Source organism: Tamandua tetradactyla, chromosome 16, assembly GCF_023851605.1.
Source record: "Tamandua tetradactyla isolate mTamTet1 chromosome 16, mTamTet1.pri, whole genome shotgun sequence".
NCBI lineage: Eukaryota > Metazoa > Chordata > Mammalia > Pilosa > Myrmecophagidae > Tamandua > Tamandua tetradactyla.
In genome coordinates, this window is record NC_135342.1 from 45,994,279 (window position 1) to 46,066,367 (window position 72,089).

General features: G+C 39.3%; 1 long non-coding RNA gene and 1 other non-coding gene across 2 annotated transcripts; one reads left to right on the forward strand and one right to left on the reverse strand.

Annotated features, from left to right (window-relative positions):
• Window positions 1-19,114: 19,114 nt before the first annotated feature.
• On the reverse strand, window positions 19,115-57,019 carry LOC143660299 (uncharacterized). Its single transcript, XR_013163926.1, has 4 exons — window positions 56,912-57,019; window positions 20,235-20,389; window positions 19,727-19,832; window positions 19,115-19,213 (listed from the first exon to the last, which is right to left on the reverse strand). It is a non-coding gene; the product is annotated as an uncharacterized LOC143660299 (long non-coding RNA).
• On the forward strand, window positions 42,068-42,174 carry LOC143660423 (U6 spliceosomal RNA). The gene has a single exon (XR_013164029.1). It is a non-coding gene; the product is annotated as a U6 spliceosomal RNA (small nuclear RNA).
• Window positions 57,020-72,089: the final 15,070 nt, after the last annotated feature.

The following is a 72,089-nucleotide window of genomic DNA, read 5'->3' on the forward strand; positions in this document are numbered from 1 at the left end:
GTTTATGGTAGTCATCTTCCCATCTGCAATAGGTGAGAATGAGGCTGTATTAGTTAGGGTTCTCTAGAGAAACAGAATCAACAGGAACACTTGCAAATATAGAATTTATGAAAGTGTCTCACGTGACCACGGGAATGCAAATTCAAAATCCACAGAGCAGGCTGTGAAGCTGATGACTCCGATGGAGGGTCCGCACGAACTCCACAGGAGAGTCTCGGCAGCCAAAGCAGGAATAGAGCCTGTCTCTTCCAAATCCTCCTTAAAAGGCTTCCTGTAATTAGATTAAGCATCACTCATTGCAGAAGACACTCCCCTTTGGCTGATTACAAATGGAATCAGCTGTGGATACAGCTGACGTGATCATGATCTAATTCTATGAAATGTCATCATTGCAACAGACAGGCCAGCACTTGCCCAAACAAACAGATACCACAACTTGGCCAAGTTGACACATGAACCAAACCATGACAGAGGCCAACACAGAGAGAATTGGAACAAAGAGAGAATTAGCACAACAGGAATTATAGCTAGAGAGAGATTTGATGACTCTGATTAAGCTCATTCATACAGCCATTCCTGAAACCATTCAATTCTCTTTTTTACTACTTTGCCCTGGTTTTCTGTTATAATCAAAAGAATCCTGACCAGTGCAGTGACCCCCTAAACTGGATTATACCCCCTTATCTTCTCTGACAATGACATCTGTCATCTGTATTACAGTTGTTTATTTACTTCTTGCTCATTTCGCTCAACAGACAATGAACTCAGTGAGTTCTTACAGGACTGGAGAAATATCACTTTACACCCCAGCCCTTCAAGCTAAAAATGACCACTGGCCAGTATCAGACAAATAACTTGTACAAAGAAGGAGTACATGAAGCATTTGCAGTCTTTCTCCAGCCCAATGTTCTATGTATCTCCAGTGTCATGGAAAGCACAGGATTCTGGCAGGGACAAAGAAGAATATAGTCAAAAGTCTTCTCTGTGGAGTTTGAGGGTCATTATCATTTTACCTGTCTGAACTTCTACTGGGATAATCATTGATTTCATTCTTAGCTAGTCATTCAAATATAGCTCCTACAGAAATAGGAAATTCTATCTTTGACAAGAAAAAAATTTTGGAATCCTAAGTCCCTATGCAAAGCCCCTCAAATCATGCTCTTTACTTGGACTTAAGTACAGAACTGTGCTTGCCCTGGAGAACAGGATATCACAGATTCTACTTACCGGTGGCAAGACCCATGATCCCATGAGGAGCCAAGGTTGCTAGTTTTTGAAATGTTGGGATGGTCTCACAAGATTGCTCTTGAATATGTGACATAAGCTGAAGCTGATTCATCCATCAATTTCATGACTTGCTGAGAAACACATCATGATATGTGTCAATCAGCTCAACTCCCATTTCCTCCCCTAACTGATTGCCAGTTGTCTGTCAGGTTAAGAAAACCCAGATGGAATTCACCAGTTTCTTGTGGCAAATTGCTTGTGCATGAACATTTACGCTCATGCTAGCTCCTGTAACAGATAAACTCCTACCTCTCAGTAGCTTAACATAATAAAAGTTTATTTCTCTCCCACATAAAGTCTAGTCCTTTTTTCCAGAGAAAAAGGGACTGTACTTTTTATCAATGAAGCCACAGGTCACTTCCATTGTGCAGCTCCCCATCTCTTGGGCCTTGGAGACTTTGCTGGCAGCCCATAGTCAGGGAGAGGTCATGGAGGATAAACCATGGGAGGTTTATATGGACCAAGCTCACACCATTTTCATTCATATTCCATTAGCAAAGAACCCAGTCACATGACCTCACCTAACTGCAAGGGGAGTTGGGAAATGTAGTCTGGCTTTGTTGTCAGGAAGAAGAGGGGCAATGTTTTAGGGAACACATAACAATCTTTGCCCTCGGTCATCCCTCACATGACCTCACTAATCCTGCCAATATCTGTCTGAGGTGGGTACCATTATCATTTCCATTGTATAGTAAGTCTCCAAGTAGTCAGAACCTTCCCAGGTTCACACAGCTTAAGCCAGACTTGAATTTAAATCTCTCTGGCTCCTAAACCTATGGTCTTATTAAGGGATTCTTAAGCAGGGGTGATTTTGTCCCCATCCACCAGAAACTGTTTGGCAACATGCGTGGAGACATTTTGGAGACAATTCACAAATTGTAGGACATAGATATTGACATCTAGTGGGTAGAAGCCAGTGATGCTGCTACATATCCTACAATGTACAGAGAAGCCCCCACAAAACAAACAAACAAAAACTCATCCAGACCAAAATGTCAATAGTGCCCAGATTGAAAAGTGTTGCTCTTAGCATTACAAATTTCTAGCAGCTCTAAAGATAAGGAGCTTGCCCTGGTTACCCCTTTGGAAAAGTTCCCAAGGTGAGACTGATATGCAACTATTCAATTTAAGTGACACAGAGCTTTTATTTTTAATGCAAAAAAGCAAAATGCCAAATTATTTGATTTATGATGGAAAGTACTGCTCCAGTGAAAATGCATCCTTTAAAAATAAGCAGAGATTTGAGACAAGCCAAGAGTCTGCTTCAACCAGAACAGCAAGGGGCAGTGGAGGGTCGGTGCCAAAGGAAAACAGACACATGATTATTTTTAAGTATCACCTGATCTTGACTCATGTGCCAGAACGAACACTTACCCAAAATGGCTTTGACAAAATGAGCACTTATCCAAAATGACTTTGACAAAATAGTTATGCACAACTGTGATCCTACACTTGTTTTGTGACAACGCAGATGAAAACTGTAATGCTTCTTGCAGTAATCAGAAAACTATTCTGTTAACCCCCAAAGCTATCCCTCTGCGAATGAGGGAAAGATGGAAGCTCACTGGGTTAAGCATAACGGACTCACACTGAGAGGCTATTTTGCCTTACTTAGGACTGGGGAACCTGTGTTCAAATCCGGACTCCAACACTTACTGGCTGTGTGACCTCAGGGAAATTACTCTCTGAGTTGTTTTTCTTACCTGTGAAACCAGGCTCCTAACTGTGTGTTTCACAGAGTAGTGAAAATGAATTATCATCATCATCATTACTGGGGACACTGTGGGGGCGGGAAAGGGGTCAGTATTAATATGCTAAGCCCTGGGGGCAGAATGTTGACATGGGCCACAACTCTAAACACCGTGACAGAGCTCCAGTTTTTCACCTTCCCATGATTGTACACCTGACCACACCAACGAAGCATCTCTGAGCCTCGACTTGTGCATCAGTGAGATACAGATAAGGGCTGGCCCTGGCACCTTTTCTCAGGGCAGCCCTGAGAGAGTACAGATGTGGTTGGGTGATTGAGAGCATGGGCTCTGGAGCCAGACTGCCATTTACTGGTCAAATGGCTCCAAATGAGTGACTCAATAATTTTGTGTCTCAAGTTCCTCCCATGACAGATGGGGATGATAACAATTACTATTAGTATGGAAGAAACACAGTGGCAGGGATCTTTGCCTGCTTTGTTTACTGCTACACTCCCCTTCCTAGCCCCCTGAGTACAGCAGCTGGTTCACAAAAGGCATTCAACAAATATTTGTTGGACAGATGAGTAATTACATAGGGTTGTACTATGGTTCCAATGAGATTATACCAGTAAAATGTACAGAATATGCATGAAATGAATACTATTATAACACTGTCAACTCTATAGCTCTGTACAGATGAGTAAACTACACACAGTAATGCTCTTCAGGTCTGGCCCACCACACCACGCATGCCCACGAGAGTAAGTCAAGGTGATTGGGGGCATTCTTCCTCCCTTGGCCCCCAGCACACTCCTGCCATCTCAGCCCTCTCTCTACCCATGGTTTGCCACTGTCCGATGGGCCAGACATTCCATGAACTGGATGTTGCCACCAGGCTTATCCTCCTGGGGTTCTTATCCCAGCTCAGTGTGGATATCAGACCACTTGCTGAGCATTCATGGTAATTCATAGTGGTCCTCCCTTATGCAGCATGTCTGTCACTCACAGGGTCTCTTCAGCTTTTCCCCAAAAGGATGAGCCCATCAGAGCAAAAGCTGAGCATGGAGGCTACCCATGAGAGGCCTTGGGTGGTAATGAAATCTTAACTGCAGTGGGCATTCATAACTGGTTCTTAGTGATGGTTACAGTGATGGCCACTCAACTAGCAGTCCACTCTCTTTCTAGTGACTGCATATGCCGTAAAGCTGAACTATACTTCTCAGGTTCCTCAAGGTTCAGGTTGTCATTTATGTTTGGGCAATCATACACAGTTGTACAAGATTTAGAAGGGACTGCAATAGAGAGCGTGCTTCTGCTGCTTCTACCAGATAGCTAGTTTGGTTTTTCTACTGCAGGCTTACTAGGGGTCCAGGGAAGGGATTCACTACCTTTGTGGGTGTCAAAAGGCAAGGATGGAGGGCACCATTCTGTTGGTGTGGATGCAGCAGATGCAACACTTTGGAGCCAGTGGTTCTGATTTGACACCCAGTTCAGATCAGTGGTTTGGAACCACTGACTTTGGAGCCAGTGGTTCTGATGGCTACTTCCTGATCCCCAGACCACAGGAAAGTGGGGTGACCAGGAACCCAGCACTTGGTAGAGCAGCTTGTAATTTCCAGCTTCCTGAGAAGGGCCCCCTTCCGATGTAGACAATTCTGTGTTACTCTTATGGAAGTCATCCCTAAAGTATGACCCTAGCTCTTCTGACCACTTTTTAAGCTCTTAATATTCCTGCAATAACTTGGCTTTGGCTTAATGACAGAGAAGTCTGCGCTGTCTGTAACTGAGCTCTGACTGAGGCCTCCCCAGGATTCATCCGCTCTTCTTTTGCTAGCAGTTTCAATACAGTCCTCACGAACTAGGTAGGTAGGTACATTTCCAAAGCTCTATGGGTGGACTGCATGACTCAGAGCTAAGCCAACACTGATTGCTTGACACAGTCACTGCCTTGGGTGGTAATGAAATCTTAACTGTAGTGGGCATTCATTTCATTACCACCCAACCCCCCCCCCTTCAGAATGAAACTCACAAGTTTCCTCAGAAAGCTAAAAATAAAAACTCATTCTTTTCTGCCAAATTTGAAGATAGATGTGACTCTAGGAACTGGGAGCAGACATCTTGCATTCATGAGAACAAACCTGTCTCAGGATGTGTTCTTCAAGGAGAAAACTGGGCCAAGATATGGAGAATAAGAAATCACATCTGTAATTGGCTTTGCTTGAACTCATGGTCATCAGCACCTAATTTGAGATTTATCCTTAAAGTGTATAAGCCAAGAGGGGTTCATTTATTTGTTTGTTTATTTTCTATAAGCCATTTTTGCTTACATTATCTGTAATTTGCTAATCCAAAAGTCCTAATCATCATACCATCCGACATAGTAGTTTATTTTGTGGATCTGGCTCTGTTTTTAGAAGTCAGAGATTTATGCAAATGTCTCCCCAGGGGAGAAAAACAATTAGGTGCAACAGAATGTGCATGCTCTGCCACTCTGCTCATCTCTCTGCCCCTGGCTGCACAGGTCCTTCTCCCGTTAACAGCTGGGGTGTGGCTCCATTCTGAGGATGGTTCCCCACAGACAGTCAGCCCAGAAAGCCTTGGTCCATGTAACTCACCCTACCAGCTTGGGGTTCTGAGAGAAAGGAGAGTTTGTCACTTCCCATAATTGACTTGTTGTTCCTTAACTGTGCACTTAATCTCGATTTCCTTGTTTGTAGATAGCAAATCTAAGGCCAAGGGCTCCAGGAAGCCTATTGTTCACTCTCCACCACTCCTCATGTGTGAAACCATGATTTTGGTGACCATGAAGATAACAAAGCATTTGAAAAAGTAAGGGCAAGAACTGGGGTATATTTTCCTGGAGAAGGGAAGTTTGAAGGGGCCTCTAAGGGACCAAGAAAGAATGTATAAGAACATGCAGAACTCAGTGGCCTTGCCACACAGCTGGACCCAGAGTCCCACTAACAAAAGTCCTAGCCACCCAAACTTGTCCACCATGACACCTTTTAGTGATCACTGCTCCCAGGTATAGTCTGGGATCCAAAGGGTCTCAGAGAGATGATTCTTCCTTTATGAGGGACGGGATAAAAACACAATTGTGGGAGAGACAAAAGTAAGCCTTAGCCCTCCTCTTCCCCCTTCTCCGCCAGCGCTCCCGCCGCCATCTAGCCCTCCTCTTCCTCTTTCTCCGCCGGCGCTCCCGCCGCCATCTAGCCCTCCTCTTCCTCTTTCTCCGCCGGCGCTCCCGCCGCCATCTAGCCCTCCTCTTCCTCTTTCTTCGGCAGCGGCGCGCCCGCTGCCATCTTGCCCTTCTCTTTCCCCTTCTGCTCTGGCGGCGCTCCTGCTGCCATCTTATCCTTCCCTTTCTCCTCCTGCTCCAGCAGCTCTCCAACCATCACCGTGCCCTCTTCCGCCTTCACCGGCTCCTCCGCCACCGTCCTCGACAGCCTTGCTATCCTCACCTTTCCTCCTCCAGAACAGCTACTAGGGGAGTAGAAAAGATACAGAACAGCTCCCGGAGCCACGACAGAGATCAAAAAGACAGCGTACCCCATCCTGGAACGGCTGACTGGCTGGGAGAACCCGCTCCGGTGAGATCGCTGAGGGGCGCGGGCTTCCCTGGGTGGGGTGGCAAGTGGCCAGAGTCCCTCCCCTCCTCCTTCCTGGGCCAGCTGGCAGAATTGGGCAGGCGGCCCCTTCAAGCCACGGCGGCTGGCGCCCCCAACACGCGCAGCCCCCCGGACCAACTGAGAGAATTGGATCGGAAATCCCCAGGCCATGGAGAACGGTGACTGGGGGGGTCCCTTCCAAACACGTGACTCCCCAGTCCGGCTGGGAACGGTGCACTCTCCCGGGCCACGGCGGCTGGCGCCCTCCCGCCACGCTTGGAGCCCCAGGCCAACTAGGAAATTCGGATGGGCACTCTCCCGGGCTGCGGCAGCCAGCGACCCTCCCCGCGTTTGGGGTCCCGGGCTGGCTGGCACTCTTCCAAGCCGCTTCGGCTGGTGAACCTCCCCCACGGCGAGAGTTTTCCAAAGTTAAAGGACCCACAGCATCTTTTACTGGTGGGACCCGCAGACAAATGTGTGCCATGAGCACCACCTACTGGGCAGGATAAGAAAAACAGAACCCAGAGATCTCACAGAAAAATCTTTCAACCTGGGTCCAACACCCAGGGAAATCCGACTAAATGCCCAGACGCCAGCAGAAGATAATGGATCACGTTCAGAAAATTGAAAATATGGCCCAGTCAAAGGAACAAACCAATAGTTCAAATGAGATACAGGAGCTGAGACAACTAATGCTGAATATACGAACAGAAATGGAAAACCTCTTCAAAAACGAAATCGATAAATTGAGGGAGGACATGAAGAAGACATGGGCTGAACAAAAAGAAGAAATAGAAAAACTGAAAAAACGAATCACAGAACTTATGGAAGTGAAGGATAAAGTAGAAAAGATGGAAAAAACAATGGATACCTACAATGATAGATTTAAAGAGACAGAAGATAGAATTAGTGATTTGGAGGATGGGACATCTGAATTCCAAAAACAAACAGAAACTATCGGGAAAAGAATGGAAAAATTTGAACAGGGTATCAGGGAACTCAAGGACAATATGAACCGCACAAATATACGTGTTGTGGGTGTCCCAGAAGGAGAAGAGAAGAGAAAAGGAGGAGAAAAACTAATGGAAGAAATTATCACTGAAAATTTCCCAACTCTTATGAAAGACTTAAAATTACAGATCCAAGAAGTGTAGTGCACCCCAAAGAGATTAGACCCAAATAGGTGTTCTCCAAGACACTTACTAGTTAGAATGTCAGAGGTCAAAGAGAAAGAGAGGATCTTGAAAGCGGCAAGAGAAAAACAATCCATCACATACAAGGGAAATCCAATAAGACTATGTGTAGATTTCTCAGCAGAAACCATGGAAGCTAGAAGACAGTGGGATGATATATTTAAATTACTAAAAGAGAAAAACTGCCAACCAAGACTCCTATATCCAGCAAAATTGTCCTTCAAAAATGAGGGAGAAATTAAAACATTCTCAGACAAAAAGTCACTGAGAGAATTTGTGACCAAGAGACCAGCTCTGCAAGAAATACTAAAGGGAGCACTAGAGTCATATACAAAAAGACAGAAGAGAGAGGCATGGAGAAGAGTGTAGAAAGAAGGAAAGTCAGATATGATATATATAATACAAAAGGCAAAATGGTAGAGGAAAATATTATCCAAACAGTAATAACACTAAATGTTAATGGACTGAATTGCCCAATCAAAAGACATAGATTGGCAGAATGGATTAAAAAACAGGATCCTTCTATATGCTGTCTACAGGAAACACATCTTAGACCCAAAGATAAACATAGGTTGAAAGTGAAAGGTTGGGAAAAGATATTTCATGCAAATAACAACCAGAAAAGAGCAGGAGTGGCTATATTAATATCCAACAAATTAGACTTCAAATGTAAAACAGTTAAAAGAGACAAAGAAGGACACTATATACTAATAAAAGGAACAATTAAACAAGAAGACAGAACAATCATAAATATCTACGCACCGAACCAGAATGCCCCAAAATATGTGAGGAATGCACTGCAAACACTGAAAAGGGAAATAGACACATATACCATAATAGTTGGAGACTTCAATTCACCACTCTCATCAATGGACAGAACATCTAGACAGAGGATCAATAAAGAAATAGAGAATCTGAATATTACTATAAATGAGCTAGACTTAACAGACATTTATAGGACATTACATCCCACAACAGCAGGATACACCTTTTTCTCAAGTGCTCATGGATCATTCTCAAAGATAGACCATATGCTGGGTCACAAAGCAAGTCTTAACAAATTTAAAAAGATTGAAATCATACACAACACTTTCTCGGATCATAAAGGAATGAAGTTGGAAATCAATAATAGGCGGAGTGCCAGAAAATTCACAAATACGTGGAGGCTCAACAACACACTCTTAAACAACAAGTGGGTCAAAGAAGAAATTGCAAGAGAAATTAGTAAATACCTCGAGGCGAATGAAAATGAAAACACAACATATCAAAACTTATGGGATGCAGCAAAGGCAGTGCTAAGAGGGAAATTTATTGCCCTAAATGCCTATATCAGAAAAGAAGAAAAGGCAAAAATGCAGGAATTAACTGTCCACTTGGAAGAACTGGAGAAAGAACAGCAAACTAATCCCAAAGCAAGCAAAAGGAAAGAAATAACAAAGATTAGAGCAGAAATAAATGAAATTGAAAATATGAAAACAATAGAGAAAATCAATAAGACCAGAAGTTGGTTCTATGAGAAAATCAATAAGATCGATGGGCCCTTAGCAAGATTGACAAAAAGAAGAAGAGAGAGGATGCAAATAAATGAGATCAGAAATGGAAGAGGTGACATAACTACTGACCTCACAGAAATAAAGGAGGTAATAACAGGATACTATGAACAACTTTACGCCAATAAATACAACAATTTAGATGAAATGGACGGGTTCCTGGAAAGACATGAACAACCAACTTTGACTCAAGAAGACATAGATGACCTCAACAAACCAATCACAAGTAAAGAAATTGAATTAGTCATTCAAAAGCTTCCTAAAAAGAAAAGTCCAGGACCAGATGGCTTCACATGTGAATTCTACCAAACATTCCAGAAAGAATTAGTACCAACTCTCCTCAAACTCTTCAAAAAAATTGAAGTGGAGGGAAAACTACCTAATTCATTCTATGAAGCCAACATCACCCTCATACCAAAACCAGGCAAAGATATTACAAAAAAAGAAAACTACAGGCCAATCTCTCTAATGAATATAGATGCAAAAATCCTCAATAAAATTCTAACAAATCGTATCCAACAACACATTAAAAGAATTATACATCATGACCAAGTAGGATTCATCCCAGGTATGCAAGGATGGTTCAACATAAGAAAATCAATTAATGTAATACACCATATCAACAAATCAAAGCAGAAAATTCACATGATCATCTCAATTGATGCAGAGAAGGCATTTGACAAGATTCAACATCCTTTCCTGTTGAAAACACTTCAAAAGATAGGAATACAAGGGAACTTCCTTAAAATGATAGAGGGAATATATGAAAAACCCACAGCTAATATCATCCTCAATGGGGAAAAATTGAAAACTTTCCCCCTAAGATCAGGAACAAGACAAGGATGTTCACTATCACCACTATTATTCAACATTGTGTTGGAGGTTCTAGCCAGAGCAATTAGACAAGAAAAAGAAATACAAGGCATCAGAATTGGAAAGGAAGAAGTAAAACTATCACTGTTTGCAGATGATATGATACTATATGTCAAAAACCCGGAAAAATCCACAACAAAACTACTAGAGCTAATAAATGAGTACAGCAAAGTAGCAGGTTACAAGATCAACATTCAAAAATCTGTAGCATTTCTATACACTAGTAATGAACAAGCTGAGGGAGAAATCAAGAAACAAATCCCATTTACAATTGCAACTAAAAGAATAAAATACCTAGGAATAAATTTAACTAAAGAGACAAAAAACCTATATAAAGAAAACTACAAAAAACTGCTAAAAGAAATCACAGAAGACCTAAATAGATGGAAGGGCATACCGTGTTCATGGATTGGAAGACTAAATATAGTTAAGATGTCAATCCTACCTAAATTGATTTACAGATTCAATGCAATACCAATCAAAATCCCAACAACTTATTTTTCAGAAATAGAAAAACCAATAAGCAAATTTATCTGGAAGGGCAGGGTGCCCCGAATTGCTAAAAACATCTTGAGGAAAAAAAACGAAGCTGGAGGTCTCGCGCTGCCTGACTTTAAGGCATATTATGAAGCCACAGTGGTCAAAACAGCATGGTATTGGCATAAAGATAGATATATCGACCAATGGAATCGAATAGAGTGCTCAGATATAGACCCTCTCATCTATGGACATTTGATCTTTGATAAGACAGTCAAGCCAACTCACCTGGGACAGAACAGTCTCTTCAATTAAATGGTGCCTAGAGAACTGGATATCCATATGCAAAAGAATGAAAGAAGACCCATATCTCACACCCTATACAAAAGTTAACTCAAAATGGATCAAAGATCTAAACATTAGGTCTAAGACCATAAAACAGTTAGAGGAAAATGTAGGGAGATATCTTATGAAACTTACAATTTGGAGGCGGTTTTATGGATCTTAAACCTAAAGCAAGGGCACTGAAGAAGGAAATAAATAAATGGGAGCTCCTCAAAATTAAACACTTTTGTGCATCAAAGAACTTCATCAAGAAAGTAGAAAGACAGCCTACACAATGGGAGACAATATTTGGAAATGACATATCACATGAAGGTCTAGTATCCAGAATTTATAAAGAGATTGTTCAACTCAACAACAAAAAGACAGCCAACCCAATTACAAAATGGGAAAAAGACTTGAACAGACACCTGCCAGAAGAGGAAATACAAATGGCCAAAAGGCACATGAAGAGATGTTCAATGTCCCTGGCCATTAGAGAAATGCAAATCAAAACCACAATGAGATATCATCTCACACCCACCAGAATGGCCATTATCAACAAAACAGAAAATGACAAGTGCTGGAGAGGATGCGGAGAAAGAGGCACACTTATCCACTGTTGGTGGGAATGTCAAATGGTGCAACCACTGTGGAAGGCAGTTGGGCGGTTCCTCAAAAAGCTGAATATAGAATTGCCATATGACCCAGCAATACCATTGCTGGGTATCTACTCAAAGGACTTAAGGGCAAAGACACAAACGGACATTTGCACACCAATGTTTATAGCAGTGTCATTTACAATTGCAAAGATATGGAAACAGCCAAAATGTCCATCAATAGAAGAGTGGCTAAACAAACTGTGGTATATACATACGATGGAATATTATGCAGCTTTAAGACAGGATAAACTTATGAAGCATGTAATAACATGGATGGACCTAGAGAACATTATGCTGAGTCAGTCTAGTCAAAAACTAAAGGACAAATACTGTATGGTCCCACTGATGTGAACCGACATTCGAGAATAAACTTGGAATATGTCATTGGTAACAGAGTCCAGCAGGAGTTAGAAACAGGGTAAGATAATGGGTAATTGGAGCTGAAGGGATACAGACTGTGCAACAGGACTAGATACAAAAACTCAAAAATGGACAGCACAATAATACCTAATTGTAAAGTAATCATGTTAAAACACTGAATGAAGCTGTATCTGAGCTATAGGTTTTTTTTTTTTTTACTATTATTATTACTTTTATTTTTTTTCTCTTTATTAACATTCTATATCTTTTTCTGTTGTGTTGCTAGTTCTTCTAAACCGATGCAAATGTACTAAGAAACGATGATCATGCATCTATGTGATGATGTTAAGAATTACTGATTGCATATGTAGAATGGTATGATTTCTAAATGTTGGGTTAATTTCTTTTTTTCCATTAATTAATAAAAAAAAAAAAAAGTAAGCCTTAGTGTGTATTACTACCTCCCAGACACCTGGGGAATTCACCTGCATTCTCTTCAATGACAGACTTCTGAATTCCAGGTCTCAGCTATTCCTACATTAGACCAGCCTACCTCTCTTTCCAGTGTCACTCACGGAAGAAACCAATGCACTACAAATAAGAACACCAATATGCTAACTTTTTTCCAACACACTTTATATGTGGCCCCTTCTCCTTCACAGGCCAGACTCTCTTTTAAGAGAGTAAGTTTTTAGGCCATATGGAAGGTCAACACAGGACATATTTGCACTAGGCTCTCAAATTTCATCACACCTCAGACACTGGCTTATACAACAGAGAGGAACCCAATGCCTCCTTTAATATAGCTAAGATGGAAGAAACAGCACTTCCAAAACAATGTCCAATGCAGTCTTATATCTATTTAGCATTTGACAACCCCCCTAAGACTTAGGCTTATAGCTTATCACCTTTGACCTTCCCTGAAGCTCAGAAGGTCTGTAGGGCAAATAGTTTTATTACTGCCATTGTACAGGTGAGGAAAGGGCCAGAGATGTCAAGTGACTTGCTCAAGGTCAAAGAGTTATTAAGAGATGATATCAGGACTCGAATTCAGGTTGCCCAATATTGCATGCAGTAGACCCTTCATTCTTCTCTGCAGAACAAGAAGGTGTTCAGTTCCCTGCAGGATACATTGGCATTTGCCATTCTCCATTGGTGATATCGGTTTATGATTGTTCTTTTTTGAAGTATCTAAAGAAAGCCTTACAACTTCACAAGGCAAAAGCTATCAGAAGATTCAGTAACACCCTCTCCTCTTCTTGTCATCCCATCACCAAGATTTCAGAGGATAAGCCAGGCAGAAAACAGGTATCTCAAGCTTGAGATCACCTACCACAGCTTTCTCTCAAGCAGAAACAACCATCTCTGGAAAACAGCAGTGACCTCCCCTGACTTTAATGACAATGGTTGAAAGTGAAGACACAATGAAATCTGAAGACACTAAAACCTATATAGTTCAGAAATTCTTCCTGCATTTTTGATTAGGGAGACTTGTGAATGGTCATGCTTTCATAAAAGCCACCGTGACCAGCCACAGTGAGAAGACCAAGAGGTAAGAAAGGAAAGGCTATGATTAGCAGATAAGACACCACACGGGAAAACGTCAGCAATACCATGATTTCACCAACTGCAATATCCTTACTCTCCCTGTGGCTTGTTTATACTGTCCAGGAAAAGCTTCAGATGATGTGGCTCTATTTAAAATGCACAAGGACATCAGATGGATGTGCTAAATGAGCAGGTTCAATGCCGCTTTTACTTTTCCCCTCGCTTTCCATATTAAGATTGAGGCGTTGACTGTTAGGGATTCTTCCTGCAGGATGGAATGGGATATTACCAAACGCATTTGCGAGCAGGCTAAATCATGATTGACAAAACAAAATTTGTTAATACAATGGTTTGAGGCACTTGACAGAAATTTATGTCAACAGTGTAGATTAAGGGATTCAAAAAAATGAAATTTGCAGATGAAATGGCTTGGCTTTGATGTTTTCATGAAAAGCATTTGCTTGACAGACTGGCTCAGAGAGAACAAATGTGCATTTCCTCAATGCACGGGTTTTAAGTCTTGACATAACACCTATTAGCCCTGCTGTTTTTGTTCATTTGTCATATATTCCATTAGTCTTGGCTTTAACCATTCAAAGGGCTCTAGAGTGAGTAGTTGCTGAGTGGAAAACCACTAATGAAAGTGTCAGATTGGTCCCATGCAATCATGAGGTACAACCAAGTCTTTTTTCCAAGGGTTTATTGACTAGTTACGTTCCTTTATATTATTCTATTAATTCTACTAAGACCAAGATTCTTCCCCATTTAGAAAATATATTTTGATAAATGTCAGGACAGTTTTTTTTTTTATGAGTAGAGAAACCAAAGAAGGTTCAAGCCAAGCCAATGGTTCTCAATGTGTATATTTTAACAGGCTGTTCAAGTGATTCAATGCACACCAAATTTTGAGAACCACTGACTTGGGCAAAAGCCAAAAGAAATAGATTGACTTACATAACTATAAAGTCCATGAATAGAGAAGAAGGCTTCAGACATGGCAGTATCCAGACGCTCAAACAATATCACTAGGACCCCAACGTCAATTTTTCCACTTTTCTCCAGCACGCCTTCACTCTTCGATAACTGCCCCTCTGTGGTGGCAAGATGCCAGCAGCTTGCTTAAGTCCCATCTTCTAACTACCCCAGGAGAAACAGAATGCTTTTCCCCGATAGCTTCGACAAAGGTCCGATTTGCTCTGATTGGCACAATTCAGATCTTGTGCCCTTCCATGAACAGCTCAACACAGTAGCCTGAGGATGTCAAACTCTGAATGGCCAGTCATGCTTCACATATCAGGGATGGTTTGAACTCTAAAGCCACACAATTAAAGAATGAGAAGGGGTGACTGCCAAAAGAAAATAGAATTCTGATACCAAAAGACAGGGGAAGTATATTAGCTAGGCAAAGACAAAACATCCATGAGAAAATAACCAAGATCTTTGGTCTTTCAATAATTTCCAGATTAAGATAAGGAGGACGGCTTTTCTAAATCTACACATCTTACATCAATGCTACTAGGGATACTGAAGAAGGGACCCTGTATGTTTTATTTCACCCTCTTCCTCATGGTCTTTCTGGCTTCCTAGTTAATACAAATAGTGGAAGATTAGTTCTTAATAAACATAATCCAAAAAGTTGCTGGCGAGGAACTGGAAGAAGTGATTCCTTAGGAAACCTGACATTTCCTGAAACAAAGAGGGTTCCCTAATATTGACAATGGCGAGAATTTAGAAAAAAATTCCTTAAGGAACATCAGTACTAGTCTACAGAGATGGGTAATCATGTGTGTATGGGGGGGGCAAGTGGTCATATGTGATACTGTCGCCATCCAGTGTGACAGTCTCCCTCAGGAGAACCTTTCATTTTTCTCTTATTCACAGAGGAATTTATTTTGCAGAGGAATAAAGAGCTCATGTAGACACTCTGCCTTTCATCTTCAAACCAAGACTGAAACTTTGAGCTGTCATAGCTGTGCCATCTCAGCAGCCTAAATTCGGTGTTTTACAAAAGAGAGAGAAGAAAGAAAACTTTATCCGTTCTGTATACCGTCTTCTCTTCCCAGCACAAGGAAACATTTTCCCTTTTTGGAACAAATGAAAGTCCTCAGTGAGTAATCTCATTCTAACCTCAGAATTACTACCAAAAACAGATATTTTGTCAAATTCCACCCACAACATTAACTTGGTATTTGCTTGTGCCCCGCCCTTTAATTGTGATCTCCCCAAGGGCAAGGGAATGTTTAATACCTCCCTGCATCATCGATGCCGGACACAAAGCCTGGCACAGAGTCGGTTCTGAATATACATAAGCTGCATTAAACTAAGTGGAGTGCCCAGTTTCCCATCGTTTTTCCTTTCTATTACTGGGCAAACTGTTGCAGCATAAGATTGGCTCTTCTCTGGTTTCTAAGCCAGAACATTTGTTCCCTCATCACTAGGCAGGCTGTTGACAAAGACGAACTGTATTAAGGGCTCCCTAATGCCATCTTTCTCTCCCTCTCCTACAATTTAGCTATGTGACGATGACCTTGAGACAGTTTTACACCCAACTCCCTCATATGACCACTAGAGGGAAGCAGAGAACACAATGATGGCACAATGGCCATTTTGTCCAGCCTTTGTCTTCAGCTCACCAACTCCCTCAATTTTCTTAGATTTCATCCTTTAGCTAACTTTGGTTTTATGGGTGCACATTTGAGTACGAGAGAGTCTGGTTTGCTTTAGAGCAAAGAAAACCACTCTTTTTTTTTCTTTCTGTCCTTTAATGTGATTTCTCTGGGCAATAATTTCACTGGTAGGACAAATCAAAGTTTAAAAAATGCAACTGTTTTTTAAAATATGTCCTCTGCTTCAGAAAAGAAAAGAAAAACATCTTATCTATCCACATTAAGCTACAGCTTTCCCTTCTGAGCGTCTTTTCTATAAGATCTTTAACCGAGCTGTTCTATCACTCCATCCAGCTTCCATTCTTCTTTTGATCCAAAATCCAGTCTGGGAAAAAGCTCTCATTGGAAGGATAATTAAAGTAGATGAACAAGTCCTTCAGTCCCAGTTAATCCCGGTAAGTCTAATTCAGCTTCTATAGATGGAAGGATAAGTGTGTTCTCCCATCAGGCTCCCTCATAGCAGGGCTGCAGTCTACCCCAATAAATCACTCCCCAGACAAACACAAGGTCATGGAGACCAAGTTTCTACATAAGTAAGATTTAATTTGGTCTAGGTTTGATCCAATTGCACAGGTCAAGGAAACACTGCCAAAGGGGGAAAAAAACCATAAAAAAAACAAAAAAAAAAGCAGGCTACTTAGGGGCTAAATTTCAGGAAGAACTAGCGCCTTGAGACCTTCTTTTATCTGTACAAAAAGTTCCTCTTCAAGTTCCAGGGAAGTACCCTTAATATAGTGTGCAAATTGGAAGAACCTTTTAAAATAACAATTTAGTAATAACTACAAAGTACTCACTACGGCATAGCTTATAGAGCAGATTACTGCAAACAACCTAAACGTCCATTAAAAGAGATTAGTTAAAAGCATTTTGGTACAAAAAAAAAGGATTTTGGTACATCCCTACTATGAAATACCATACAGCTAATACAATAAATGAGGTCAATCTATATTTAATGAAAGGGGAGGATGGCTAGAAATATTAAGAGCTGTTACTAAAAAATGAAAGAGAGATACTTTTGGTTTCACAAACCATAACAAGTTAATATAAATAATGACAAAGAGGTTTAGAAAGATTCAGATAAAGCTAGTTTGGTGACGAGAGGGGTAAAAAAGTGGAAATTTCTCCACATTCTAGTATCATTTTGTGAAATTATTTCTTTTTAAAACTATAGAAAGTTGCCCAAATTAGCCAAATGTAACCATGCCTGCTCACTTGGGATTCTTTATTCCCTAAAATTTTATGTATTTCAAGCATGAGCAAGCATTTGGTCTTCACAGCCCAAAGAACGAGCAATAGTTTTAACTTTTTACTCTTCAAAATTTTAGAAACTAATATAAGTCTGCCAGTAAGAACTAACAGAGCACACAGAGAAAGTGAATACACAATTGTTTTCAAACTGAAAGTGAACAAACATACCCTTCATATTAGCTTTGCCCAGAGACATACATAAAAGCAGTGTCAAAGCTAAGAAGAGTGCTAAGAATTTCTCTCAGTACCCCTTCATTTAACATATGCAGGGAGGCCCAATGAGGTGATGTGATGTCCCCAGTTCAAACAAAGTGTAACCCAATTCTCTGGGACCCTGGCCACAGCACGGAATAACCAGGTCATTTCTCATATAAACCCAGGACATTTCTGAGAGTGAAAGACACTATTCATAATTATACCAGACAATAGTAGTGAACCAGGACTGTGCTGGGGCAACTGGACGTAATCACTGTACCAATCTCTCTTCAACCACATGAAATTCCAGAGAAGTGAATTTCATGCTGTTTGTTCCCCAGGCTCCTCCATCCCCCAGGGTATAACCTGAATGGGGGTGAGGGCACTCCACTCCTACTCCCCTCTACAGAAGGCATCTCAAGTGTAGTGCTTCCTTTTTATTCTAGTTGCAAATTCATTAGCAACCCTTCTCCTGGCCTCTTGGAAGGAACAAACTACCTAGCAAATGATTTAATCAGCTTGGGGAGAAATAAAACCAAAATAGGACTAGTGCTATTCTCTAACATTCTCTCAGTTGCTCTCAGAATCCCTGAAAGATGGGGCAGGCCTCCAGTTCCAGCGTTCTATCCTCCCCTGATAGGGTTCCCAGATTTAGTAAATGGAAGTACGGAACATCCAGTTAAATTCAAATTGCAGATAAACAATGAATTTTCTTTTTGGTGTAAGTATGCCCCCATACAATATTTGAGAGAAACTTACAATTAAAAAAAATTGCCTGTATACCTGAAATTCAAATTAACTAAGCATCCTGTACTTCATCTGACAACCCTTCTCTTGCACTTATTTCCACCCCACCTGTTTTTGAAGGTCCAAAACATGCCACCGATTGCTTGGGTTTTTAGATCTACACTTAGGGCTAGGAGAGAGAAGTCACAATGGAAAAACATAGGATAACAGCATGTATATTTACATGGCACCTGCCCTGTTCAAAGCCCTGTGTGTGACACCCTGGAGTACGGAAATTAAGCCAAGTTCCTCTTTGTCTTCCAACTGCTCACCAAAAAGAGCCAGTTTGGCAGATTAGCCCATCAGCTAAGGAGGGTATGTGTATGAGTCCTTCACCATCCAGCCTTTTCACCCTAATCTCCCACCATTGTCCCCCTCTCCAGTGTTACCCACCCCAGCCCAGCCATGCTTTCCACAGCTCACAGACCACACCATTCACTGCAGCTTTCTTAAGATTCTTACACCTTCCCATGTTTTTCTCATCTCAGCAAGACAAAACCCAATCTATCTTTTAAGTAGGTTCAAAAAGCACCTCACCCTTACAAAGCCTCTCTCTAAACCCTTCACCTACCCTACACTTCATTTCCACCTCTATCACTACCTGACATTGCATGCTGCTATTTTTTATTTTCTGGCTTATTGTCTGTCTTCTGGCTTTAGGCAGTCCCTTACGTCAAGGACTTTGCTGGCCTTGGGTACCACGTGGTGTCTTCAGTGCTTAGAAGAGTATCCAGTGCTCTGTAAACACCTGGAGAATGAATGGATGAAAGAATGAATGGTAAGTCACCTCCACAGGGAAGCCTCTCCTAACTACCCTCAGGAAAAATTAACAACTCCGTCCTTCATAATCCCTACCCTCTTTTTCATCTAGTCATGTTTCAAAAAAATAATAATAATAATTGCTGGGCACCCATCACATGCGGGGCCCTTAGCACCTCATATAACTTAGTTACATACTTATCTCTCTCTACTCTAATAAATGAAATTCTCGAGGTTAGAGAGTGATTTATTCATCCAGTTCACAGCCCCAACAATTAGCAGAGTGTGAGAAAGTGTTTAATAAGTGGAGTCATTTAAATTACTAGATATTTGGGGACAAGTGGCAAAAATGGAAGTGGGTCTTTCCTTGTATTTATAATTAGTAGGGACAGCATATCTTTACATTGCTTTTACAATGGACACTTTTATGACAATTGTAAGGTGTCATCTGCAGAGGCCTGTAGTAAAGGGGCACTGTCATACTTTGCTGGTAGAAACGCACCCAGTGCAGGGGTGGAACTTTCTTGGAGGCCCGTCTGGATCACTGCAAAGACAGTTGGACAGTATGGTGCCCTCTGACACGGCAATTCCTCCACGAGGAGTTCTTCCTAAGGAATGAAAACATACACGGAGGTGGATTCTTCCACCGTAAAAGTATTCTAATAATTTATGAGGAGAAATCAAAAGACTGAACATCCAATATAGAACTAAGAAGCTGTGAAAATCATTGCCCCAAATATTTAAGAACATCAAAAGACATTTAAAGACTAATATTAATTGAAAAGAGTAATAAAAGTCATATTTCCAGTGTGATCATATTTTGATAAGCAAAAATAATATACATACGCATGTACGCACACCAACACTCACACACCCACACATGAGTAGAGCTAACAATAGTTCAAATTGAGTGTAAGAGTTTAATTGTCTTCAGTTTTAGTGTTTGAACGTTTAAAGATTTTACAGGACAAATGGATTATTTTGATAGTAAGGAAAAATACATAACTTACCAAAAGGAAATGAAAATGTCTTAAGAATTGGAGATCAAGTAAAGCTAGAATGAGTTACATGAGGACCTCAAAGAGAAATCAGCCCAGGTGAGAGAAGGTACTCCAAATCCCAGAGCTCTGAAAGCTGTCTCCAGGAGAGCCGCATGTGCATATTCCTGAGAGAAGGGAAAGACAACGTTCAGTTGCATGCGTGTGGATGCACACACACACGCACACAGGCACATTTTCTCTTCCCCCTTGTGCATACATCTCCTTATCCACATTCACAAAGGAAACGCTATCCCAAAAAACTTTCTCCATTTCCTATTAGGAAATTCAGCTCAGGGAGTCATGTGTCTCCCCGAAGCCCAATCAGGAAAATGCTTTGGGGACTTCCAGGCTCCATTTTTATGAGATCATGACACATCTCCCTACTAAAGTGCTGAAATTATTGAGGGAGGGGTGTTTATAATGGACCTAGAAATTATTTTACCTCGGAGAATTAGCCCCCTTGAAAGTAACCAAGAAAGCCTCAGCTTCTGATTAAAACAAGAGTCAAAGTTTATCAATTCTGGGAGTTCCACAACAAGCTACAAGACTCAGGAACAACCACTAGCTTAAGCTCTTTTTAAAATGTCTTTCCCTCCTCTCATTATGTCTGTTATCTTCTTGCTCCAAATCATTGGCACTGCAACCCTTCAGTTCAATTTCCCAGTGGAAAGTACTAACAGCCTCCTGACTCAGCCACTCACATCCCCACTGGGAAACTCACAGAAATGTCATTAAGGGCTTTGGGGTATAGAAGGAGGTACAGTGAGGCATGGTGATTCTGGGGAGCACTGAAGGCGCATCTCATCAGCATTCTTAGGAGGGAAATAGCAGCTAATAATATAAGGCACCGTAGATAGTTGAGAACAGGTACACAGCTGGTCTGCATTGGTGGGTAGTTACAAGTTGTTATTTATTATTATGTTGTCATCATAAAAGAATGTTGATGAAATCAAGATGAGAATGACTGAGGGTTTCTGTGCTTGTAACTAGCTCGCTGTGTGTTATGTGTATCTCCTCTGCCCTTTGTGGGTCTCGGTTTGCTGTCTATCAAATCAGGTGTTGAGTGACAGATAATTGGTCCCCAAACCCAACTGTTTATCAGATTTTTTAAAAACACAGATGCCAGTCTAACATCAATCCTTCTACATAAGAATTTTTAGGAGTTGGAGTCTTAGGATCTATATGTATTTAATGATCTCCAGGTGTTTTGACTTGGACAGTCAGCAAACACACACACACAGAGTTTGGGCACTGCTGGATTATGTGTATCTCTGGCCTTTTCCACTTCTAACATCTCCTATTTCAAAAAAATCAAAGGGGTGCCCAAAGGACCACTGAGTGTGGAGATGTGATCATCCAAACCTTGATGGATTTCAAGTGAGGAAATACAGAATATGGCCTGAGGTGACAGACAACGTAGATACTGTGAATTCAACATTACAAAGCTCAGATCTAGAGTTCTGAGAAAATAAATCCATAGAAATGTAGGTGGACTGGCCCCTTCTGTGATACTTATGTCACACTTGAGTCTTGCTTGGTGAGAAATACCTACTTGCCTTAGAACTTTGTTTTGTGCATTTAAAAATACAATCACCAGAATTTAAAAATTGTCCAACTGTGTTAATGTCAGATAAAAGAGAGAAAGGGTTTACCTGAAATTTACATAAAAATACCAAACTTCGGTCCCTAATCAACACTTCTGTATAAAGTTATTCAGATCAGTCATTCTCATTCAGAATGATATCACAATAAGTACTCAGGGAGGCTCTTTGAACATTACCTTGAATACATTCTGTTCAAGAAGGGATTTTGCATGAATATAAAAAGTTATCACCAAAATTAACTGCAAACTGAGTATTAACTTAATAGCATCAAATAAATCACAAATCTTCGAGAAAAATTTCAATGGTCCCATGGGTTGCATGCCACATAGCCTCTGGAGGCAGCAGAGGTGATGGTCGTTGCCTGAGATGCCCCCACGGCTGAGGTGTTTGGTCACTGGATAGTCTAGCTCACTGCCCTCCAATCTTGATGGCAGAGATGTTAACAGGCTTCCTGCAGCTTGCCCTCAAAGAGGAAATAGTTAACTTTCTTTCACAGGCTGTTAAACTATAGAAGCGACATGCTGTATTGAAAAAAAAAAAAAACCCAGCATGTTAATGTTTTTACAGCTGAGCACAGTCCAAGTGAGGAGGAAGGCTGAATCTATCTTTGCCATTCAGGATTTGGGACAGTATCTTGGGAACCTGGGGCTGCTATCCTGTCTGGGTTCCTTCACCTGAGTGCAACTCACTGATACCATAACCAAAGCATGTTGGTTGACTCTTTCCAACTGGATGAGTACAAAATGCGTAAGTGTATCTACTCCTGGGTCTAAGGAAAAATCATCCTTGGAGTGAGAACTTGCCAATTGTTTTTTGTTTTTTAGTTTCTTGTTCAGCAGTTGTAGTCACTCATTAATTAATTCATTAAAAATATTTTTTGAGCACCATGTGCCAGGAATTGTGCTAGGTTTCAGTGATACAGAAATGAGTAAGGAACCTGTTCCCGCCAACCTTATGCTTTAATAGAGGTTAAGAGAGAAATATTCAAATAAACAAATAAATTTAACAAGTAATTTTAAGCAGTCATAAGGGCCATAAAGGAAATGAACAAGAAGTTGCTAAACAGCATGAGGGAGATGGTCAAGAAAAGCCTCTCTGAAAATACTGCCAAATCTCAGAGATTCCAGGCTCTCAGCTTTATCATATAATAAGCACCTACTTTTAATGGCAAATTCTGGAAATTAATGTTTTTCTTAAGATCCAGTGTTGAAAAATGCCTGGAATCTACTGATCCCCACTCTTATATATAAATCAGATGCTTTCATCAAACAAACAAACAAAACAGTTTGAATTTAGACTTTGGCAGAAATATGAGAAATATTCAGACCAACTGAAGACTAATCAACAAGTATACTCACTGAGCCATCTAACCAGAAATCGTATGGAAATTAAAATACAAACCAGAAAGATTAAGTATTTTTCATTTTACCTTTAAGGAATTCTGCATATATGAGAAAGTATACAGTCTATTGCTTGGAATATTCCTATATCAAATAGGCTGTTCACACAATTAAAGCAGTGTCATTACTTTTAAGATAGGACTTTGCATTTTACAATTTACGTATTTTACACAACCCTATAAGGGAAGTATATATCCCTATTTCACATAAAAGAAAAACAGGTTTAGAGGGGTTATAACTTGTTCAAGGCCATACTGCTATCTAGAAGCAGAGTCTAGGCATGAACTCAAGTAGTTTCACCTAAGGTACAATGCTTCTTTCACACTTCCACATTGTAGTTAAGAATAGGAAGTAAGGAGGGTTTATCTTGTTCACATTTTCTGTAACGTGTAAAGAATGACAGGAATATAGAACAGACCTATTTTTTGAGGGTGAGCTTTAGTTGCTTTAGGAGAGGGCAATAATCTTAACATCTTATGAAGCCCATTATATAGTATGAGGACTACATATAATTTATTCCATCTTATTCTGATGACCACCAGTGAAGTATTTCTCCAAAGATTCAATTAAGCCTTCAAGGTTGTAATGGCCTCCAGTAACAAACAGTGCCCAATTCTGAACTCAGGTTGTTCTGCTCTGACCTCATTTAGTTGGTGGAGACTCGCACTGTTCTTGATAGTAACTGTCTACAGTGTACCTCCCCAGTTAGCTCACTTACAATATGTAGACAGAGCTGTGTCTTTCCGACTGATGCAGAGCAGGTGATAAACTAGAGTCGGCTGACAAGGAGGAAGACTGGTACTGTCATCTCCACTTCACAGTGGAGAGATCTGAGGCCAGTAGCCAGGACTTCCTCAGTGACTCACCTAATCAGAGGCAGAACCACATCTGAAAGGAAGATCTCCAGAAAGCCAGCCTATGTGAATTTCTCAAAATGTCCCACCCCTACAAATCCTTTCTCCTCCAACCCACCCTACAGGCAGGCTTGGCACTGAAGATTATCGAAAATGCAAGAGACCCCAAACTGGGGTTCAGGAGACCTGGGCTAAAGATCTGGTTCTACAATTTAATAAATAGGAAAACTTTTTTCATACCATTGACATTTTTATTCAAGGCCTACCGCACGCACATATGAACACACACCTACCATATTGTTTTAGGCCTTTTGGGGGGAAAAAACCCTTATTATTAAATACCTTCTGTGAGCCTGCCATTGTGTGTGCATGTATATGTGTGTGCATATTCATCCTCACAAATAAACTTTTTAACCTGATTGAACATAAAAATAGATGACCTGGGCAAGGTCACACGGGTGGTAACTTGCAGGGCCAAGACGACCCCTGTTCTTCACTGAATACTTGCTCCGTGGCAGGCATTGGCCCAGCACTGGGGATGCAGCAGCAAGTGAGTCAGTCTGTAATCTCTGTTAGCTCATTTTTCAAGAAAGGTAACAAATAATAAGCCAGGTAACTAATATATTAACAAGATATTTACCATTGGTGATACCTGTTACATAGTCAAATAAAGTCACGGTCGTCAGGAACACAAGGACACAGAGCCTTGAGGACTAAATCACAAGGATCCAGCCATGCAAAGATTTAGCAGGACTTCCCAGGCAAAGGGAACTGCAAGTTTAAGGGCTGAAGGAAGAAACAAAGTTGACACATTACAGACGCAGAAAGAAGACACATGTGGCTGGAGAGGAGTAGATGAGGGGAAAGGAATAGATGAGGGGAAAGGAGTAGGGGAGACCAGAGAGATGACCTGGCCATGGCCCACCCTCAGACCTCATGAAGAACTTGCTGACATGGTAAGAAATTTAGATTTTATTCCAACTGTGGTATGAAATCACTGCCAGCTTCAGCTTTACCCATATGATTTTTTTTTTAACAACCCCGTCCTATTTGTTCTTTTCTATAAACAAGCAGTCCAAATCTAGAGGCGGTATTTAAAATATATATATAGGAAATAAATTTCTGAGGCCAAAATACTACTTGGAATGAGGAATTTATTAAAAAGAAAATATTTCCTACCCTTTGCATTTTTAACCAACAATAATGATGTGCCTTAATTACTTCTATGAACAGAAGTTTAGTATTACATTTTAAAACATAAAGCACAATTAAGACTTCTCATTTTTTTTTAGTCAATTAATATGTAGAGTTCTTTTTGTAGACAGATCAAGCACCCAATTAGAGAATTTTAAGCAGTGGGGTGAAGTGATCTGAATGCCATTTTAGGGAGTTGTGGGTGCACGCCAGCCCCCTCTGACTCCTGGGCTCTCTCCCTCAGAAACCAGACCCTCCTCTTCACCTCACAGAGTCCCAGCTGGGAAAGGAGAAGGCCTGACATGAATATCTAGAGGGTGGAACGTGACAAGTAGAGGAGGAGAGAGGAGCCCCTTATCAAAGCTTTTCCTATCTCTAAAAGTAAGAAATTGGATTTGGTCTCTTTCAGCTCTCACATGCACGTTTCTTCTTTGTCAACTGTGGGCAGCGGGGCCCTTGCCGAGCAATGAGGTCAGTTCCAGCACTCTGTGTTATATACACTCTGGTATGTCCCATCCCTCTGGCTCTGTGGCTGCCTCCGTCCTTGAGGTACATGGTTCCGATGGTCCACTCTGTTCTCCATCTCTCACAACATGAGATACTTCTCACCTGGGGAAGCACTTAATCCTCCCTCCCTTCTATTCCCCTGCTTTCAGACAGCCAGCCTCCTTTGACAAAGCCCAATTTGGTGGTCTGGAAAGGTAGAACTCAGCCAACTAGGCACCCCCAAATCCTCTTGAAGAGAGAAGCTCATGAGACCCACTGACCATCTGGACTCTGAACAGGACTTCCTGATCTCACAGTGGGAAGAAGTCCTTTGTTGACCCCAATCAGGTGTAATGCAGATGCAAGTCAGTGGGGCAAACCACAAAGCCCACTTCCGTGCTTTATCACACAAAGTTTAGAGGGACTATGGCAAAGGAAAATGAAAAATAAAAACCAAAACACCTTCCTGTATTGACCCAAGAAACATACAGGAGCCCTGGAATTTTCTTATCAAAGAAATTTACTCTCTTCGTACCACTAAGACTGAGTCACAGACACAAGGCTGATGGTAATTGCCCATTATATTTGAAAGGGACTAAATGGATGCCACATAATTCTCTTCAACTTGACCCAGCCAGAGCTATCTGTCTTTACAAATCACCTCACTGCTGCTTTTCCTGGGTTGCCTAACTCTTCCTGTTCCCACGTACAGAAGGATACACTGATGTTAAGTCACTGACTCAAGATGTCACACTCATTCTGAAACTGAGAGCCAGGGGCCTTGGGAAAGACCAGGAATTAGAACCAAATATCACTGAATGCAACTCTCCCCACTCTTATTTATTAATCATGTGACCTGAGGCAAGTCATTTGACCTGAAGAATCTAAGTATTTTCATCTTTAGTAAGAGATACGGTTGGTGAGTGGACAGCTGGGATTGGGAGAAAGGAGGAAGGGGAAGTTCAAAGGGATCATTGTATTTAAAGGTATGACATATGTAAAGACACCAGCACATAATAAGTACTCAATAAATATTAGTCTCCATCTTCCCTCACAGACAGGCCTGACACAGTTGCTTCATCTTCTGTCTCAAGTTCCTCTCTACAAGATTTAATATGGTACGTCTCATAGAACTTGCTCAGATTAAGAAGAAAATCTCTTCTCTCCTTACTTACACCCTTAAAAGAGAAAACACAGAGGAATTCACAAAAGAAGCCCATAGAAATCTTTTGGTACAACCACTTCATTTTACATATTGGGAAACCTAGACTCAGAAAAGAAAGAACTTGCTCAATATCCTACAGAAAGTTAGCTGCACAGTTTGGACAAGAACCCAAGTCAGTCTATCTAACATAGCAAAGAGTGGCCTTCAGACAAATGAAATGATTATAGCAACAATAGCACAATGAAAATATCTGTAATTTACAGATCACTTCCTACATGCTTAAAGTGCATTAACTCATTAAATTTTCACAATAGGCTTATGAGCTATTTTCTAATATTATCCTATGAAATATCTAATATTATCCTATGAAATAGCTCACCCAAGGTCTCATAATGGTGGAGTCAGAATTTGAACCTAGGACTCCTTGGGTCCAAAGCCCTGCTCTCATTCATTACACCCAACAATCTCTTGTGCTTATTTATCAAGAACCAGCTCAGTAAATAAAGTTACAGGACACAACCCTTATTTTGAAAACACCAACATTTCATTGAAGAGAAAAGAAATATACATATAAAATAATGACTCATAATACTCAAAGACAACATGCTCAAAGTGGGGAATGCTATGTTATCTAGATGTGAAAGAGATAATAGGTGTCTATGAAGTGAATGAGGTCTAGAAGGTACAACTGAAGCAGGCCTGGAAAATAGGGCTCCCCTGGGATCCCAAGCTGGTGTGCCCTATTTGGATAGCCTAGAGGTTTTAAAACATGTCCACAAATTCTTTGATAATCCTTCTGTCATCAGGTTCATGTGTCAACATGGCCAGGTGGTGGTGCCCATTCTTCTGGTTGGGCAAGTGCTGGCCTGTCTGTTACTATGAAGACTATTCATAGAATTAAATCACCATCACCTTGGCTGCATCCACCGCTGATTGCATTTGTAATCAGCCAAGGGGACTGTCTTCTGCAATGAGTGATGTTTAATCTAATCATTGGAAGGCTTTTAAGGAGGATTCAGAAGAGATAGTCTCTCTTCCTGCTTCAACTGGTGAGCCTCTCCTGTGGAGTTCATCCAGACCCTTCATCAGAGTTGTCAGCTTCATAGACTGCCCTACAGATTTTGGACTCTACCTTCCTCAAAAATTACATGAGACACTTTTATAAATTTTGTATCTAGATATTTCCTGCTGATTCCATTTCTTTAGAGAACCCTAGCTAATATGCCTCCCTTCAAGAGTTGGAGCTTAATTCTCCCTACTTCAGTTTGAGTAGGACTTTTTGACTAATTTCTAATGAATAGAATATGGCTGAAGTTACAGTGTATAACCTCCCAGACTAGGTCAGAAAAGGCATTGCAGCTTTCTTCTCTCTTGGATCAGTCACTCTGGAAAAAGCCAGATGTCATGTGGCGGGGACACTCAAGCAGCCCTAAGGAGAGACCCACATGGCAGTGAATGAAGGCCTCCTGCCAACCTGCACGAACTGAGATTTCTTGTCAATAGCTATCCTCTTCGAAGAGTATTCCCCATCCCCAGCTGGACATCAAGCCTTCAGCTGGCTGCAGTCTGGTTGACATCCTGACTGCAACCTCATGATATACCCTTAGCCAGACCTGCCATTTAACCCACTCCCAAATTCTGACCCACAGAAGTGGTCAAATAGTAAGTGGTTGTTGCTTTAAGCCGCTAAATTTGGGGGCAATTTGTTACACAGCAATGGATAATCAATCTAGGTGGTAATGCTTGTATATGTATTGAATGGGTGTGAAAAATTAGAAGGTTGAAGATAAATAAGGTAAACAGCAGCTCCCATATCCTCAAACTCTATTTTGAATGCTCTGAGACCTAGAAGATGCAAGTTAAGCTGGAGTTAAGTGTGGAGAAGCTATTTCTCCAAATTAATAGCCATAAACCCATTCCCCAAAAGCTCAGTTAGGAATCTTACCAAGCAACTATCCAGGGTCTATGTACCATCAAGAAAGGTGAATATTAACTAATCTTTTTCCTGAGGGGAGTCAAATGGCCCCAGATGAGAAATATTACTCAAGAATGTACCCAAAGGCAGTGGAAAAAATCCAGCCTTCTCATGTGTGATCTGACTTTGTAATTACAATTTCAGGTACCAATCATTAAGCTTATACCCCACCCCCCAATTTACAGATAAGCATCTACCTTATCTACACACACACACACACACACACACACACACACACACACACACACACACACCAGCCAGCAGAACAAGATTCATTGCCAGTTCTGTGTCCTTCATCTGGGTCACCCATCACAGAAAGATCCACCACACCGGGCTCTTAAAAGAAATTATTACCATTTGTGGTTCTAAATAGGACCACATTATTTTCTACAAGTGTCAATTTTCCCCTGCAATATTACATTTTCCAACATTTAGTTTTCTAGCATTTTGCCATGACTATCTGTGTAGATTAGAAAGGTTCTTAACTGTTATCTGTAATAGATTTTGCCTGTAGCAAAATTCATGCAGGCATAATAGAAGAACAAAGTGTACTCTGATGAAATTGCAACCATAATTTCCAGATGCCTGACATTTATTGCTTATTGCTATTAGAATTCAAGTGCCTATTTGTTTTTGTACTTTGCTTTTATTCTTGCATCACAACATATAATGGAAAAAAGATATTTTAAATGTTGGGTTAAGTATCACAGATCAACACAAGGCACCAACATAATCAATACTACTTACACATACTCTTAAGCAATTAATTTTTAAGGAATCAAATTGTTGTACCGCATCAAAATTTATAATGATACCATAAAGGGTGTTACATTCTTTATTGTTTAATTAAAAGCAACATTTAGCACTCATGCAGCTAACTGTTAAGACATCGCAGCATAAAAGGTCTGGCTTATCATTATGGTGAGGGAGGTGCAACTCACTATTTACAGAGCATTTTTTTGATTATGAAATGTTGATTGTACTTATTAGCTAGCATGCATTTATCAAATTACTGGAAACAATCATATGGAGGGCTGTAAGAAGCACATCCTAATGTAGCCATACAACAGTGACAGGTGCATTCTTAATACTTGATAGTCACATAACTGTCAGCATTTTCAAAGAAGAAAACAAGTGGTTTTAGGGCTACAGTGTTGATATATTTGAAATAGGAAAATGCATAGAGCATAAAATACATAGCTTCAGGGGAAAAGCAAGAAAACATACACAGGACAGAGAGAAGAGAAAACAGAAAATTCTGCTGACAGGTCCAAGCTTTTTTTTTTTTTTTTTTTTAAAGTATTTTACAAAGTTCTGGGTTCAGACACAGAAGTCTGAGGATCTGAGATGGGTGCATGATACTGTTGAACTCTGGGCAAGATCTGTGCCAAACACAGAGGCACTGCCCAAATTGTAAGACTGTACTTGGGCTCTAAGGAGACAAAATGGCAGGTGGAAATATCAAGTTCATGGTCCAGTTGGACTGAATTAAAGAATGGCAGGGGGACTGGAAAGGGCACAGAGACCAACTAGGGTCTATCACAGACCCCATTTATTAATTTTCTTTCTACAAACTCCATATTTGGAAAACTTTTGTCTAATGAACCACATTTATTCTGTAATAGCCAAAGTGGTGCTATTGTAGCCATATATGCAATTCCTATTAGTCTTTTTATAATATTTAAAGTAACTTCTGGATCCCAATAGCTACCTTTTAGATATCAATCTAATTTTTATGGTTTAGAAAATGGTGCATTCTCTAATACTGATTATGATTGCAGTTGACTCCAAAGATGATGGTTCCACTGGAAAAGCAGTGGGGCACTGGACTGGTCTGTAAATGCAGCTCCATTGGTGTTCACTTCTATAGGGAAAGCACTAGGGCCTCATTAGCTACCAATAACTTGGCCCCCCAGCCTGGGATCCTAAACATTTGCACATCTTCTATGGGGCAAGCTGTATACTCATATAATAGGACACCAACCCTATCAGGTTGTGTTCTGAAACTGGATGCCCAAGTAATTCTTCTCACAAACACGTATGTTATTGGGAAAGTCTGAAGAAATAAGGCACAGCTACTCTCTGCAAGGAATATAAAGAGAATACCTGGATAAGAAGACAGCAAAATTTATACGCTGCTCTTCAGATAGGTAAAGAAATTGCAATTTCTTTTTCATTCAGCTAACCTTATCTTCATGATATTTCATCCCTCTGGGTAGTCAAAAAGGTAGGGAAAGGATTTAAGCATGGCATCTATTGGTACTTGTTACTTCTGATTCAAATAGTCTGCGCAACTGAGTTTCTTTACCATACATGAATTTTGGGACTTGAGCTCAACCAAGAAGGATTTTAATAATCAAGTGGAAAGAATGACCTTTTATGTGGATACCAGTTGGGCTCTATCCCCAACCACTCTTGACATTATCCAATGGGCTGATGAACAGACTAACTGTGGTGGTAGGAATGGGGCTTATGCATGGGCTCAGCAACATGGACTTCCACTCACAAGGCCAATCTAACAGCCACTGCTGAAGTGAACAATTTGCTGGCAGCAGAGACCAACATTTGGTCCCCAATGTGGCATCATTGCCCAAGGTGATCACCCTGTTACTGAGTGGCAGGCTTATTACATTACATCACTTCCATCATGGAAGAGGTAGCATTTTGTTATTACTGGAGACACTCCAGATACAGATTTGCCCTTCCTGTTTGCAATATTCTTACCAAAAACTATCTGTGGCGTTAGAATGTTTTATCCTCCATCATGGTATTCCACTCAGCATTGCTTCCAATCTAGGAACCCACCTCTACAGCAAATAACGTGGAAGAACGGGCATGTGGCTCATGGAACTAACTGGCCTTATCATTTTCCTCATTATCCTGAAGCAACTGGGCTGACAGAACTTTGGAATGGCCTTTTGAAGACTCAATTATGGTACCAACTGGGTGGCAGCACATGCAAGCCTGGAGTAAAGTTTTCCAAGAGGCTGTATATGCTCTAAATCAGCATCCAATATACAGTGCAGTTTTTCACATAGTCATGTTCAACAGTTTGGGAATCAAAGGTTAGAAATGGGAATAGCATTATTATTGCCTTAAGTGACCCACTAGAAAAAAAATTCGCTTCCTGTCCCTGCAACCCTAAGTTCCGCTGGTCTACAGGTCTTGGCTCCAAGAGGAGTTCTTCCACCAGAAGACACAAAAATGATTCCATTAAACTGGAAGTTAAGACTGCACCTGAGAACTTTGGGCTCCTCATGTCTCTAAATCAACGGGCAGAAAAGGGGGATTGATCTTGATTATCAAGGGAAAATAGGACTGCAGCTACACAATGGAGGTAAAGAAGAGTTTGCCTAGAACATAGGAGAGCCCTTAGAGTGACTCTACTATAGTACCATGTCCTGTGATTAAAGTCAATGGAAAACTGCAACAAATCAATCCAGACAGGGCTCTTTATGCCCCAGAACCTTCAGGAATGAGGGTTTGGGTCACCCTACTATGACCACATAAGGTGCTTGCTGAGCATAAAGGGAATATGGAATGGGAAGCATGAGAACGTAGTTATAAATAAAAGCTATGACCATGTGACCAGTTACAGAACAAAGGATTGTAATGATTCTGAATATTTCTTCCTTGTTTTGCTGTGAATGTTTGTATACATACACAAATCAAATATCTTTGCTTTTCTTCCTTATTTCCTTAAATATCATAAGTTGCATTTTTTATGTCATAATACTTAAGCTACTGGATATTAAATCTGAGTGAATATTACAAAACAACTTGTATCCTCTTCTGGGGAAAGGATTAGTGTATTTCCAGTAGTATGCAGCACAGCTGAATTATCTTAAGTGAAAGTATCAGTATGTTCTTGTTTTTATTTAGATATTAAGCATGGTTAAGGAGATATGCATGGGTGCTAGGTTGACAAGTAGTGGACTGTGATGATTAATTTCATGTGTCATCTTGGCTAGGTTGTGGTGTCCAGTTATTTGATTAAGAAAGCACTGGCCTGAGTTTGTTACTATGAGGGTATTTCATGGATTTAAATCATTAATCATTTCACTGCATCTATGTCTGATTACATTTACAATCAACAAAGGAAAATGCCTTGGAAAACAAAAGAAGTCTCCTCATCCAATCAATTGAAAGTCTTAAAAGGGAGGACTGATGTTTTCAGTAATCAGAAAGAAGAATGTCTACCTGAAATCCAGACAACCAGCTTCTCCTGGGGAATTCATTGTCACTTCCACTGGAGTTTCCAACTTGGGGCTTCTTGTAGGGAATTCAACATTACCTTCATCAAGTTTCCAACTTGCAGCCTGCTCTATGGAATTCAGACTTGCCAATCCCTACAGATGTGTCAACCAATGCCCATAATAAACACCTTAACGTTTACATACATATATACATATATCCCGTCAGTTCTGTTTTTCTGGAGAGACCTGACTAAACACAAAGTGTCAATTTTTTTAAGGAAATGTTTTACATACAAAAAAAAGATATAGAGAATAATATGATCGATTCTTGTGCACTCATTACAGAGTCACTTTTGGAACGTATACTGTGAAAGAACAATTAGTTCAGGAGGTTCAACTATGCCAGACCATTCAACATCAAATGCTGTGTTCTTCTTCACCAGTCCTTCAAAAAATCTGCAAAACATTTGTCATAACTGTTTTCTCCTTTTTTTTTTTTGAAATGCAAAGTGGATCAGCAGACCTCAGAAATCTGCTTATTTAAATTTTTTAATAAGAAACAATACATGAAGCATGTGAAAAATCCAAAAAGTACATAACAGTATAAAATTAAAAGTACAAGTCTCTCTTCCTCCCCAATCCTTTGGTCTTCAAAGAGTAATTATTAATAGTTTCTCCATGTAGCCTTCCAGTAAAGGACATAAAACCATTTGATGCATTTTATTTTTTAACTTTATACAAATGGAATCGTAGAAACCATTCTTTGGTTTGCTTACTTCACACAATTATACATTATGAGAGTATTTACATTTCTGCACCTAACAGTCTGACACATTGTTTCAAACAGCCGAATGAACATGCCATACTTATATGGCTAGTTTTCTACTGTTAAACATGCAAGTCGTTAAGTTTTTGGTATTATATTCTATACTCAAACGAATAGCATCATACATATGTCTTAGTATATACACAAAGTACATTTCTAGAAATGAGATTGCCAGGTTAAATGAAATATTTCTTTTTCAAATTTTAGTACATATTACCAGGTTGTCCTTCAATATAATTTTACTAGTTTTTATTCTCATCAAAAGTTAGGAGAAGAGCTATTTCCTCACACCCTTCACTAATCTCATAGGTAAAAACTATATGTCATTGTCAATTCAATTTGAGTGTCTCTAATTGTCAGATGTGGTAAAATATCTTTTTGCAGGGAAATTAGCTCTTTGCATTTCTTTTTTGGATAAACTTGAGAAAACTTATGAACACGCCATTGCAAGGCATTTTTATCAAATTCCTTCCCTACCGTTATATTGAGAGCCATCACTTAAGAGTTTTGCTGCAGCTCGTAAAATTCCAAGAGGGTCAAGGCTTTAGTTTAGCCAGTCTCATCAAAAACTCACATTTCTAACAAACTCACATTTCTAGCAGTGCTGCAGATGTCTTCTAAAAGCAACAAAGTAGAGCCAATGAAATTTACATCACACTCAACTTATGAAATACAATAGTAGCTGGAAACACCTGAAAAGAGATATTAGAGTCTGAGGGAGAAGTATGATCAGAGATGATTGACAGGTAGCAGTAAGATTAATGTTAGGATGCTGTCTACAGCATAACTGAAAGAGAGAGTGAATATCGAGAATATATTTTACCTGATCTTCCAGAGACTGCCATGTTTAAAAAATAGTTCCTTTTATATTCATAAAGAAAGAGGGAAGCTGAATGGTAGTAATCAGGTGACACCTACAGCAAGTGTAAGGAAATAGAGATGATGTATTCAGGTAATCTCACCTTTAATTAAAGGGATTCAATGCATTAATGTCCTCAAACATTAGAATCAAATGGAGAGTTTTTTAAAAAACTTTAATGCCAGGGCCCTACCCCAGATCCACTGAGTCAGGACTAGGCATTGGCATTTAAAAAAAAAAAAAAAAAAAATCCCCAGGAGTTTCTAACATGCAGTGAAATTAGAGAATCTCTGACATTAAGGACAGCATATAGATCTATTCTCAAGGCCTTTCTAAGAACTTTAGCGAATCTAGAGACCTCTTTCCTGAAATCTCATGACCACGCTTTCTTATAGCAATCTGAGAATCAATATTTTTATATGAAAGCTATTAAAAGATGATGTATACATATGAGCAACTTGAAACAATGAAATACAGCAAATGTAAAGTTCCTGTGAGTCTTTGAAAAAATGATTTAAAAATTATAGCCTGGAAGTCAATTTAGAAATGTAAGTCAAGAGTCTTAAATATGTACATAAATGTTGATTCATAATTCCTATTTCCAGAAACCACGAATTTGTACAAGGATGCAGGCATGGTGTAGGATGTTCACTTCAGTGTTGTTTACATCACAAAACACGAAACAATACATCTGGTGAGCATTTATTAAACAAATTCAAATTCAGCAACATACTGAAGCACTACAGAATCATTCAAAACAATACAATAACATAAATATGGTGAACATAAGATTAATCGGTTACTGACAGGAAAGTGATATATTTTCTCTTTCAAAATATATTTTAAGTGAAAATGCAAGTTGCAAAATTGCAAATGTAGCCTCATCTCCTTTCTTTATAAATAATAAAGCAATACCACTGCTTTTTTGAGGGCTTCCTTCATGCCAGATACGGTTCTAAATGCTTTATAAATAGTAACTCTTTAATTCTTGCAGTCTTCAGGGATGTTACTATCGACACCCACTCTACAGATGAAACATTAGGACACAGGGAGGTTGCGAACATGTCACACAGGCAATAAGCGGCAGAGCTGGACTTTCAAATCTGCATACCATGGTCCATCGTCAAACTACTACACCGTATTGCTTATGTGTGTATAGGTGCATAAAATGTCTAGATACATCACAAAAAGGGAATAGTTGTTTCTGGGTACTGAGATAACAAGAAAATGTTTTCTACTTTCTAATAAATACCTAATGGTTTCTATTAATGAACATATGTGACATGTCATTTTTAATGGCATATTTTTAAAACGAAGGCAAATCCTTTGACAATACAAATACAAATCAAAATGAGAAAAAAAAACTCTTACAGAGGGCAGGGCTGTAACTGATAAAGGGCTGCACAGCATCTGTCCAGGAAGGAAAGGTGAAAAGGAAAGCCAGAATCCCTGATCCTCTGCCCCAGCTCCTGACCCGGTAAGTACCTTCCCTGACTATTCTAGTACGCAACAGAAGATGAGAAAGTTCAAAATGAAAAAGATGGCAGCGGCCAGAAGGTAAAATTGTGAGTGCTGCAGGGCAAGAGTTCTTTCAGTATAGAGGAGAAACTGAGAAAGGCTGAGGAGGGAGACAGAGCCAGGAAGAGGATATTGAAAATACATGAGAATGAAGAGATGGGTAAGTGGAGGGTGAGTTACACTGAGAAGGAAGGAGAGACAAGACACGGCTTATATAAGACCTTAAGGAGGCGGGTCTGTAGGAACTTTCTCTTGATACCTCCCCTTTCCTCTGTGAGGTTTCCTGAGCTGCTGAGAGCAAGTGGAGGGAGGGCTGGGCAAAGGCCAAACCTCAAGAGTTTGGAACAGTCAACCTATGGACGAAGAAAAGGAACTAAGCAGGAACAGATAAGATTTCAGAGCAACAATTGTGAGCTCAGCAGAGCTAGGCATCAGAGGTGTCCAGGGATACTCTACAGCTCAGTTAGTCTCCTTTGGGTGGCACAGTAGAATGAAAACACGGTGCCCCCATTTCGGGATGCAGTTCCTACTGGCTCAGCGGCCAGTCCTTCTGGCTCACTTGTGGTCATTAGCATTTGCCAGCCAGCGACGCCAGGCTAGAATTGTCCCACTTCAGCACAAGCTTTGGTGGGTAGAACTGCCTGGGAAATAGGTCATTCATTTGGGGTTAGTGAAAAATTCTAGAATATATTTAAAGAAATGCAGCTGCCTATGTTACCTTTAGGAAAACACAGTCATAGTTCAAACCGTCGCCTATTAAAAACACTTTGAGAATAAGCAACTGATTTAAAATCAATACATGAATTAGCGTTTCTAAAGTATTTGAAGGTCCTAGAAAACAGAAATTAAAACAGATTCTATTCAGTATTTTAGGTACATCACTTCATTCTGTACCCGCTTCTGGCTTCTATTTTAAGAAGGACTCTTCCTTTCTTCATAGATTCCCCATCCCTATTGCTGACAAGTAAGGTTAAATAAAGTTTCACTCCACATTTTGCTTCTCTTAGCAGATGCACTCAATATTTTCGCACGTTCACACTTAGAATTACAGCACAAGACAGCATTCAAGCCAAGAAATGATTGTCTTTCACAATCGTTCTGCAACCAGAACACTCAAATTAATGAGTTTAATAGCAGATTTTTCCTCCTTTGGACACTAACCTCTTTCTGTCTTAAGATATAACATACGATACCTGGGAAGCATATGGAAATTATGCAGACATGCGCCCAGACTGTAAAAGCCTCACCATAGAAATAGCTATCCCTACAGTGAGTACTCATATAACTTTTTTTTGCCTCCTTATTATTGCAGTACATAATTCACTCCTCTGCAAGTTCAAATTGCACATTACAGCACATTAATGTTGGTCTTCCTTTATAGCAACCTATCATATGGTTAGTATTCTCATTTATAACCTAAATTACTTTCATTTCTCCAGCCATTTCACCTAACTACTTTGAATCAGAGGGGGAAATGATCACCTCTCCTGAGTTGCAGAAATAAGCAGTAGTCAGTGTTGGCTGCAGTACAAGGATACCCCCATGTGTGGGCAGGCCCGTCTCTGAGGTTGGCGGCCTTTCTGAATCTGCAAAGGCCAGCAGGGATGTGGTGTTGGGGCTTCCTGACTCTACTTAGAAGCAACCCCAGCAGTGGGCAGAGAAAAAAAACAGCCATGTCTTTAATAAATACTCAAATCAAACATGCTTAAAAAGTGAAAGAGAAAAGTAAAGACTTTCTCTTTACTTTTGCAATGGCTTCCCATTTACCCTAAGACAAGGATGAAAATCTTAGCCTTGCAGGTCTAGTCCCTGTCTGCCTCTCTGGTCCCATCATGTGCCCTTCTGCTTTTCCCACTCCATAGCACCTCCATCAGCCTTCTTCCAGGTCCTTGAATGGAACATGTCCCCCCTTACCACAGTGCCTTGATGCACGTGGTTCCCTTCCTGGAAGGTCCCTTCCCCCACCCGCAGTCTTGTCTAGTTAATTCCCCCTCTAATTCTACCTCTTCTTCCAAAAATCTAATTTAATAATCAGTTTCTCAGAGCAGCTTTCCCTGGCCTCCCTGGTTGAATCACTCTGCTCTAGTATGTAAACTTGGACAGGATAATTTATTGAAATATTTTATTATATATACACATATGCTTTTGTTCCTTTCCCACATTTCAGGCCTGTCGCATGCCCTTTTTTGTTCTTCCCTGCCTTACTAAATTCTGCAGGGCAGAAAGCAAAAGCATCCTGTCTTGGCTAATAGCTTGTATCAAGAGACAAGACAGAGAGAGGAGTGGCAAACAAGAGAGTAAGGAATCTTCCAAGCTATAGAGACCTTCTCTTCACTCCTAGACAGCCTCTGAATAGGTAGCAACGGCTGCGTGGAGTTTCTAGAGAACTCCTTATATGGCCAGGACTAGCATGACTCTAGCCTTCAAGGACACTAGCAAATTGGAGAAAAAAAAAAAAAGATGTCAATTATGACTGTGAAAACCTGGAACTTACAGGTCTTCACTACACTGTCCCAAAGCACCTGGGTGTGGAGTGGCCAGGAAAGGAGGGAGCAGCCCTGAACTTTGATGGAGAAGGTGCTTCCCATCTACCCAGATTAGAGGGAGGTGGGACTAAGATGATTTAAAAGGAAAGAAAGTCATACTTCTTGGACATATGAGTTTGTGGACTGCTGTTCACACCTGTTAGTCTCTCATCTCCCTGCTCAAAATTTCACTCAAATGTATTTTTCAAATTTTCAAATGCATGATTTTTATCGATGTCTTTCTCCTCCTCTTATCTCTAAGCAACCTAAGGGAAAGGACCATGTCAGTATCTGCTGACAATCTTATCTCTAGGGTCTAGCACAGTGCCTGTGGCATAGGGTGTGTCCATATACTCCTTTCTTAGATTTAAATACATACAGAAAAATGCATAGATCTTAAGTGTCCATTTTGATTAATTTTAGCAAATATATAAACTCATTTAAGCAACACTTCAATCAAGGTACAGAGTATTACCATCACCCTGGAAATTTCCCTTGTATTCCTTTCCAGTCTTATCCATCTTCCATGATTCAGATTTCTACGCTCCTAGATTAGTTCTGCATTCCTTGAACTTTGTATAAATGAAATTATACAGTATGAGCTATTCTGCATCTTAATTTATCCACTTATCATAATGTTTGGAGATTCACCCATGATGTATGAATCAGTAGTTTGCTTAGTTTTTACTATATAGTGTCCTATAGTATTTATTCATCATTATATTTATTTATATTGTTGTTGATGGAAATTTGGGTTGTTTTGGATTTTTTTAACTTATTGAATAAAGCTGCAATAAACATTCTTGTGCAAGTCATTTTCTCTTTTTGTATGCTGTATGGCAGGGTCACATTTCATTATGTGAGTATCCCAACATTACAGCACCATTTGTTGAATTCTTGTTGGTTTGTTTTGCTTGCTTGTTTGTTTTTTGGGAAGAGCACGGATCAGGAATAGAACCTGGGTCTCCTGCACGGCAGGCACGAATTCTACCACTGAACTACCCTTGCACACCATGTGCAAGTCATTTTGTAGGTATATAGTTACATCTCTTTAAGGTAAGTAGGTAGGAGTTGAATTGCTGGATTATAGAGTAGGTGTATATTTAACTTTGTAAGAAACAGCTAGTTTTCCAAAGTGATTATATAATTTTAAACCTCCAGTTGCTCTACGTCTTCTTCAACATTAAGTTTTGTTAAACTTTTAAAATTTTATACATTTTAATGAATATATATTAGTTCCTCATTATGGTTTTACTTGGCATTTCCCAGCTGACTTGTAATGTTGAGCTTATTCTATTTTTATTTTATTTTATTTTTTAATTTAAGGGGCAGTTCTCAAAGTAGCATCAACTGTTTTCTTGAAAAACATGAAGCAGCACCAGGCTATCACATTAACATTACTAGTAAGTCTGATTGGCACAGTGGCATGTGTCCTGTTTATCAGTTTTAATGGGAGAGCTTTCTAGCTTCAATAAGTCAAGTCACTAAAATCAAGAACAACAGAACTTCTTTTCAGGTGCTTAATGGCTGGCTATTCATATGCCCTCTTTTGTGAACAGTCTACATTCTTTGCCTATTTTATACTGGATAGTTTCCCTTTTTGTTACTTATTTGTAGGCGCTCTTTCTATATTCTGAGTTCTTTGTAGATAAATGCGGACTTCTTTGTGGGAAATATTCTGAATGCTTTCACCCATAGTGTGATTTGCCTTTTCATTTCTGAAATCGTGACTATTGATGAGCAGAAATTTTTAATTTTAATGAAGTAAAATTTCTCATTTTTAATGGATTTTGCATTTCACATTATGCTAAAAAATCTTTCCCTATGCCAAGATCACAAAGATGCTCACGTAAGTTTTCTCCTAAAAGTTTTTTACAGTTTAGCTTTTACATTTAGATTTGTAATCTATTTCCACCTAATTTTTGCGTATGGTGTATATATGAGTTGAACTTCATTTTTTTCCAAACAGATATCCAGTTGATTCAGCATAACTGGTACTGGCACCAGAACAGACATATGGTCACATAGAGCAATGGAACTGATTTGAGAGTTCAGAAATAAATCCACACATTTATGACCAATTAGTTTTTGACAAGGGTGCCAAGGGCACTCAAAAGAGAAAGAATAGTCTCTTCAACAAATGGTGCTGGGAAAATGGCTATCAATAAGAAAAAGAATGACGATGGATCCTTACCTCACACATACACAAAAACTAATTCAAATGGATTAAAAAACCTAAATATGTGGACTAAAACTTTAAAACTCCTTGAAGAAAACATAAGGGAGAGTCTTCAGGAGCTTGTGTTAGGCAATGATTTCTTAGATTTCACAACAAAATGGGAAAAGACACAAATAGACATTTCTCCAAAGAAAATACACCAGTGGTCAATAAGCACTTGAAAATATGTTTAATATCATTAGCCATTAGAGAAATATAAATCAAAACCATAATGAGATATCATTTCACACCCACTGTAATAACTGCTATTTAAAAAATGGAAAATGACAAGTGCTGGGGAGGATGTGGAGAAATAAGAACACTCTTTCATTGCTGATGGGAATGTAAAGTGAGGCAGCCACTATGGAAAACACTTTGGAAGTGCCTCATAAAGTCAACTATAGAATTACATTACGACTTGACAATCCCAATTATAAGTATAACCCAAAAGAATTGAGAGCAAGGACTCATACAGATATTTGTACACTGATGTTCACAGTGGCATTATTCACAGCTGACAAAAGATGGAAGTCACCCAAGTGTCCATGACCATATGAATGAATAAACAAAATGTGGTATGTATATATTAATGGAATATTATTCAGTTATAAAAAGGAATTAAGTTATGATACATGGAACAACATGTATTAAACCTGAGGACATCATGTTGAATAAAATAAGCCAGACACAAAAGGACAAATATTGTATGATCTCACTCATTTGAAATAATTAGAATATGTAGTCATAAACTTACATACGCATTACCAAGGGCTGGGGGAGGAGTGTGAAATGGGGAATGAATGCTTAATTGGCACAGTTTCTGTTGGGAGTGATGGAAAACTCTTGGTAATGGATAGTGGTGATGGTAACACAATATCATGAATGCAATTAACACCATGAAATTGTGTATTTGAGAGTGACCAAATTGAGAAAATTTAGGTGGTATATTTTACCAGAGTAGACATTTTAAAAAAACAACATAGGTGCTCACCTCAGCAGCACATATACTAAAACTGGAATGATAGAGAGAATATTAGCATGGTCCTTGTGCAAGGATGACACTCAAATTTGTGAAGCATTCCATACTTTTTAAGAATAAAAAATATATATAACTATAAAACACAAAGAGTGAACTCTAATGCAGATTATGAACTATAAATTAATACTATAATTTTAATATTGCTTCATCAATTGTAACAAAGGTACCACATTAATGTAAAATGTTAACAGTGAAAACTGTGTGTGAGGGAGGCATATTTGGGAACTCTGTTTTCTGCATTATTCTCCTGTAAATCTATAGCTTCTCTAATAAAAAATGGAAAACAGATATGAAAATGTTAAAAAGAAAAAACCAATTGACTATATATCTGTGGATCTATTTCTGGACTTCCTTTTTGTGTAACTGATCTATTTGTCTATCATTACAGTGGTACACTCTCTTGATTACTGCAATCCTAATCTTACAGTAATCCTAATCTTATAGTAATCCTAAAATCAGCTAGGGTAGATCCTCTTTGTTCACCATTTTCAGTATTTTTTTAGCTATTAAATAGCATTTTTACATTTCTATATAAACTTTAATAGTAGTTGGTCAATTTCTGCACACACACAAACACACACAAAACTGTTGGGATTTTGACTGGAATTACATTAAATCTATTGTTCACTTCTGGGGAAATGTGACATCTTTACAGTACTGAGTCTTCCAACCCATGAGCATCGTTAGAACCCTATTCAATTCTCATATAGACTGTGGTGGTGAATGTACAAGTGATTATACCAGGAGCCATTGATTGTACACTTAAGATAGAGTGCGGTACGTGAATAAAACTGTTTAAAAAATAAACAAAAAACTGTAAGTACTGGAAGAAGATGTGGAGAAAGAGGTACACCTACTCGCTGTTGGTGGGGAAGTAGAATTTTGCAGCCTCTCTGGAAGGCAGTCAGGCGGTCTCGCAGGAAGACAAGTATAGAGCTGCCATATGATTCCGAAATCCTCCTACAAGATATATACTTGGAAGAACTGTAAGCAGGGACTCAAATAAACATTTGCACACTGATGCTTATGGCAGCATTATTCATGATTGCCAATGGATGGAGGCAGCCCAAAGGTCCATCAACCGATAAGTAGAAGGATGAACTGTGGTGCATACAAATTGTGCATTTGGAATCTTGTGTGGCTGCAGAAAGGAATGAAGTCTTGAAGCATGCAAAGAGGTGACTGAATCTTGAGGACATTATGTTGCGTGAAATAAGCCAGACACAAAAGGACAAACATAGCATGGTCTCACTAATATGAACTAACTATAATGAGCAGACGCTGAGAATTAAATTCAAGAGTATAAGTTACAGGAGATAGAAAGTGGACAGAGAATGGGCAAACAATGATTAAGGAAAACAGAATGTTTAGCAAGGTTCATTGCAAGGTTCGGAAATGAATAGCACAATACTGTTTTTTTTTTAAAAAAAAACCATTTCGGGTTTTGCACTTGCCTTAGCAATATTTTGTAGATTTCATTCTAGAGGTCTTTGAGATCTCTTGTTAAATTTATTTCTAGGTATTTCATGTTTTTATGCAATTATAAATGGCACTTTAACAATTTCATTTCTCAGTTGTTCGCTACTAGTATATGGAAATACAATTGCTTTTCATAATTGACTCCGTATACAAAGACCTCGCTGAATTCACATACCACATCTAGCAATCCTTTTTAGATTCCTTTCAATATACAATCATGTCATTGTGAACACATTTATTTCTTCATTCCCAATGTTTTATTGCATTGAACTCCAGTAGAATGTTGAATAGAAATGGTTTAGTGTGGACATCCTTGCCTTGTTCTCAATCTTAGGGTGAGTATTTTCAATATTTCACCATTAAAGAATGATGTTAACAAGAGCTTTTCAGAGATGGTCTATATTGGATGGGGAAAACTATTCCTAATTTCCTCAGAGGTTCTTCTTCCTTTTCTGTAATCATAAATGTATAATGGATTTTGTCTATGCTTTTGTGTACCTCTTAAGATCATTATATGATTTTTCTGTAAATATATTTCCTTGGTTTTTTAGAGGTTGAACCAAACTTGTATGTGTGGGATTAGACCCACTTGGTCATGCCATAGTATCCTTTTTATATATTGGTATACTGATTTGCTATTATCCTGCTAAGAATTTTTTTAGTCTATTCAATAGGGAATATTATCTATAGTTTTCTTTTCTTGTAATATACTCATCAGGTTTTGGCTTGCTGACTGTATAAAATGAGTTATGAAGTCCCTCTTCCCCTATTTTTCAGTTTTTTGTATAACATTAGAATTATTTGTTCCATAAACTTTTGAAAGAATCACCAGTGCAGTTGTTGGAGACAGGGATTTTCTTTGTGCAAAGGCTTTTAATTATGAGGTATATATCTTTAATAGATATTTAGAGCTCTTTCTTATTTCACCATTTTTGTTAAGTTGCATTTTTTAAGAAATCTATCCATGTCATCTATGCTATCAAATTTGGTGTCAGAAAGTCTGTGATGATAGCCTCTTTTCTTCTTAATGTTGATATTTGTGTTTTCTTTCTTCTTGATCAGTCTTGATAGAAATTTACCAATTTTATTAACATTTTCAAGTAATCAACTTTTGGACTTGATATTTATCTACTGTTTTTCATTCTTATCTTATTTTCTTCCTTCTACTAACTTTGGACTTCTTTTGCCCTATTTTTCCTAATTCCTTAATATGGAAGACTATATAAGCTTTTTTAGATTGTTCTTTTCTAATATAAGAATTTTGTTCTTAGCATGACTTTAGCTCTACCCTACAAATGTTGACAACTGTGTTTCATTAACTCAGTTCAAGGTATTTTCTACTTTCACTTCTGAATTCTAATTTCCCTTTTGAATTCTTTGTAAATGTTCCTTAATTTCCAAATATTTGGGGGAATTTCTAGATTTCCTAATTAATCTTTTCATATTAATCTTATTTTTATTAATGATGTCTAATTTAATTCTCTCCTTAGGAAAAAATTTGTATGATTTCATTCTCAGAATTTATTTAAACTTGCTTAATGATCAAGAAACTGGTCTATGTTGGTTAATCTTTTATGCATCCTTGATAAGAATGTGTATTCTGTATTTACTGGTTGTGAGTATTTTACAAATGTTTTTTAGGTCATGTTGTTTGATAGAGTTTGTGTTAGTTTGCAAGCTGCCAGAATACAATATACCAGAATTGGAACAGCTTTAAAAAAGGAAAATGTAATAAGTTACAAGTTCACAGTTCTAAGGAAGCAAAAGTATCCAAATTAAGGCACCAACAAAAGGTTACCTTCACTCGAGAAAGGCCAGTGGGTCTAGAACACCTCTGTTAGCTGGGAAATTATGTGGTTGGCATCTATTGGTCCCTTGCTCCTGGGCTCCTTTGTTTTCAGCCTCTGTTCCTGTGGAGATTCCTCAATTTGCTTCTCAGGGACTGGCTTTCATCTCTTGGCTTCCTCTGGCTCTCTCCAGGTTCTGGTTTGCTTAACACCTCATAGCAACATCTGCTGGCCTTCAAGCATCTCCATCTCTGTTCTCCAAGTGCTGGTACCTGTGTCAGCTCTATAAGTTTCCATCAGCTCTCTGTATCTGTAGGCTACGTCATTTCTGTCTTTTCTCCAAAACGTTTCCCATTTTAAAGACTCTAGTAAACTAATCAAGACCCATGTGAATGGGTAGAGTCTCATCTCCATCTAATCAAAAGGTCACAACCACAACTGGGCATGTCACACCTCCATGGAGATAATCCAATCAAAAAGTTTCCACATACAATGTTGAATCAGAATTAAAAGAAACAGCTGTCCCTAAAAGACTGAACCAGGATTAAAACATGGCTTTTCTGGCATACATAATACATTCAAACCAGCACAGTGTTCAAATCATCAAATATTTCTAATTTTGTCTATTTTTCTATTAGTTACTGAGAAAGGAGTGCTGAGGTCTTCAACTCTCAGATTTATCTATTTCTCTCTTGAGTTCTGACAAATTTTGCTCCATATACCTTGTAGTACTTTTATGTTTGTTAACACTTTCTTTTTTGAAGTGTGTTTTGTGTGATAGTAACAAGAATATCACATTTCATATGGTTAGTGTTTGTGTGGTATATAGTTTCTTTTTATTATCAAAATTGCTGTATTTTTATATTTAAGGTGTTTTTACTGTAGCTGTTTATCCATTTATAATCTTGGCCTTTTAACTGGAGTGTTTAGCCCATCTATATGTAATGCAGTTATAGATAAAGGTTGGTTTAAATATACCATATCATTACTTTGTTCTATGCTTTTACATTCTTTGATCTTTGACCCTTCTTTCTTGATTTCTTCTGTATTCACTGAGTATTTTATAGAATGTCATTTTTTCTTCTCTGAGGGTGTGGGGTTAATCTGTACAAGTATGATTGTTTGTATATTTTCTATGATTGCTAAAGGGAATCACCATACATATTTATTAAATGAATAAATGAATGGTACCACCTACCATCAAACCTAGTAGGACACCATGAGCTCTAGCACAATTTCAGTTGTGCTAAAATTGATGCCATGCTGGTGGAAGAAAAGTTCATTAAGTTCAGTTTCATATGATGATATTAAAGAATTCTTGTCTCAACTCTAACACAATTACTTTTTGATCTAGCTCCATCTTTACTCCTTCCATAATACAATTATCTTTCCATCTAAAAACTACACATTTCCTCCTCTGGCTATATGCCAGAATTGTCTTTGAAGATTTAAAAACTCCCTACTCAAGACCTACTGAATCAAGATCTTCAGAGAGCTTCCAATACATAGACAAATGTAAGAACCACAAAATTACTGAATGTCCACTAAGTTTGGACATTGGCTATAAGCAATAACCCTTTAGTACCTCCCACCTACAGGTTCTTTCTCTTGCCTCCTGATTTTCTACAAGGCCAGAAAGAAAAAAAAAATCTGAAACTAATGAAGCTCATTAAGTTTCTAGTAGGTATTACTTTCTTTCATTTTCTTTGGGAGGCTGGCCCCCTTGAGACACAACACAACTCAAAATAACTCCTGTGGAGGAAGGGAGAATAGGCCTGTTAGAACTGCAATGACAGAACCTAACAGCAGCAAAAGAAAAGAAGAGAAAATAATAGAAAAGGAAGGGGGGGGGGGAGGAAGTAATAGAAAGAAACAGAAAAAATCCCTACTAATGACTTACTAGAAAAGTTTTCTTTAAAATAAGAGCATTAGCTCTTCACATTTCTTCTGCGTCCTCTGTGCTCTGAATACAGCAGGCTTGTACATTCTTGGAATGCCTGAATCATTTCCAAGTCATTGGGCCTATCTCTACTCAGTGTGTCCTTTGTTTGGTCTATAATGACCAGCTAGCAGAAGCCATTGGATACTTGCTGCCTCAAGTGGATTCTTGGGGCCCTACAAGGCCATGAAGCAAATCAAAACCAAAATCATACCCTCCATTCCAGCGAATTCCTTCCTCTTTTCCATGGAGCAGAACATGTATTGGGGTTTACCACTCACTCTGAAAGCTCAGTTTATTACCTCTCAAAGGACTAGCAGTGAGAACACAAGCTTGTTACTTGGGAGAGGAGACTCAAAACACATTTCTTGTTGCCCCAGAAGCTTTATAATTCAACAGAAGAAAAACAGAAAACTATAGCAAAGAGTGGTTCAAGGAATAACTAAAGTATATAACTGTATTAGGGAAATATCTTAGTGTCCCATAATGATAGCTTAGATATTTGCTTCCCTCCAATTACTATGTCTCCAGTGCAGAGAGTATTCATAATATGTAATTTTACTCTGCTTTTGTTTTTATTCCATACTTTACATAGACAAGCATCATGGAACTTATTTTTCAGGAATGCCTGGGAAATCAGGTAGTGTTGTTGTTCATTAAAACATGCACTAGGTAAATGGCAGCTACTCATAAGTGCCCAAGAAGCCCGAATTCAGGATGCCAACCCACACCTCCCTCATTCCCTAAACTGGGCCCTAATGTCAACCATAGAAAAACGGGAGCTTCACACATAGGTGAAAGGGCTGATTGCCTTGAAGCAGATGTGTATTGAAAGCTATTGTTCTAGAGAGTGGATTGGCTTTTAATAAAAGGGAATTATTTTGTTAGTTCTTCAGAGGAAAGGCAGCTAACTTTCCACTGAGGTTCTTTCTTATGTGGAAGGCACAAGATGGTCTTTGCTGGTCTTCTCTCCAGGGCCCTGGGTTCCAACAACTTTCCCTGGGGTGACTTCTTTCTGCATCTCCAAAGGCCTGGGCTGAGTTGCGAGTGCTGAGATGAGAAATGCCAAGCTGCTTAGGCTATGCTACGTTGTGTTCTCTCATTTAAGCATCAGCCTATTAAGTCAAACATCACTCATTGCAGCAGACACGCCTTCTAGCTGACTGCAGATGTAATTAGCAACAGATGAGGTTCACGTACCATTGGCTTATGTCCGCAGCAACAAAACTAGGTATGCTCACCTGGCCAAGTTGACAACTGAATCTAACTAACACAGCTGTTCACACTAGTTTACAGAAAGGCCTGCTGGGAGCAGAGCAAACAAGCTGCTCTTCTGAACCAGAGGCCTCAAACTAGAAGCCCATGGACTGAAGATGGCCTAATCAGGACTGAGTACATGTACCCATGTCTCAATCAGAACACGCATCCCTTCCTCTGGCAGACCTACTCTAGGACCTGCAGCCAAAACCCAACCTATTCAACTGTACATGGCAATCAAAGTGTCACAAAAAGAAAACAACCCCCAAACCAGATTTTGTATTTTCCTTTGAAACATTGGAATTCCGGAATACTGATCCCCAAACCCCACAAGGCAGCTGTCAGTGACGATGAAGAGCAGCTGCCCACCTGAGATAGGCCCGATTCTCCAGTTTATGCAGTCCACTCTACCTCCCACTGCACTGTACCCAGCTCATTTCACTCGCTGATATCTATTTGCTAGGCAATAAGGACATTGGTGTTTTGCAACCATTTCCAAGGTCTTCAAAGCCTTGCTAATGGAGTCAGGTTAAGTTTCCTTTCTGCCTCCTTAAAACAGTGAAAAGAGAGTCCATGGGGCCTTAATGCTCTTTTAAAAAAAAGTTAAAATGGTAGGATCTGGATAAGACAGCCCTGCATTTCAGGACATTCTCTGCCACTTTCTGCCTATAGGATCTCAGCCAAGGAACATCGCCTCCTCCTGAAATCTGGTCCCCATTCTCTTCAATCTTTCCTTTTATTTTATATTCAAACAGCAAATCCTACAAGCAGCTTTTTCACACTGCCTCAGCTGCAAGGACCTACCTGAACCTTAATAGCATACATAACCTAAACACTGAGTCCACATTCTCACATGGCAGCTATTGATAAAGATAAAAAACAGCTGCCCCCTTGAGATAGGCAGGTGATCCAGAAAGGTTTCAGGGGATCCAGTAACCCAACTGAAATTGAATGCAAAATACTATGTAAAAGTGACTTTCTGGATTTGGGGTGGGGGGGAGGAGGCAGTAATTGGGTGATGGTTTTTTTTAGCTCTCCAAGTGGATTTGTGAATGCAAATAACTTCATGAATTACTATAGCATTTAGCTATTTTACTAGTTGTCTCCATAGAACATGCTGGAGTTTACTTCTACATATTTTCTGTCCCTAATTATTATGCTTATTTCCTCATCAGACAAGTTCACAGGCATGCTCTAGTGACAAATATTTCCAAAATCTAAGGGGCTTAAAACAAACAATGTTTAATTCTAGGGGGAAATTCACTTTCTAGATAATTTTCCCAGGCTGCTGTTCCCCATGTGAGGAATCAGCTCATACTGTTACATCACTTTATTTTCCTACAATTGCTTTGGCAGGGAAAAGAGAGCCAAAAAAAATCTCACACCAGCAAACAAATCTTCCTGGAAGCAACACATTTCCTTCTCTCACATCTCATTGGGCAGAGCAAGTTACATGTTCTTACCTAATCTTGCAAGGAGAAGGAAATTCAAACCACGCATGCGCCCAGAAGATGAGAACTGAGAATACTGTAGACAAACATTAGCACATGCACCTGCCTCCCAGTTTGGCCTATTCAACCCTTAAAAGAATAGTAGAGTTTGAAACTGAGTAAATAACTATGAAAAATGGTGTTTTGACTGGAAACTAAAGTTAAGGACAAAAATAATTGTATGTAAATGATACACTCTCATTGGTAATTGATTCTTACAGGGCTGTGGGCTAACAATTCTGAAGCTACATGTATACTAGGGTTGAACAAATAAGTAAACAAACAGGACACACTGGGCGTCAGGCTTCTCACTGTAGGAGAAAGAAGATTGAAAATAAACTGGGAGTGTAGGAGCTAGAATGAATCCTATGGGACTGGATTTGAGTCAGACACATCAGTAAAAAACATTTATTTTAATTATACACAAATGGAAACAGAAATAATTGTAGACTGTTTATATATATGGGTTAGTATACATACATATATTTCTTCACTTTGTACACTGAGAGGGCGTAGAAGCAGTGACACCCCAGTAGCAATGAGCACACCCAGTACCCAGATATTGGTTTCTAAATACCATTCTTCAATACAAAGAATCAGACCTCCTGAGAAAAAATGCTGGTTCTAGGAATGGAGCACAGAAAATGTATCTGTATTGATCATCTTCTAGTGCCAGAAGTAAGGAAACACTCAAAAAACAAAAGGACAGGGTCATGTCAGAAGAACACAGTTTCAATCTGAAAGAGTTCCAATGGCCAAAGCAGAATAATTTGAGCAACAAAAAAATGTAGTATTGGATTATATCCCAAAATATAGAATAAATAGCCAAGAGTTCCTACTGATATAAACAAGTGCTCAAACAAAGAAATGGGTGAAAGTAGAATTCCTCCTCACCAAAGATTTCTAAATTAGATATGCAGATACTCCCCACCCAGGAGGGGAAGCTTAAGTCCCTTCACTTTGAGTATAGACTGGATAAGTTTCTTACTGTCAAAGAATATGCAAAGTTAAGAGAAAAACAGTAACTTTATAAAGTGGTGAAACCTGACAAACACTGCTTTAACCAAGTAATCAAGGTTAATAATGCCACTGATAACTCAGATTGATATTATATACCCCATGATATATGGTACATGATATGATAGCTGATGTACTATATGGTATATTCATACAACATAATATATATGATATGATATATACATGACATGGTATGAAAAGGGAACTTACCTTTGTGGTATTCTTCCTAAAAGCCCATAACTCAAATTGATTGTGAGAAGAACATCAGACAATCCTAAGTTGAGGGGCTTTGTGTAAATTCCTGACCTGTAATCCTCAAAACTGACAAGGTTATGAAAAATAAAGAATGAGAAACTTTCAGAGACAGAAGAAGACTAAGGAGACATGACAACAAAATGTAATATATCCTAGATTGGATCTTGGTACAGAAAAAGGACATTAGTGAAAAAACTAGTGAAATTGAAAAAAGTCTAGAAGTGAGCTAATAATAATAAATTAATGATTTTTTTTAATTTAACCAATGTACCATGGTTTTATAATATGTTAATATGGCAACTCTCCATACTACATGTGCCACTTTTCTGTAAATCTAAAATGATTCTAAAATAAAAAATATATATTTAAATAAGTAAATAAACTAGTACGGTGCCTAGTTAAAAGTATGGCTGTGGAATCAGACTTCTTGGGTTTGAATCCCAGCCCCAGTTTCCTCATCTGTAAAATGGGGAAACTCTCCCCATAGGATTACTGCAAATAAATGTGATAACTTAAGTAGAGATCTTAGAACAGGGCCTGGCACAAAGTAAGTGCTCATTACATAATGGATATTTTTACTCTTCCTGATTCTTTACAAGTTTCCTGCACAAAGGAAACCCTGAGTATATTTTTAACCACTCGGAGCTTCATCATCTGCAAATTGGAAGCAATGCCAATAGGTATCTCAGTGTTAAATTCAATAATGCACTCTTAGCACACAGGAAGTGCTCAATAAGTGTTTGTTATTTTAATACAAGATAATAAAAAGAGGAATCGGCTGCTGGTATGAATAGTCTAATTCTCTTTGATGAGAACTCCATTCAAAAATCTTTTTCCATCCCAGCTAGGAGGTTTCCTGGGGTTCCTACAGGACCTAGAAATGAGGGGGGAAACTTCCTTCTTGCTCAACCCTGCTTTCTGAAAATGGGGAGGAGGGAGTAATGCTTGGGTTCTAGCTGCAGCATCTGGGCCCACTGCCTCTCAGAAACAGCTGCTGTCCCATTTCCTGCCACTCATAAACCAAAAGAGTTAGGGGAGGTGGCTGTGAACAGATGACCCCTTGGACCCGGAGGTCAAACACAGCCTGGGAAGGGGTGGGCCTCAAGGAGCAGCAGCTGCTGCTTTCTGGGCTGGGTCTCCTGGGGATTATTTAAGCTTCAGTGAAATGATTTTAATTTAGCGGATCTATATTTTTATGTGTTTGTGTTTTGTTTTTTTTTTAAGAAAAGGCTTTCAATCTTCAGATTATTTCAGGAAAGTCCTAGACCTCCCTAGAGGTTGCTGATAGTAATTTAAGCACTCAATTATTTGGTGTGGTACAAGAACAATTGTTAGGGGGTCACAGGCCTGACCAGCTGATCCCAAACATCAACCATTAAGACACTTCCTTCTGCTATTTGTTATTATATTTCATTCTTTTAAAGAGCTAATATTCAAAATTCTAAATGTCCCAAAGAACTGTCTCCTACTCATCCCTGTCCCCTTCCTTAAAATCAATGACTTTACCAGTTTCTTGGTTTGTTTTCTGGCTCCTTTCAAAGACTGTTTTATGCCCAACCAGGCAAATACGTAAACAAATACCTTGTTAGCTTTCTATATTTCTTTTAAACAGGAAATATTTCTGAGTGACCCATGATAGCTTCTAAATTGTATGCTTTCATTTGCAAAAATAGACACTGAATTTAGTGACTTTTAAATGAAGTAGATTTTATTAATAGCAACATCGACCTTCATTTGAAATATCTTTTTTTTAAACAGGTGATTGCGAACATCTATACTATGTGATATTATACATAAGCTAAAATGAATGAGGTAAATCTATCCCTACCGGTCTCAAAAGATCTACTAAAAAGAAACAAGTTTTAGAGTCCCAGATGCTCTAAATCCACTAGGTTCTACAAAAAAAGCATATAACATTCTTTGGAAAGTTACAGACCAGACTAAGAATAGCGGGGAAGGGAGCAGAATGGATGGAGTCAGGAGCGGGTGGCCAAAGCATTCACTAGCAGAGGATGGACGGTGCTGGGACAGACCATCGGGTGGCAGTCCTTGTTTAAGCTTGCCAGTATCTGATTGCTGGTCAGTACCTGGGCCAGAAATGTGTTAGCTATTTTGAATGTCATCCCTGATCATCAGCCTTATCTCTACTGTTCAAACATGTTAAGGCAAATGAATTCACGTATTTCTTGTGAAATCAAATATTCATACGTAAAAAGAGATTGTATGTGAAAGACATATGTCCACATAAATTGCATACAAAGCTTAGTCGTCTACAGATTGTGAGCCACTGATCCAGTTTTCCACCCTACAAAACCTTAATTTTCCAAAAGTTAAAGGATGCTTCCTCAACAATACCTAACAGGAGCTCCACCTCCAATCTGGGAATGGCCACTCAGTGTGCTGGCATGGACTAATGCCCACGTGCTCAAGTCTCAGTCCAATCTACATTCTCAGCCTGAGCCACTTGGATACTCTGAAATGAGAGAGGAAGGTTCCCTCCCAACAGGCACAGCAGAATTGTTCATCAGAAGTCATCGCTGACAACTTACATGGTCCCGCAAACTTTTTCATGAAGGACCAGATAGTAAATACCTTAGGCTGTGGAGACCAGATGGTCTCTCCAGAATCCACTCCACTCTGCCACTGTAGGGCAATCTGCAATCCAGACAATACGGAAATGAATGGGCGCGGCTGTGTTCCAATAAAATATTCTTTACAAAAATAGACCCGAGGCAGGCCATCTCTCACAGACTTGAGGTTGAAAATTAGTATTGCCAAAACCTCGTCTCCTTCTAACCCTTTGCTGACCTGAGTCATCCAGAACCCAGCACCAGATGCAGAAATTTGGTGTTAGTTGAGACCTTAGTAAAAGGGCCCAAAGTGATTCCACCCCAGCACTGTCCAGTACCCCAGAGATAAAATACTCTCTGAGGGTATGTAACAATCAACATCCCATACTCAAGGAAATTCAGGGCTTCAGTGGCCACAAAATCATCTCAGGCTCCTGACACAGGGGTCCCATAGAGAAGAGAAGTTTTAATGTGGGTTCTCAAATGTATTTCCCTCTGTCTGCACTGAATGCTTGTCTTTAAGTAGAAGAGAAGTATAGAGAACTGCATTGTAGAAGTCAGTCACAAATCCTACCTGGGTTAGGCAGACTTTCCCTGATAAGACCCTATCTATTGTAAAGTTCCCACATCACACAAGAAATCTAGCTTTATCTTAATAAGCATTATGCCAGTCAATCTTTCTGTGGCAGGTTGACACATCATTAAACCAAGGCATGAGGATTACAAAAAAAAAAAAGCCCATCAAACTAGCACAATTCCCATTTCTTTTGTATGTAACAATACAACAAAGGCAACTCAAAATTACAGGACTCTTAAAATTACAGTTTTGTACTGAAGGGGCGTTCCTGACCAGGTGGAGTTATTCCATATTTTTCTTTAAAGTTGCCACACCAATTAGACTGCCACTCTCAAAGATGGTACTGAGTAACTCAAGGAACAGAAGAAACAAACTAAGAACACATAACAGAAACAATCACTTTCAAGTCCTCCTAGAAATTGTTGAAAGTTTTTTTTTTTTAACCCAATTAGGGATGAGGGGAAGTGAGGTAAAAAAAAGTCTAAAAATTGTGATTAATGCGTAATTCTTTTCTCTTTTGCTCCCAATTAGAGGGTTTCTTCTTCCACTAGAGAAGCACAGTTATTAAATCATGATATCTTTCTTTAAAAAAACGATTTATAGAATAGAGCTCCAAACTGCAGCCACTTCAGCAAGGTTGCTTATAATTGCTCCATGCAATGCTTTGACTAATTAAATCACACAAGAGATTGTTTCTTAGTAACACACCTGGTCCACGCTTTGTTGTTGCCTTTCATTAAAGCACTGTGTCTCATGCTGCCTTGTAGCACGAAAGGATATTAATCAGGTAAATGGCCATTAAAAGTCATATCAATGTTTGCTGTGCAGCGATTGTTTTCTTAAATCTTGAACAAAGAAGGTTTCTTTGAAATCTCAGGGCTGGCCTCTAACCACATGAGAGCATAGTCACATTGAAACACTTTGTTTTTCAACCTTACCAAGAAGAAGAAGAAAAAAAAAAAGGAACAAAATGTAAGGTGTGGCAAGAAGTAAGATTGTACTCCTTTTGTTCCATTGGGCAATGTGGGGCAAGGAGGGGCAGGTTGAACAAACTGAAATCAGAGTACAGGAAGTGGCGGACAGTAAGACAAGAAGCGCTCTCTAATGCCACCCCACTGCACCCCTCATCCCTGGAAGATGAAAGCTCCACTTTGCTGCTAATTAGGTTGAGTTTCAAAATTCTAGTTAGAAATAAAGATGCCTAGGGAATCAAATGTTACTTGCATATTAAACTGATAGGCAAAAATGTTGCTAAATGTTTCCTTCTGTGGACAAAGCAGCCTTTATGATCTCACTGATTGGGTTCTACATCTGGGCCTGGAACATGGTCATGCAGGTTTGATTCCTAAGTTGCTCAGCCCCTCATCCCCTGGAGCAGTCCCTCTAAATCAATATGTATTAATATAATCATTCCTGATCCAGCAGAGCAAACATTCCATTCAGACAGGGGGTGGCTGTATACATACACACTGGAAAAAATGGCCAGCTTGCCAAAGTCACGTACATGAATGACTATTTGTTCTGGGCTGAGCAAGTGGCCTTGTAGAGGCTGGAATAATGCATATTGCTTAAGAGCCCAGGATCGGGAATACAAATTCTGGATTTAGATTCCCCACTCTGCAACTTTGTGGCTGTGTGACTGTGAGCAAAGTCCTTTCAACGTGCTTTGGTATTCTCATCCATAAAATAGGCAAAATAACAGCAACCACTTCATAGGGTCATTAGGAGGATTTCATATATCTCACGTCTGGTCCATAATAAATCCCTGATAAATGTGAGTGATGACACTCTCCATAGCCGCCAAGGGCTCACAGGCCTACACTTTTGTCCAAAATGGAGGCCTCGGTAAAAAAGAAAGTTATTTGGACTGTTCTTCTGTACGGACCCCGTTGTGGCACTGCACCAAGACAGGGGGTGGCAGCTGAAACTGGTTCTCACTAAACCTATGGGGAAACTAAATCAAGGCAGCCTGTTTTGAGGGACTTTTACAGCTCTCCTGGCAGGGTGCTCAGCCCAAAGCCAAGTGGGCTGCTCTCAAGGAGGCTGAACCTGTTGTCCCCCTCCCCAGAGCATGGAGGAGTGATGCGGGATGACATCCAGCCCATTCTCCTCTCCCCATTGTCATCCCAGAGAGCCTGTGGTGGAGGAGAGTCCTCAAGACGTCTTCTTCCTTGCCCTGGACCACAGCTGACAGCACAGAGGTCTTACAGACACTTCCCAGAGGAGAGAGAGGGCAAGTTGTTATACTTAGCAGCAAGTGGCAGAAAAGCCAATGCAAACAAATCAGCTTAAATAAGAAAGAAATTTGATGGTTTATGTTACGCAACTAGGAAATTCAGGGGTAGATAGAAGTTTGAACATGGCTCATTCCAAGGGCTTGAATATGTCTACAGGATGCCTTTCCCCTCTCCCTTTACCTTTCTCAGGGTTGTCTCCATTTCAGACAGGTCTTCCACGTGGCGACCAAATACGTGACAGCTGAGCCAGAGCCAAAAGTGGAGAGCCTACCCTCCACCGTCTCCAACTCTCACCTTATTGGTGCAATTTGGTCACGTGCTCACCATGACCCAACCAATCTGAGGCAAAAGGGCTTTGTATTCCGATTGGCTGGATGGGAGTCACATGGGTTGAGTCAGCACCACCTGACCCAAAAGAGGCAAGAGCCTCCTGAGGGATGGGGATTTCCCAAGGAAAGGGTGAAGCCCGTATTACCAAAAGTTACAAACATGGGTGTTGACCACTAAAATGCAGAGGTTCACAGGAGTGGAGGGAGGAAGGGGAGGGAATGGAGGATGGGAGAGAGTAGCAAGAGGGAAGGTCATCTCTCCTCAGGTGTCCCTTTACTGGTGTAGTGTCCTGTCTGCAGAGAGCCGCTGACTGCTGAGCTGTTGTGAACACCTCTGACGGGCCACCTACGATGGTATCCTGGGCTGTAGAAAGGTATCTAGATCTAGAAGGCCGAAGTGCTGCGTCAGACTGCCCATTAAAAGCACCTCAGGAGATTTGTAAACGTACTCGTGCCTGCGCTCACCCCTCCAGAGATTCTGATTTAATTGTATCTTTTAAAATGGTTCTTTTGGAGAGCCATGATTAAGAACCACTGACCTGAGGCATCTGCCTTCTAGTCTTTGATAAACTTGCCCACAGAAGGGTTAAAAAACCACCCAACTCCCAAGAATCTTGTTCTGATTAAACCAATTTTTAACAGTTGGAACAGAGACCAGGTCAGATTCTAAGATTAAGGGAATTGAGCCAGGGGCACTTGGGTGGAGGCTGGGGACTGCTCTGTTGGGTGATGAGAGAATAAGAATATTAAAAAGTACCCCTGTTTTGCTTTCACACTGCTCCCTCCAACATGTTTTTATCCTAGTCTTCACAGCTGTGATGCCAACATATTACCTTACAAAACAAATTGTGGAAAAGGTGGAACCTCTTCAAAATGTGCTGAGAGGAGGAAATTATCCCTCTGCCTTTACTCTCCCTGCCTGCCAGTTTCATTTCTGTCCCTGTTCCCAGAGAATGAAGAAGAGTTCTTTTTATGGGTTGACAAGGAAGCCCCATTAGTTGTTTGCATGAGTTCTACTTTTACTAATTACAAGGAAGAGAGGGACTGTAGAAGAAGCCAAGTTTCTGATGAGGAAGTGAAAATAAACAGGATGCATATTATTAACTGAAAACCATCTCCACTTGCTGAACTAAATGCCAAGGAAAGATACATCCACCGCGGAGTTTCTAATCTGCTTTGATTCACTATACTGCTCCTGCCTGCTAGCTTTCCTCTTTTTTTTTTTAAATCTGTGGTTTTCTTTGAACCATTTAACAGGCTCAAGAAAGGCTTAAACTCATGAAGTGTGGGTCTATAATATGTTTGGAAGCAGAAAATTAAGAATGCCTAGGATATACGTCTTGAGGTCATCACCAGAGTGGGAAGCTCTTTATATTTGCCCTCAGTAGCCATGCCTCAATGCTGAAGATGGAACTAGAGCATTGCCTGAATGCCGCCTCTGGCCTACCCAATACAACAATTTTCATGTTTCTTGGTACAATTTAGAGGACTTCCTCTCTTCCCCTGCTTTCACATGCTCAAATTTATTCTGTCATTGTAAAAGTTCACTGCACCATTGTTTAGTGTTTTACAATATCACTCGCATTTGTAAAACGCATTTATTTTACAGAACACATTCACATTTGTTATCCTATTTTAATCCTCAGAGCCACCTTGGAATAATGAAGCATGTTAAGGACATGAATGCTGCTAATGGCTTCGCTCTTTAAGGTTATGTCTTAATTAATCAATGAGCACAGAATTCCATTGCAGATTTTTTAAATGCTTTGACATATGACCATGTGTTAATGGTCTTCCCTGATGGGTACATGACATTTTGATGTAACCCACGAAGCACAGATTTGTGTTACCCAGTATTGTGTGCCATAGATGCCTTCAGCACGTCCTTGACCCCACCAACCCATTAAATAAGGATCAAGTTCAAATCCACGCAGAAACCAAGAGAGAACAATTGCATAAAGAGGGCTGGATGGAGCCTATAGTAAACCAGAGAGCAGAATCCATTTGTTGCCACGTAAAAACAAGGGCCAGGTGTTGTCAGGTCTTCCACCATGTTCTGGGACATAGAAATTTGCTTGTCTTGAGTGGGGAAAATAGAAATTGGGAGATTGAGAGCTTCCGATTCAGTTTTAAAGTTATACTTTTCTGCACTAATTTTAAGAATAATAGATGTTTTAGACAGCTATGAAATGTAACTATCACTGAACAAATCCAGCATTGGCGTAACTTTGACTTCTGCTCAAGCAAAGGCTTTTGTCTTTTTTATCATACATAATCCTAACAGCTTTTTCTCATTCATTACTTCAGCAAATATTTATTGAGCTCCTACTAAGTGCCAGATACCGCTTAAGATGCAAGGCATACAACAGTGCACAAGAGAGACAAGATCCCTGCTCATACTGAGTTTATATTACACAAGGACAAGTAAACAATTTCAAACAATGATTAGTATCATGAGGAAGTGCAGGTTTCCAGGCCACAGAATACTTGGAAATGAGAGTGGAGCTGCTTAAAAAAGGCAAAGTGCAAAGCCACTCAAACAAGAAGTTTCCATCACAAGTACAATACTGGGTAACACAAATCTGTGCTTCGTGGGTTGCTCTGCTGTTTGCCTATTTTTAACATTTTAATTGAGGTGTAACATACATACAGGAATGCCCACAATCCTAAGTGTATAGGTCAATGAATTTTTCTTAAATGAACACAGCCATGTATCCATCCGGATCGAGAAACCAAACATCACTAGCCTCCTAGAAATGCTCTGTGTGTCCCCTCTCAGTTATTTATGCCCCTCTTTTTATCTTCATGGATTAGTTTTACCTGGTTTTAAAATTTTTATAGATGGGATCCTACAGTTTTACTTGGTAGTTCACTGTTTAATATACTCCAATTTATTTTCTCTATTGTACTGTTAATAAGCATTGTAGTTGTTTACAGTTTTTGCTATTAAAAATACTGTTATTGAGAACAAGTCTTTTGATGCACATATATATATATATATATATATATATATATATATATGTATGTATACATTTCTGTTTAATATATTGGATATTCACATGTTCAGCTTTAGTAAATAATGCTGCAGTGGTTGTACTTATACTTCCAGACAAGTAATTTATGAAAGTTCAGTTGTTCCACATCCTCCCTAACACTTGATGTTTTTGCTTTCTGCATTTAGCCTTTCTGTTAGGATTACAGTAAAATCTATGGCTTTAATTTGCATTACCTTTATGACTAAAGAAATACAGGCTTTCATATGCTTATAGGTCATTCAGATATTCTCTTTTATAAAAAGCTTGAGGGTGGTGCTATGGTGGCTCAGTAGTAGAATTTCTGCCTACCATGCCAGAGACCCAGGTTCGATTCCCGGTGCCTGCCCATGCAAAAGAAAAAACTTGAGACTTGCTCATTTTCCATAGGGTTAATTTTTTCCTCCTATGATTTGTAGCATTTTTAATATATGCTGACTCTTCACCATATATGTGATGAAAATCAGTTATCCCACTCTCCTCGTTTTTTCACTCCTAAAGTTGGGTCTTTTGAACTACAGAAATTCTTTATTTTTTACAATAATATGTATGAGGGTCTTTCCCTCTTAGAGTTAATGCTTTATATGGACTTTGAAGAAGTCTTTGTCTTCCCAAATGTCATGAAGAGGTAGAGCTGAGGTTACACGATGATCGCAGGGAGGATCATGTTTGGTACCCATGTGAGCCACGTCGGTGCCTGATGGTCTCCCTTGACTGATTTTAACTACAAATGAACGAGAGAGGCAGCTATGGCCGGGAAGGGCATAGTGGCCAAGGATCAGATTGTTCAGGGATAAGAATCTGGATCATACTAGCAAGCAACCATGGAGTCCAGAAGTGGTGCTAGTTGATGGAGAAGGGAGTCTAGAATAGGCAGTACTGCCAGAAAGGGTGAGTATCTGTTGCAGTCCTGAAGCCAGCTGCAAGTGGCAGGGGCTGTGGATTATCCTGCTAACCTTCTCTTTCTATGTTTCCCTCAGGAAAAGAGGCCTTACCTCAGGACTGTAGACAGACATCTGGTGGGCTTTCCAGCCTTACATTGTATATCCGCTATATCCCATCCAGTTCTCTGAACCTTGTATTCCCTTCTTCCATTGTCTAGCACAATGATCCTACCATTTCAGCTTCATTTACTATGTTACTATTCCCAGGATTGTAGAAACCACCCTAACAAAATGTTTGCACCATCTTCAAGGGGTAAATCTGACAATATTCCCATATCAATAAACTGAACTTTATATTCTCCACCTAGATCCAGCCACCTCAGAATACAGTCCTGTACGTATCTTCTGACTCCTACCAGCATATGTTCTGTATCTCCTTTGGGGTCTAGCTTCTTTTCTCCCTCATCAGACCCAGTACATCCCTGGACTTGGGATTGACCATTGTTATTTATTGGTCTATTGTCCAGGGGAAAACTGAGAATAGATCACGGTGGGTAGGGGACATGTATCTTACAAGGGTGAGGTGTCTGCAATCATCTTCAAATAAGAAGGAAGCAGTAGCCTATTAAGGGAAGTATAGATCATTTTTATAGACTCAAAGATTCAGGGAAATCTTGAGATTCATATTTTATTCTATTTTTATTCCCACCTCCACCCCCAAGGAGAGTTCAGTCAATGGCATAACAGATGTGCCTAGGTTTAGAGTTTAACTTTTGGAATTCTGCCACACTTCTGAAGAAGTCCTCCTGGGCCTAGTCCTCAGCTTTCTCTGCCCTGCTGTAGAAGATTAAATCCTCTTTAAATGCTTCCAAGGAAGCCCTCTGGATTTCCTCCTTACCTTTTAATTGCCAATTAATCACTCTCAACATTTTATCTTTTTCCAAAGCAATAATGGAACTTAGCAATAGCTATCCAAGCCCACTCTCCTTAATGCTACACTAACCAGCCTTTTTCTCAAATGCCTGATATTGCTCCACCTTGTGAATTCCCTTCTGCCAGTATGCCATCCCATTCCACCACCAGTAAATACTTTAATAATTGCACTGCAACCTCAAACCAGGGGTTATCTGTATTCCACTTATCACCAGTGATGAGTCCTCATTGCCATACAGACAGTAAGTGAGTAGGTAATCCAGTTCCAAAATCCCACTTTAGCATGTGCTTTCTCTGACCACTTCTAGTATCAGGTATTGCAGGTTTGATTCCCCAGAAAGCAAAATCTGAGATGGGAACAGGTAGGAAGGAGGTTTATTAAGCCACTTTTGGGCTCACACCCATGGAAGGGATGTAAGTTAAGCAGGACTGAGCAAAGGGAGAAGTTGGTCTGTGACAGCCCTGACAAAGGTCTCAGCCAACTTTACACAAAATTCTGAAACTAGGACACTCAAACTGGAGTGAAAGAACTCGGACTTTATACACCAACATTCACCAGTTGGATAGGGGAGCCCTGGAATGTGGGTGTAGCCTCAGGCAAGGTAGCTCTCGTCACCTGAATCTAACTGTTCTCCCACTTCAAAAAATCTTGTAATCTACCATGTGAACAGGATAAAAGAGTAAATCAATAGCTTTATTTCTGCTTTTCCAATCCAAATGCTTTTATTTCTCTCCTTTCCATTATTGCATTGGACTTCAGGTAAGGTGATAAATAGAAGTGATGATAGTCAACATCTTCGTCTCATTCCTGATCTCAGGGAAAAAATTTTAAAATTGTGCTTTTACGTATCATATTTACCATAGATGTGCCTGTGCATACCTTTTATTGGGTAGAGGAATTTCCCTTGTCTTCATAGTTTTCAAAGAATTTTTATCATAAACAGATGTTGGATTTTATCACACATTTTCTGCATCTATGGAGATAATACGATTTTTCTGTTTTATTCTATTCACATGGTAAAGCAAGTGAATTGATTTTAAACTTTTTTAAGCATATTGATTTTAAACTTTTTAAGCAAACTGACATTCCTGAAATAAACCCAACCTAGTTTATTATTCTTTTTATACATCTCTTGGTTTGATTTGATAGAATTTTAGATTAAGATTTTTACATCTATGCTTTTAAGAAATTTGTTAATTTCCTTTCTTATAATGCTTTGTTAGATTTTGCTATCAAGGCTATGCTCTCCTCGTAAAATGAATCAGTCAATATTCTGTTTGCTTTAAGACTGTTTTTATTTCTTCCTTAACTATTTGAAACAAACCACTAGTAAACCGAACTGAGGCCAGTATTTTCTCTGTGGGAAGGCTTTTACTGAGTATTTTTTTTCTTTACTAGATTTAGGACTATTCAGATTTTCCCTTTCTTCATGAGCCAGTTTTGATAGTAATATTTTCAGTGAATTCATCCATTTCATCTAAATTGTCAGGGATTTCCACTTATAGTGCCATCTTTTTAAAAGTCCTTTTTCTGGTGTTTTCTCCGCTTGAGTTGAACTACTTTTGAATTGGAAATAGCTTTGAATGGAAATGTGGGTTAGATTATTGGGCTCACTTCTCTGCACTTCTTTTCCCCCCAGGTTCTTGACCCCTTAAGTCCATTTGCTTTTATATCTTTCTTATGCCTTCTAAAAGATATTTATTTCAAACTTTAACTTTTCTAGTTGTTCTTAGCAAGAGGCTTTGTCTGCTCATCCATGATTTATGGGAATGGAGATACTTCTCATATTGTTACAACAAATATTTCCCTGATAAATGCAAATTGCATTCCTAAATCAATCTATCTCATACCCAAATACTGTTAGGACTACTTATGCTATAGTAAAAACACTTATGCATTCTTCTGTTGCACTCTATTTCTTCTCACCTATATAGTGGCCTTCTTAAAAGCAGAGGCCATGCATCTCTAAATGGATAAGTAAATTTGGGTCCAGCCACTGAAAGCTTATGCACACTTTGCAAAAGCATTAGAATTATCATCACTCTCAGCATACTAGAGGTATTCGAATTATATAGTTTATCATTATCATTATTATTGTAAGTATATTTTTTATATTTCTCTTAGGCAACCCGCAGCAAAACAGTGAAGAAAATTGTCACAAGAATATAATTGTAGAGGCTGCAAATGGTTTCGCTATTTACCGAAGTCAACAGAGTTGGTTTAATAGGGCAAAGTAAACACCATGTAAAACTGAATCCTTGATTCTTTCTTACTTAAAAAATTTAGACTATACTCATCACCACTTATTTTAATCTCCTTATTAAGCTCAGGAATGATCTAGTTTTAGACCAGTTATACGCATAAAACCGTGTGAAATAGTCGTAAAATACATATGTCTTCAAAGCAGTGTTTCTGTAACTTAAGCAGAGACATGAAAGATGATCTAATAAGTTCAAACTTCAACCAAATAGCCCACCCTTCCTGCTTAAGTATTTTAAAAGAAAAGTAAATCTCGACGCATGTAAACTTGCCATTTGTCTAAATATGAGCCAGCTTCATCAGATGGTTTCGTGAGTTTCTGTTTTGTTTTGAAAACCTGCAGTGACACAGTTTTAGGGTGACAGTGTTAGACAAATTGGCCCACATCATAAGAAAGAAATGAAGTCATCTGGACCAAACTTTTGGGAACAACCATATTTTGAGGAACTAAGATAGATTCTGGCCGCAGGTGGAAAATGATAGTGGTAGGAAAACTTCAATTGTTGCTTAGCATGGGTAAACTCTGCTCTAAAATGTCTTTTGTTAACCTGATCCTTCTATTTAGGACTCCATTACCCTGTGTTTAAAACAAAAGCATCCCATTCAAAGCAGGCTATAATTGCAGTCTTTCAGCAAAACAGCATTTACCAAAACATGTCTTTCAGAATCTGGTATAATTGATCACCCCCACGGTGCATGACACACAATTAAATTTGTCACTGCTTTAATTGGATATTACATGTCAGTAATGACTCATCAGCCCCAGAAGTTATGAAAGATAAATTCCTTACTACCATATTGCAGAATTTGCTCCAAAAATAAAACTAAAAAATAGTTTATTTCTGACTCAGGGTAGAAGCTACATTTGGGAGAAACATTAATCCCTGTTTTAGAAAAATAACGATGTATTTCATTTATTGACAGCAAGATGATTGCCTGCAGTGTTTCTCATTACCCCCAGATCACAAATGAGTAAATCACTGTCAGACAAACCAAGGTTAAATCTGAGTGTGTACATTTTAACAAGGTACAGTGAAAAAATAAAAAATTATATGTATATATAGATATACATATATATATAATTTTTTAAAAACTCCATCACTGGGGAAGAATTGTTAATTCATAGATTTTTTTCAGATTTTGTGAACTGATAAGCCCTGCAACCCAGTCATCGCTGAAATTAAATTAGGTTTCAGAAAATGAATATTTCATTTTTAAGACTCTGTTGCTTGGAGACCTGGGAAGAGAAAGCTGTTTTAGCCCAAGATGGGAGTGCTCTTATGAGGGGCAGCATTTTCTACTCCTAGAAACTACCAGAGAATGCCTAAGAAAAATTACACAAGGGGGGTTAAAACAATGATGCTGGCACAAACAGATTCATTATGAATATCACAATGCATGTCATTTCTTCCAAACTAAAGAAGTCTTTCTCCACCCCCACCGTTGTCACCAAGATTTAAATTGAGCAAAATGTCATAATACCTTAGACCCAATCTGCATTTTATTTAAGGAGACACACAAAAAAAACAAAACAAATGTAAACTCAATGGCAACGCAAAGGATGCTTTACCCACTGAAGAGTTTCAAAAAGTAATTAAGTACAAAGGTAGTTCAGTGGTACAATTTTCGCCTGCCACGTGGGAGACCTGGGTTCGATTCCTGGTCCATGCACTTCCCAAAAAACAAATAAACAAAACAAACAAGCGAACAAAAGTTCAACAAATAGTACTGCAATAACGGGGTACTCACATGGAAAAGTAACAAAATGTGACCCTGCCATACAGCATACAAAAGAAAAGTAATAGGGCTATAGAAACTCATAACTTGTTGGATGGATCCACACTCACCTGGCTACATTTTAGTCAGCATCCTAAATATTGCACAGATTTCCCTTCCGTCACTATTGGAGCTAGAGCAGTTTCAAAAGATCTTCCATTTTGTTAGGTGAGGTAGGCATTGTTTGTCCAAATCTATTTCCTCTTACTCTTTTTAGGAACAGAACCTCTTGAGCTTTATTTACCTGGACGTGGGACTACCCACCTAGAGACATTCACCGGCCTTCCTTGTAGGTAAGTGTGGCCATGTAACTATGTTTCTCCATTTGAGATGCAGACAAAAGCAATGCATGTAACTTGTAGGTCATGTTATCTACAAGGAGACTGTTTGCCTTCTTTCCCTCTTTTCCCTTCCTGTGGGCTAGATGGCAAAGATAATGGTATAAGCCAGATTCAACAGTACAGAGCTATACCCAGGGGATGGCAGAGCAGCAAAATAGAAATAGTTTGGGTCCTTTAAGCATCTCCTAAGGTTAAGGAATAGAGTTCCTTAACCAATCTGTACTTCTTGCCCAATTCTGGACTGTGACAGAGAGAGAAATGAACATATATCTACTAAGTCTATATTTTGGGTTCTCCTTTGCAGATGTATAACCTGTACCCTAAGTAACAAATTATGGAAGATACAGTCTCAAGACATAGTTTTCCCTCTAGTCATTTGTTCAACTTCATCCTCATTCTAACCTATTCTTAGTTCTCATCTTCTTTTTTTCAGAAATTGGGAGGCAGCCTAGCTCTCCAAGGTCTTCTATGAGCCATCTTAGGCAACCCTCAGCAAAACAGTGAAGAAAATTGTCCCAGAAATGTAATTGTAAAGGCTGAGAATGACTTAGCTATTTACCAAATTCAACAAACTTAGTTTAATTGAGCAAAGCAATCATCATGTCAAACCTGTTAACCCCTACCCAATGCCCATGCTGAATTCTAATTTGTGTTTCAAATGTGAAATGAATCTATGTTTATGACCATGTCTCCACAGCCAAAACGTGATTGCCCAAGAAATAGACATGAAATAGAAGCTGAGAGAGTCAGAGCTCTTCCTTGGATCTTTCTAGAGAATGGATCCTTTCTTGTGAAGCAGGGATGCCCTGACTTGTAAAGACCTTTTGCAATAGTGAAGAGTGAGGCCACTGTACAGAAAGGAAAAAAACAAATCCCAGTGCTTATCTGCAGTTAACCAAATCAGAAGCCTAAACTTCACAGGTGATACGAGCCAAAAAATCATTTTGGCCTAAACTAGTTTGAACTGGGTTCTTCTATTATCAACCAGGAGATTCCTGATTAATATCTCTACAAACCAATTTCATTATCACAACCCTGTCTTTGTATGCTAAAATAGGTCTTTCTTTTTCCAGAAGCATCAAATATCAAACAGTACAAAATTAAGAAAACCTAATGCCATTTACTATCTGATTATAGGTCCAGATTCTAGATATGATCAAACTTCATTCTTCAAATCATTATTTATTTTTCCAGGCTAACCATGAGTTGCTGGAATACTTAAAATACTGCTCTAATTTTGTTCCTGTCATGCAACACCAAATGGATAGTTCAAAACAGCAGCAAAATCATAAGAGGAATGTGTTTTTCTGTAATAATTTCTATTCAGCACATGCTCTGCAAGTTAACCACCTTGAGAAAGAAAAAAAATATTACAATGCTAAAGCTAATACCATATACAATACCATAAGAATGGCTGATCTTTTCTGTACATTTGAATGTTAGAAAGCAAAAGCGTTGATAAGCGTTCTGTTCATAAAGCAAGGCCATTTTGCAGGCCAGGTTTGATTGAAGAATCAATCTCAGTGATCTAACTGTATCTCTTTTAAAATAAATTGAAGGGGGAGGCAGCGACCACTTCTAACTTTGAAGTAGGGTATTCTGGGAATCTTACAGAGCTGTGGTAACTGGTTGCATTTATGGCGAGGAAGCTGTTTCCACATTGCAAATGCAGTGGTCTGATCAGGTAAGATAAGGAACTCTCATTGAGTAACTGATGAACACTCATTCTCCCTGACAAACAGAGACTTAATTTTAACCAAATAAAACCATTTGCTGAAGAGGATGCAGGCGCCATTTCCGAGGTGTGAGAGTCCATGGACAATACGCATTTAAGGAAGAATTTTCATGTTTTTTGACACCAGAGCTACTCCCAATAATCGAAGTGGAGAATAATTCCTATGAAGAATAGGACTGACAAGAGCCACCACGTCAAAACTCTCCCCTCTCCAGCTGCCATTTATCACTGATTGATAGAAGTGACAGTTCCTGTTGGTAGAGCCTCAGAAATGAACTTATTTTTCATCTAAAAGCCAGTAAGAATGTGTTCTAGCCTTTCCCATACTATCCAAGCTCATACTAATATCCTGTGGGTTGGCAAGGATTCAAGGAAGTCAGCAGGGAGAAAAGTAACAATAACTGAGTTGCATTTACAAATTTTATTGTATTTCTTAGTTGTTTATAATATAACTATTTTTCTTTGGAGTCTGTGTGGGTATCTGCCAATTTACAAGGCTGGGTCAACATAATTTACTTTCGTCTTTAATCAAGAAGTGAGTAGTTATCATGTAAATGAATCTATAGTACTCTTAGTTAAGGTAGAAAGAGTGTACTAGACATTCTCTTCAGAGAATTCCCCAATCCATTTGAGGTGGGAGGTGGGAAGAGAAAGACAGGACAATATGAAGAAATTTGAAAGCTCAAAAGCCAGCAGCCCACTTGAATGTACTTCTACACATGTGGAATAGAATGATATTTTTCAAATTGCAATCACATGCATGCTACCCTGATGTGCTTTTTGTCATATTTGCATGTCACATGAATTTCCATTATTTACCTACTTTTTTAATTTAAATCAAATTACTTGTTTTCCATAAATAAGCCCATAGTCAAAGGAAGCTTTAGATCACTACCACGAATGGAAACACAGCATCATTTGCCATAAATTAGAAAATAAAAAAACAAATACACTAAAAATAAAACAATGCTGCAACATTTTAGGTAGGTAGTGTTCCCTGCTGAAGGTCAAAGCCTGCTGCATCTCTGTATAACTAAAATCATTTTTCTTTCCCTTAGAGTCATCATGTTACCACCAGTGGTACGTGTCCTATACTTAAAGAGATACTAGTGAGAAAGGATGGCAAAAGGAATTCAGAAAGGGCAGCAATCTGTTGGTGAGATGATCTGCTAAGGCTCTATCAATTATGCAGTATCCGACTTCCAAACTATGGGGCAGAAACTATTTGGACATTTATGGAGAAGAGTGGAGTCATGGGAGTAACGTAAGTGGTGCTAAGCTTGTTTTCTTAAACTGTCATCATATCTGACCTAAGAGTTCAATCATGGAAAGAAGAAAACTAATATTTATCAACCACTTGCTATGGTGGTTTGGAGTCATATGTACCCCCCAAAAACCATGTTTTTAAAGTTAACACATTCTTGTGAATGTGAATCTGTTGTAAGTAGGAAATTTTGATGAGGTTACTTCAGTTAAGATGTGACCCAACCCAATCAGGATGGCTCACTTTATCCTGTTACTGAAGTCTTTTATAAGAGAATGAAATTCAGACAGAGGGGAAACCATGGGAAGGAAGAGCTGAAGGTCAATGGAACCCAGAAGAAAAGGAAGACGCCACCATGTGACAGAGGAGCCCAGGACAGAGGAGCACCAACAACCATGCCCAGAATGCCAGTCTTCAGGAAGAAAGCATCACTTTAATATTACCTTGATTTGGACTTTTTCCTAACCTCAAAATTATGAGCTAATAAATTCCCATTGTTTAAGCAACCTATTGCATGGTATTTGCTTGAGAAGCCTAAGAAAACAAAACATTTACCATGTCCAGACACTAAGATAGGCATTTTCACATATTTCCTCTTTTGATACTAATAACTTAAGGAGGAGCCATTATCCCCATTTTATAGATGAGAAAACCAAGGTGCCGAAGAAGTAATGAAGATTGCACAGCTTTGAAAGTGGTGATGCTATGGTTCCATTCCAGTCCTTTCTGTGCCCAAAACCTATGCTTTCTACTTCCCACTGTTTCTAGTGAAACCATGAGAAGACAGCCACAGGCCATGTTGGGCAATTCTCAAATAAGTACTTTGTGGTGGAAGTTAGGAATGGAAAGGAGGTGATAGGTATTTCTCCTTTGATAAGTCCCTGAATGAAGAAAGCTAGCAAGCACCCGAGTAGATGCATATGCATGCCACCATTTCATTTTTTCTAGAGTGTTGGAGTTTGTTCTTCAGCAATGAAAACAAGGGCTTCAAGTTAGGCCTCCCAGCTCCAAAACTAGAAAATAACATTACGTATCAGCAGCATCAGTGACCAAAAGTTGACCTTGTTGAGTTAATCAGTAGAGAAACTAATCAGTTGGAAAAATGCAGATTTGTTTTCTGTGCAGAGTTGGAAACTCATTACACTAAACCATTCCTTAAATTAAGTGCAGGGTAGTGACTCAAAATTTGGGTCAGATAAGAAACTATGTAAGATTGTAACCAGCAGGCTTGAGAGCAGAAGCACTCTTTGAATTTTATCATTTAAGGCATTTGTATTAATTTCTTCTTAGACCCCTTAACTGTGTCTACAAAACAGAAATGGCCAACTCAGTTTAGATTGGATTGTTCTTCTAGATGCCATGTATTTATATGGAAGAACATTCCCCTGTAATGCATTTTGGTTTAGAGTTTGAACAATGCACCTGCTCCTTTAGCCTGACTGTCAAACCTTAAGCTACTTCATCTTTCTAAATAAGCAGTGGGTTACTACATCATATTACTTGGGTCGCAAAATTCCAGAAGTGATTATCTCATGACCTAGCTCCATCCCTTGCTACCTGGAATCCCTGGGCCATTCAGTCTGAGAAACCAGAACTGCATGTTTTTCAGAAAGCCTATTACGGTTTCAAACCAATGGCTGTCATTCAACACCCCAGTGGGATATATAAATATTGCTTCGTTTCCTTTCCCTTCCCTCCTCCAAATGATCATGCACCTTCGAGAAAGTGGACTCTGTCCCTCTGTACTCTTGGTAACTTCCCTTTCAGCATGCCTTGGAAAACCCTGTGTGATTGATTCCCAGACATATCAACTCTGAAGGCCCCTTCCAGAAAGTGTCAGTAAAGGAGAAAACACTTAACAAAATGGGTTTAGTATGCAGCAAAAGGTTCTCTAATTCATCACTTCTCTCCTGCGATTAAATACTCAACAAAAATCGTATAGAATCATCTAGAATTTCTAAATAAAATGCCCTGGGAGTCAAAATTAAGGTAAGGTTGGTTAATGCATTAATTTCGTTACATACCTACTACCTTCCTGGCACTGGGCTAAATTGATAGCCGTTCAAAAGCGAATTGGTATAAGATTTCACTGATATGAAATAAATAGAATAGGCAACTTCATAGAGACAGAAAATAGATTATAGATTATCAGAGATGGGAAAGGGAGGAAATATGGATTCTTGTTTTATGGATACAGTTTTTGTTTGGGGGAATGAGAGATTTTGGAAATAGTGGCAATGGCTACACAATGTTGTCAATGTAACTAATCGCATTGGATTGTACACTCAATGCAATTGTGGCAACTTTCACATATTGCCACAATAAAAATATTGGACACAAATACCTCAAAAGCTCATGATCTAGCTGGTGAGAAAGATAAGTCATTACTAAAGAGTGAAACACGTGCAGTCCTAGATGTGTGACCAAGGTGCAAGAGGAGTCAATTTTTCTTTTTCCCTCCAAAGTCTCAAAATCAGTAATCACATGGATAAGATGCTTTAACCTGGAGAAAAGATGGGAGGTGGAGGGCGCTGTGGATATTACTTTCTGTTCTTCAGATGGTTGAAAAGCTGAAACAGAGAAGATAGAATAGCATTTCTGAGTTGCTCAAAAAAGCATGTCTGGTTATACATTTATAAGACATTTTAATTTAACATCAGAAAGAACTTCCTACTAAGTGCAGTGTTCCTGTAAGAATCTAGCTTCACCAAGGGTCACTGAGCTTTCCGGTTTCTATTCTACTAATGGCCAGTCCTACAGTTTTTCACCCCCACTAGACATGTTTCCTTGTCTTTTTCACCAGC